The 72,089-nt window shown below is 36.4% G+C and overlaps 1 pseudogene; it reads right to left on the minus strand.

The window, feature by feature from the left end:
* Window positions 1–18,345: 18,345 nt before the first annotated feature.
* LOC113265803 (casein kinase I-like) lies at window positions 18,346–22,998 on the minus strand (annotated as a pseudogene).
* Window positions 22,999–72,089: the final 49,091 nt, after the last annotated feature.

Below are 72,089 nucleotides of genomic sequence, written 5' to 3' on the forward strand. Positions count from 1 at the left end.
TTCTTCAGGGAAATAGAACCAATAAGAGGGGTATATATAGAGAGGTTTATTTTAAGGAATTGGCTGAGACATTTATAGAGGCTGGCAGGTCCCAAATCTGTAGGTTGGAGGCAGTCACACCAGAAACCGAGGAAAGAGCCAGTTCGTGTCTGAGGGCTTGTGCTAGCCTGATGTCCTTTTGTTCATACAAAGTCAGTCTTTTTGCTCTATTCAGCCCTACAACTTACTCAATGAAGCCCACCACTTTATGGGCTATCTGCTTTACTCACATTCCATCGATGTCCTTTTTTTTTTTTTTTTTTTTTTTTAGATTTTATTTATTTATTTGACAGAGACAGCCAGAGAGAGAGGGAACACAGCAGGGGGAGTGTGAGAGGAAGAAGCAGGCTCCTAGCAGAGGAGCCTGATGTGGGGCTCGATCCCAGAATGCCAGGATCACACCCTGAGCTGAAGGCAGACGCTTAACGACTGTGCCACCCAGGCGCCCCCATCAATTTCACTGTTAATCTCATCAAAAACACCCCCATAGAAATGGCTGGAAACATGTTTGACATGTATCAGGGCATAATGACTCAGCTTAGTTGACATATAAATTAGCCATCACAATGGGTTTGTATTTTTTCTTGCCTCCCTAGATGCCTCATTTTTTGTTGTTGACATTTGGGCATCTTGTGTAGGACAATATAGACTGAAGTAAATAATTTTTATGCTTTGAAATAAACATATATTCACTTCTGCTAAGTTTTCATTGTGAGAGTTTCAGTTATGCTAGGATTTGGGCTGGCTTTGAGGCTTGTTCCTATGTTTATGCTGTATATCAAAATTCTCAAATTTCTGCAAAAATACCCTATGAAAGATGAAGGGTGGTTTACCAGAGTGTTACTTTAATTCTGACATTTAGGTCTTTCTTTTGCCCTGTGCCTAAAGGACAATCTATTTTCATACTGTTGTTCCTCTTACTGTCTTTCTCCCAAATGTAATTTCTTTTTTTAATTTTTATTTTATTTTATTTCTCCCAAATGTATTCTTTTTTATTTTATTTTATTTTATTTTATGCCAATATAGTTAACATACACTGTAATATTAGTTTTACGTGTACAATATAGTGATTCAAGAAGTTCCATACATCATCTGGTGCTCATAATGACAAGTGTGCTCCTTAATCCCCATCACCTATTTCACCCATCCCCCACCCACCTCTCTGGTAACCATCACTGTGTTTTCTGTGTTTCTTGATTTGTCTCCCTCTCTCTTTCTCTTTTTATTTTCCTTTTTTCATTTGTTTGGCTTTTTAAATTCCACATATGAGTTTATAGCAGCATTATGTACATTAGCCACATGGTGGAAGTGCCCAACTGTCTACCGATAGATGAATGGAAAAAGAAGACGTATATATGAATATTATTCAGCCATAAAAAAGAATGGAGTCTTGCCATTTGCAACAACATGGTTGGAGCTAGAGAATATTATGCTAAGTGAAATATGTCAGTCAGAGAAAGACAAATACCATTTGGTGTTACTTCTCATTCAGATTTTGTTTGCTTGGTGGTGCGACATGCACTGGGAGTGGGCATTTTAATTGTTCTTATTTTACCTCATTTTTATGCAGCCCCCCTTGCTCTTAGGCATGTGAACATCAGTACTGGTAGGCTCAGTCCTAGTTCTCCTTCACCTTCTTGAGTAGTTCCTTTCCCTGTTTCCATACCTCCTGGCTTCAGAAGTCTTCAGGACTTTCCTAAAGGCAGCAAACATTGCTGCCTCCCTCACAAATTAAGTTTTCACTCCATGGTGGAGGTTGCCAGAATGGTCATAGAAGAGATTTTTATATCTCTCACACAGTTTCTGCCCCACTTTCCATATCAAAATCCACACTATTTTAGGATTACTGCCAATCATTTGAAAGCTACTGGTGCAGTTTGTGGGGGGAGGGGGATTTGAGATCTTGCATCTTTCTCAATTTCTGTAATGTCAAGTTCTGGACACACGTTGGTTCTTTCTCAATTTCTGTCAGTGGTTTCACACTGACCAGTCCACACTCAGACTTGGGGAACTTATCAGTTATTCTGTCTGAACTCTTCATACAAATGCCTATTTGCATTTTTCCCATGTAAACACAGCCTTCTATTTTCTTGCTTCCAGCATGTACTTGACTATCCTTATATTTTGGCCCAGTTCTAACCTTCCTGGTAGATATGAAAATAAAATTTGGGGGGCACCTGGGTGACTCAGTTGTTAAGCATCTGCCTTCGGCTCAGGGCGTGATCCCAGTGTCCTGGATTGAGCCCCACGCCAGGCTCCCTGAGGAGTCTGCTTCTCCCTCTGCCCCTCCCCCTGTTTGTGTTCCCTCTCTCGCTGGCTGTCTCTCTCTCTCTCTCAAATGAATAAATAAAATCTTTACGAAAAAAAAACTAAAATTTTGAATATAAAATTAGTCTGGGCTTTTTATTTGTTCAGATTAGAAGTAATACTCATTTGGGCTCTTTAAAACTCAGAAAATAATGCCAAGCTTTTTTTTTTTTTAAATTTAGGATTTATGTGTGAAGTCTGTAGTCTGTTATTCCAGTTACGATTTGTACTTACGTAATTGCTAATAATATTGAACCTTTTTCCTGTTTTAATTGGACATTTCAATTACTTCTTTATGAAGTTCCTGTTCACGTTTTATTTTCTTTTAGGCCTTATGAATTATATTTTATATATTATGGCTTGTTTTTCCACTTACTTAATGTCGTACTTAATGGAGAGGGGGAAAAAACTAAATTTACTTATTTTTTATTTATTTATTTTATTTTTATTTTCTTATTTATATTTTTATTTTTATTATCTTTTTTTTTCCTTGTGTAAGAAATATATCATCGTCCCCAAAATCTTGATGATATTCTTCTTGGCTATGCTTTAGATATTTTATTAATTTGTTTTTCACATACACATCTGCAACACATTTTGAATTTACCGTTTACGGAGTGAATTAGGGATCATGTATTTTTCCTCCCCCCTCTTTTTTAAGTTAAAATTCACATAACATAAAAATCATGATTTTAACCATTTTAAAGTGCACTATTCATTTGTTTTTAGTATATTCACAATATTTGAGAACCATAACCACTATCTAATTCTAGATCAATTTCATCACTTCTAATAGAAACTCCAATCCATTAAGCAGTTCCCCCATTCCTTCTTCCCTGAGATCTTAGTAACCTCAAATCTTCTTTCAGTCTCTATCAATTTGTCTATTCTTGATACTGCATATAAATAAAATCAACCAATAGGTGTCTTTTTATGTCTGACTTCTTTCACTTAGCATAATGTTTTTAAGGTTCAAACATATTATGCCATCTATGAGTACTTCATTTCTTCTTATGGATCAGCAATGCTGTAGGTCATTATTGAAAACAAGAGCAGTCATCTGGTAATTAGAGTTTAACAGATGGGTATAATCAAGGAAATAGAAGAGAGACCTACAAAACTCTATCATCCCAGACTGACCATGGGCAAGCCCAACAACAGCTACATGTTTGTGAGGAACATTGAGCATTGTCGGGTGGGAATAGGAGGGATAAACGTAACTAAAATGATCCAATTAGTCACTAAAAATAAATACAAAAGAATAATTATCAACAGCAAACCCTAGAGATGGGTCATGGAAGGACCAGTACACAGAGTTTCTAAAATGTCCAGTTTCCATCAAAAAAACAAACAAAAAAATACAAAGCATGCACAGAAATATTAGGATATAGCCCATACACTGGGAAAAAGTAAGGAACAACATCTGATTATGAGAGACACTAGACCTTGGATTTCTTAGAAAAAAATGTTAAAATAACTATTATAAACATAGAGAACTACCTCCCCCTGCTCATGCTCTCTCTCTCACTCTCTCTCAAATAAATAAATTAATAAGTACTCTTTTAAAAGGGGGGGGGGTCACCTGGGTGGCTCAATCACTTAAACATCCACCTTTGGCTCAGGTCATGATCCCAGGGTCCTGGGATTGAGCCCCATGTCAGCCTCTGTGCTCAGTGGGGAGTCTGATGGAGGATTCTCTCCCTCTGCCTCTGGTACTTCCCCCTGTGCATGTTCTCTCCCTCTCTCTCTCTGTCTCTCTCTAAAATAATAAATAAATCTTAAAAAGAAAAACTGCCTGGGGGCTACCTGGAGACTGATACAAGGCATTCATCTCTGTGTTGCCAGAATTCAGGCCAGAAAAGGGTAGGCATTGTTCAAAAACCCTTCCAGGAGACTTACCCAATACCTGGGGCAGAAGTTTGAAGCTGAGAGTCAACAGACCACTGGAGAAAAAGCACAGCAGAAGATATTTATTGACAAATGAGCACACTTAAAAGCACCCAAAAGTATGGGGGATTTACAAAGTCACATGCATGCATACTTCAAGGCACATGCTCCCAAGTGACTCATAATGACTCTATGCTTTCAGCCTTGGGCTGGTCACCAGGCTCAATGCAAGCAAAACATAGCATTGAAAGACTACTGCAGTACAGACTCAATCTATAGAGACTGGAGGATGTGTTTGGTTTTGTTATTTTTGCTTGTTTTATTTTTGCTTTTGTGTGTGTATATTTGTTTGTTAGCTCTTAGCCTACAAGGAAATCTCTGTCAAAACATTTGCTGAACATGAGTTAAAAGAACAAAAAAATTCAGTGATCACACTCTATAAGAAATGCAATTTTATAAAAGTTGTCTGGAAAATTCCACTAAACAAATAGGCTGCTATAGCTCTTACCAATGAAACAAAACAAAAATATACCCACACAAACAAAACAAACCAAGACAAAACAAAAACTTAACAAATCCTAGGGAAGGGGGAGAATCTGGTTTTTAGAATAGCCACACTATCATAATATTCAAATGTCCAGTTTTTTACAAAAATCATGAGGTATGCAAAGAAAAGAAAAAATATAGCTATTCATATGAAAAAAATTAAATTGACACAAAGTACCCCTGAAGAAGCTATTACATCAAACTTACTAGACCAAGACTTTAAAACCACTGGCTTAAATATGCCCAAAGGTCTAATAGAAAATATGAGAAAAGAAATGAGGGAATCGGAAGACAACATATAAAAAATGGGAATATCAGCAAAGAGAGAGGAATTATAAAAAGGAACAAATAGAAATCATGGAGTTGAAATCTATAATAGTGGAAAATAAAAACAATTCATCAAGATGCCACCCCCACTTATTCCTTCTTTCTTTCTTTTTGATTATCTTAATTACTAAGAGATGTGCTAAGTACCCTCACTATATTAGTGGATATGACTATTTCTCTCTTCAGCTTTCTTCGGGAATTGATGACGATTCTTTTTTTTTTTTTTAAGATTTTATTTATTTATTTGACAGAGAGAGAGACAGCCAGCGAGAGAGGGAACACAAGCAGGGGGAATGGGAGAGGAAAAAGCAGGCTCCCAGCAGAGAAGCCCGATGCAGGGCTCAATCCCAAGACTCTGGGATCACACCCTAAGCCGAAAGCAGACGCTTAATGACTGAGCCACCCAGGCGCCCCGGGAATTGATAACAATTCTAAGGAAAGAAAAAACCCAAATGTATGGTGCAATGGACTGAATATTTGTGCTCCCCTAAAATTCACATGTTGAAATCTTATTACATGTGTGACACTAACAGGAGGTGGGCCTTTGAGAGGTGATTAGGTCATGAGGATGAGATCCTCTTGAATGAGATCAGTGCCTTTATAAAAGAGACTCCACAGAGCTTTCTTGCCCTCTTTCTGCTGTGGGAGTATATAAGCAGAAGTCAGTTATCTGAAAACTGGAGAAAGTTTCTTATTGAAACCTGTCCATGAGGGCACTTGATCTTAAAATTCCAACTTTCAGAACTGTAAAATAAATTTCTGTTGTCTATAAGCCACCCACTCTGTTGGTGCTCTGTTGTAGCCCAAGCTGACTGAGACACCAGACAGGCTTCATACGCTCCCTAATCTTGGTCCTATAGTTCTTCAGGGCTTTATTGCTTACTGGTGCTTTCATAAATATGTTTCAAAAAATTGTTCAGTTTTCTTTAGTGAAATGCTTATTTTCAATGATCCAGTCCACATTGCAAGTATGGGAAGTTTTGATATAAAAATTATTACACTGGGGCCAGCTGGGTAGCTCAGTGGGTTAAGCGTCTGCTTTCAGCTCAGGTCATGATCCCAGGGTCCTGAGATCAATTCCCACATTGGGCTCCTTGCTCAGCAGGGAGTCTGCTTCTCCTCTGTCTTTTGCTCTTTCTCTCTCTCTGACAAATAAAGTCTTTTAAAAAATAAAAAATACAAATAAAAGTTATTACACTGATACTTATGAAATAATTTATTCACCCACTTAACAACTGCATTAACTGCCTAGCTGTGACTAGGGACCTGCACATACAACAATAAAAATGACTTATTGTCTAACGTCATAGAGTTTATGTAACAAAATACATAAACAAATGAGTAATTAATTAACTAATAAATTAATATTACAAAGAATGGAAGTCATATACACAATAGAGCATAGTAAAAGGGTAATGGATGATTAAAGCTATTATATTTACATGAAAAATAAAGCCTTTGAGAGTAGACTTAAAAGGAGCAAAGACTGTCCCATGTGAGGAAAGAGAGCTTCTGTGGATAAAGTAACAATAGAAAAATTTATGAGTCAAGAGTTTTTGAGGAAAGGCAAAGATGTGAGGATCCCTTATGATACAGCACAGTAAAAGACAAATCAGAGGGACATCCTAGAAACAGACCATGACTGAAAAGAGCATGTAGGGTGTTATCCAATGTGGTATTATTTTGAATTAATTTTAAAAGTGATAAGAACACATTAGACAAGTCTACCGGAGAATAGCATGATCTTGTTTATATTTTGAAAGGATCTGTCTGATGCAATTTGGAAAACAGAGTAAATTGGTACAGAAAAGAATCAGAGAAACAAGTCTGGGGGCTCTAGTAGTCCAGAGAAAAAGGGCAGTGACTTGGATTGGAAAGGTGATAGTGTGGGTGGTGGGAAGTGGTCAGTACATGGATACATTTTGAAGGAAGTGCAAAGAGGTGCTATGGATAAGTTGTATGAGGGGAGGGAGAGAAATGGAGGATTCAAAGATGACTTCAAGGTCTGGAAGACGAGTCCCATCAGTGGAAGAAGGACGACTTTTATTATGAGATACTTGGAGAGTGGCAGGTTCAAAAGAAAAATCTTTTTAAAATCCTGGTTTGGAGATTTATGGCAAGTCCCCAGAACCAATGATTTAGTGGTCAGAAAGCTCACAACCCATTGTAGCCCATGACTACACAGGCTCAGATATAATCCATGAGAGCAAACTAAATTACCACAAAGTTAATTCTGGAGACAGAAATTAGTGCAACAGCATTCCTGTTTGGACAGAGGTGGGCGGCTTCCTTTTTAGCCTGAGATTCATTTTTAAAGCTCAGCCAAGATTCCACCATCTTTTCCAACAATTGTGTACACGTCTAATTACTCTTATTCAATTCCTCTATGCTTAGACTTGTCAAAACAGTTTCTCTATCTACAACTGTGTCTTTGAGTTGCAATAATTATTCCAAAAATGACTGCAACTAACAAACCCTAAAGGATGGGACTCTGGATTAGGTGACCTGATGTAGTCAGTTTTGAAGACAGAAAGGATCTGCATATGATTTAATAAGGAACAGGACACCTGGAATGAAATGCTTCTTGAAAGCACACTGCCTCTATATTTTCTGCTGAAGCCATAGTCAGAACCTGAATTTTTTCTTCGTTTTTAACAACACACCCAACCATCTCAATAGTCAGGCAAATTTAACTAAAAATCAGAGAGAAAACCTGATCTTGAAGAATGCTAAATTACAACAGTAATTCCCAAACTAGCTGTGTTTTTGAGCCCATAAAATTAGGTCTTTATTTAAGAATGAATGATATTTTGAAATTTTGAAACAGAAAGATTTGAGAAAACTCAAATAACTCCAAATACCTTACTCCTTAAATACCATTGAGTTTCTTGTGTTCAAAAGTAAACATTTTGGATACAGCAAATCTTTCCTGATTGAGGACCATATGTTGCCTTGCAAAGATACATATATTATCCTCATGCGCCAGTCTCTCCTAACCTTAAGTAGCTTTCAGATTTCTAAGGAATGCCAGTAATACCATGTGCAACTGTATATTCATTCAAAAAAGGCCAATTACAAAATCAGCCTGGAATAAGAAATATTAGAAATACAGACATTTTTCCAAGTTATATCCACAAAAACCTCTGGATATGTCAGAGAGTGGATTCTGGGCTGCTCAATGCCGCAGAGAAACATAATTTTAAATCAAGGAGTGGAGTGCTTGCTTCATAACAAAATAGGAAAGATAATGTAATATCACATCACAAAAGGAATTTTATAAATTAGTGTCAACATCAAAACCTTAAAATATGAAGGATAATGATTCCCAGCAGATTCACAATTAACTCCTGTGTTAATTTTGCAAAGAGAAGACATGGTTCTGTGAGAAAGAGAGTGAATTAACATAAGTTGGTTTAGTTGGTGCCTCCAATTACTACTCCCGATGTACTCTTTTTGCTGAACAAATTAACAAGGTTCTTGGCCTGTGGTATGCGGTTATTGATAAAGTTATTGATTTTTTTCTCTAAACTTACATTATTCAATATGGTAGATGCTAGACAAATATGGCCCTTTAAATTTAATTACAATTAAATAAAGTTAAATGTTTATGTTCTCAGTCACTGATTGGCTCATTAAACAGTATCTTCAACCATAGCTTGCATAACCACAGACCCCCTCTTCTGAAGATCACTGGAGGTCCCTCAGTTAACAGGCTCTCTCACAAATATTGACGTTTTTAACTCCTGACATGTTTTCTGCTAAGAGAATACTTATGAGCCTCTTCCTAAAATCAACACCTAAGGAAGTATTTCATAACTTGGTTCATGTTGAAAATCTATACTTTTTAACTTTTAAAATATTAGTTTCCCAGAAGTGAAAATCAAATTTATAAGATATCTTAGGACAATTCAAGACTTTCAAAACTGAAATGATGTGTTTTATAACATGTGGTAAAACACCCTCTAAGTGAATACAAGAATTGATCTTAAAGTTCTGCCTTCCCTCATCCCTTCAACTAATCAATTTTCAAATCTTTTTATTTTACTTCCAAATAGGTATTTTTCTGCCAGCTGGTCTCTTGTTTCTATATTTTCCAAATATCCAAGATATTACCTCTTCCTCCTGATCTTTCTCTCTTCAAACATATTATCCACACATCCGCCAAGTGTAAGTGTACAAAACAACTATGAATATGGTGTTCCCCTGATATAAACTCATAGTCAACAGCTTCAAGATAAAACCCAGGCTCTTAGTTGCCATATACTTCAAGCTTGCCTGCATCTTTTTCACATTCTGCCAGACTCTTCTTTTCACATCGTACTCTAGGAATGCTAAAGTCTGTGGGGCTTCTATTTTGTTTTCAGTGTATTTGTTCAGTACTCAACTTGAAATATCCCACATATTTTATTCCACTGACTGGCTCTTTTTTTTTTTTTTTTTTAAGATTTTATTTATTTGAGAGAGAGAGAGGAAACACAAGTAGGGGGGAGAGGAAGAGGGACAAGCAGACATCCCACTGAGCATGGAGCCCCATGCAGGGCTCGATCCCAGGACCCCAAGATCACAACCTGAGCCACCCAGGCACCCCTCCACTGGTTGGCTCTCAATCATCTTTAGGAATTCAGTTGTAGAAACTAAGTAAGATGTGCTCCCTTTTGTCCAGCCCTATCCTTAACATTTCCAAGTGTCCAAGGCAAGGTTACACACAGAGTCCTACATATCATATAATTAAAATCAAGCTAATATAGTGTTAACTAAAAAGTATCCCCATTACTAGAATGACACAACTATCTACATAATAACAGATTTAAGAATATATGCAGGATCTGTGCCTGTGTCACCAAAAATTGCCAAAATATCAAGGGCCATTGTATTGATCGATTGATTGGTGATTGATTACACAGGTCTGGGTATTCTGTTTACGGACAGGAAATGTTTAAGTGAATAAAATAAATACACACATAATTTAAATATTTGTGTTCATTTCACGTAATTTATTTCTCCTATCTCCACAGTAGCAAAATTACGAATTATGTTGTCTTTATCAACATGTTTACATAATGTGTGTACTATTGAAAGCAATGGTCAAAATATACAAGATGTAAAAATTTGAATATATTTTCAAAAATAGATTAATTAAAAAGTTAAGACATTTTAGAATGAAATCTTGCCATTTGCAATGACATGAATGGAGCTAGAGTGTATTATGCTAAGCAAAATAAGTCAGTCAAAGAAAGACAAATACCATATGATTTCGCTTATATGTGAAATTTAAGAAATGAAACAGGTAAACATGGGGGGAAAAGGAGACAGGAAAACCATAAAATAGACTTTTAACTGTAGAGACCAAACTGAGAGTTGCTGGAGGGGAGGTGGGCAGGGGAATAGATTAAATGGGTGATGCGTTAAATGGGAGGGCACTTGTGATGAGCACTGGGTTTTCAATGTAAATGATGAACCACAAAATTCTACTACTGAAACTAATATTACACTATACATTAACTAATTGGAATTTAAATAAAAACTTGAAAAAATAGTTAAGACATTTTGTATAGGTTTTCAAAGTTATTTTTCTTCTAATATCCAAAATTGCTTATTATAATAGGAAGGCAAGTACAAATTACAATTAACATATATTTAAAAATTAAATCCAAAATAAATAGAATTAATATGTTTATTTTTATGATTAATTAGATCTCATGAAAGGTTATATAAGAATAAAAATATAAACAAAATCGACGTGAAGACTTATGTAAATAATCAGTATGACACTTCAAGCATGCTGCACATACAATGGTATTTAAGCAAATTTAATAGTATATAAATTGTTTAATATAGTACCCCCCCTTGTCTGCAGGAGATATGGTTAAAGACCCCCAGTGGATGCCTGAAACCATGGATAGTACCCAACCTTACATATATATTTTTTTTCCCCTATACATACTTACTTACCTATGATAAAGTTTAATGTATAAATTAGGCATGGTGAGAAATTAACAACAGTAACTAATAATAGAATATTTATAACAATACAATGTAATAAAAGTTATGTGAACGTGTTCTCTCTCAAAATATCTTATTGTACTGTACTTATCCTTCTTCTTGTGATGATATAAGATGATAAAATGCCAGAGACCAGAACAGGGACCTTTCTTGTCTGTGTGTAGGAATTGTGCTGTCAATTGAAAACTGGTCACACGTTTTTTAAAGAATGTATTTCACACTGGGAACATCATTAAACACATCACTATGGCATCTCTTTTGTATGATTGTAAGAACAACTCTGTAACAGAGGCAGTCTGAAAATCACTCACTCCCTACTGAATTAATATATTTGAGGGTTGTGCTAAGGAACCTGTATTTTTAACTGGCTCCTTACTGCAGAATATGGTTTGGGAAACTTGTCGACACGCCATCAGCAACTTTAAGTCCCATGACATGTTTTACTCCCTTTGCTTGGTGGGAGCCTGGCTCATAGCAGGTGCTGAATAACAGAAGTGTAGGTCAGCAAAAGCTGTTTGACTCTCAACAAACAGGTGCTAATACTTTTCAGATAAACAGTAGCAATATATCCTTCCATTACATATAGGAAGAAGTTATTTCTGGCCAAACAAAAGCAGAGCATCTTGAGACAAAAGAGAATGGTGGCAACTGAGTTCTAGGACTAAAGAAAGACTCTATAGAGTAATGATGTTCGCCCAAATTTTACTGTAGTAAAAAGAAAAATCACAGAAATGGTACATAAAAGAAATTTCCATTTTGTTTTGTGATATTTGAATTAAATTCAAGTTAAAGAATTTTAAAAATTTACATGAACATTCAACAATAATATTTTAACTAAGCTAGTATGTATTTTGTTTTAAAAATCCTATAGTTTTATTTTAATAACTAAATATGTTGATTATAAGAATAAAATACAAAAAAATGAGAAAAAGTGAATGTATGTCTATACATGTATGCATACACGATTATCTATTTACTTCTTTATCAATTCTATATGAATTCTTATAAAAATATTTTAATGCATTTTGCAGTACTTAGCAAGAATTGGTATAAATATATATATCCTCATGAATTATTTGTACATTTCAACGTCAATTTTAGTTTTAAAACTGAGTTTAATTTCAGTATTTTACTACTGTATGTCTTATAACTAATTTTTTAAAAAATGAACTTAATTATGCTGTTGAGAAAGATTCTTAGAAGTAAGATGCTATGTCAAAGGGCATGTATTTTTTCCTTACATTTTTCCAAATTGCCATCACAAAAGATAATACTATTTCTAATCCCAACACCAGTGTCTGAGAATATCCGGGGCTCTCATTCTTGATTTATCCATCTTCAATGTAAGCCTTAAAATTTTTTTGGCACAGCTTGGAGCAGGAGGTGATATGCAGGGAAGAAATATCACAATAGAAGCCTTTTGATTGCTTGAGGAATTGTAGCTGCAAGCTCTGCTCTTGGACCACATGACATAGAAATAAAATTCTCTAATATTCTGTAAGAACTGCTGACCTCATTTTGTCTGGATTTTGGGCCAGGATCAGGACTAAATTAGTCAGGAGTACATGCAGAGCACACATGTATACTGTCAATGCTGCTTGGGGATAAATAAAACAGGTATTGTGACAAGGCAGTCATAGTTTTGGGATGTGCTATTACAGCTTACTACCTAAGCACCTTGGAGAAATTCCTCTATATGCACAGAGACGTTGGACACCTCTCTGCTGAAACACAGCAGAGTCCTGCTGCTGGGCCTTTGCACCTGCTCTTTCCTGTGCCTGAGGTTCTCTACCTCCAGATGCTTCTTTACTTACTTTATCGTTTCAGTCTATTCTCATCAGCCATTTTTCTAAAGAGATTTTTCTTACCACCTGATTTAAAGGAATAAAGTTGGGATATTAAGTTTGGTTCTTCTTCACTCAGACATAATTGGAAACCACAGCCAAGATATAGATTGTGACTTCTGCTGATGTTCAGATTCTGTCTAATCTGATTTTTCACCATATTCTCTGAGTCTAGGCTGGTTTGTTGCTTTTTTATATTGTAGCTCTTACAGTTATTATTTTTTTTAATTAGGCAGTTTTAAAAAATTCCTTTGAATTTAATGTTACTGAAGGGGATATATTCTCTTTTAAGGTTATTTCTACCTTTGGAATCAATCCAGAATCACATTAGCTGTCTTATCTCCGTTATTACCACACTACGCTAAGTCACCACCATCTCCTGCAAAGACCATTGTGAAACGCACCTCCTGTTCTCCGGTATTACTTCCCTACTCAAATCCTTCTGGTGTCTTCCCTTCTCGTCCAGGAAAAAAAGCCAAAGATCCTACATAGACTTGAAGACTTTCTATTCGGGTCCCAGTGGCCTCCTTGACTTTAGCCCCTATCCACACTCACTTCGTTTGCTTCAGCTTCGTTAGCCTCCTGAGTGTTCCAAAATAGCCCCCCCAAATTAAAATTAAAAAATTAATTTTTAAATTAATTTTAAATTAATTAATATTGATTTATTATTTATATATTATATATTAATATAATTAATATTATATAAAAATTAATAAAATTAAATTAATTTTAAATTAATTACAGGTAAATACAGGTATATAATCACAGCTGCCTCAGGACTTTTGCACTTGTTTTTCTTTCTGTCATATTATTCCTTTCAGAAATTCAGGTTTTACTCCTTCACTTTCTGCAGGTCCCTCCTCCATTGTTACCTAATGAGAGAGGCATTTCCCTAAACATGCACACATGTGCACACACGTGCACACACATATACACACATACACACACTACCATTTTCTAATCTCCTACCCACTTTTTCTTGGAACATACAATTTGCGGACAAGATATTTGCTTGTTTATTGTCCCCCTCCCACCTTTGAATACAGTTTCTTGAGAATAGGACTGTCTGTTATGTTTCCTGCAGTACCTTTCAGCCAATGATTGATGTTCAATAAATATTTGTTGAATAAGTGAATTAATAAATTCTAATGGGCTCTAAAACATTTTGACATGAATTAAGTCAGAAATACATTATTTTCTCGCATTTGTGGAGTCCTGAGGGTCTCTAGACATGGTCTAATTAAAGAGCTCCATTTAATGCCTCCATCATTCTGCAAGATTAACATAGTCACAAAGCAGATGACAGAAATAAGTTTTTAAATTCTTGCATTATAACTTCAAGATTGAGAACCAAGCTTAAAGAATAATTTATTTACTGTCAGAAATATAGCTGTCATTACACTTTTATAATATAATTAATTCCTCTTTCCTTGCTTTATATATCTAGTTGTTTCTTTTACTCATTTAAGTCTAAATCTCTATACTTATTTAAGTAAATGATTATAGAATCAGTAAATGATTTTCTTGAATTATTTCGAGATGGACACCAACACTGATTACTACCTCATTTTAATGTGCTTTAGTAAAATTATCCCATTTCGTTGTCATAACAGTCCTATGGAGTAGGCCCCATGTATAGTTAAAGCTGGTATGATATCATAGAAATTAAATGTGATTTCATTGTGATTGAAATCATTATTTTTCTCTTTTAATTTTACATCTTTGTCCTACTGTTATATCATAATTTTATAGGAATAAGATTTTCTTTTTTCTAGCTCATAGCCCCCTGGTAAATTAAGAGCATTACCGCAGTCTAAAATAAAAAAAAAAAAAAAAAAAAAAGTAAAAAAAATAAATAAATAAACTGTGTCCTGCTGCTGTTGGATAAAATCTGGAAAATATTATAACACTAGGAAAACTCATTTACATACATACAACATACTGCTTTCATCTCACTGTTTTCAAGAAGCTCTCAGCCTTTCAAGGAATACATGTAATTTAGGTTTTTGTTTCTTGGTTTGACAAACAATGTCAAGCATGAAATTTAAATTTCAATCAGTCAATCTTCTAGTTGTTTCCTGAGCACAATATATGGACTTTTTGTTTTTTTGTTTATGGAGGTTTTGTCTCAAATGGTCTCTTGACTTTTCACACACACCCTTCTGAATCCTATTAATCTTCAGGGATTTTTTTAAATCTCCTTCACAAAATCATGAAGTTTTGAGTCTACGTTGAGCTATCCAATCTCAAAAAGCATGTATTAATCTGCCTTAATTTAAAAATATGTTAATATCATTTATATGTATACATATATAGGCCTCTGTGTGTGTGTGTATGCAATTATGTGTATATATTTATATATATATTTATACACAAATTTTTATAACAAACACCAAGACAGCTAATAAACAGATTTAATAAATGTTAACTTTGTCATTTTTTATTCAGATAAATTGAGTTTAAGAAAACAAGAAATTACAGGTATATACATAGATGTTTTGTATCCATTCTCCATTTCATTCTTAATCTCAGTTGCCCTGGAAAACTTTATGTTAATCAATGATCTCAAAATAAAGTTTTTTTTTACATTTTCTACAAATTATGATATATAACCATATACTTACAGCACTGTGCCATGTGATTATCGAATTATCATAAGTTATGTCATAATAGACATGTCACCAGGCAATATATTTTTTTGACTTGGGTTCTAAAATCTTTTTGTTTGATATTTTTATTACAATGGAATTAAGTTTATAATCATTACAGTATTCCCTGCTTGAAATATTTTAATAGTGTTGCAAAGACTAGTAGAAATAGGAAAATCTCTTACTGTTTGTTGATGGAAAATAATAGTAAACACAAACCTCCAAATGTCATTTGTAGGCCATAGGAGCAGGAGCAGAACCATATGGGAGGAGATAACAAGTCTCTCCCTTCATATATATTCTTTTTTATATCCTTGTTATACCTTCTCAAAACAGAGACTTCAACAGTAGATAGAATGGCCATCAACCAACATTTAAAAAAAAACTGCACCCCCAATGGGTGAAGAAAGTAGGGTAGTAACCTAGAGTTCATCTGGGTAAGCCACCGCGGAGCCTTAAGTGGCAAGGTCTTCCGATTTCAGAGTGATGTGTCTTCAACTTGTATCATCATTTTAGTGGAAAAACATAATTCAATTTTGGTGAAATGAGATTCATCTCCCGACAGGATTAGTATCAGCATTCACTGAATTTCACCTTCTTCTTTTGTGAACTGTGAAGAAAATGAATGGCAGCTAGAAGGTCAATGGGATTTCAGCTCCAGCTCAGATAGAATGAACATATACCAGGACAAAAACACCTATATTTGGATTTACAAAGCTAATAGCAGTTTTAAATCTGCAACTTAATTACAGACCAACTACACCACAACCTCTTCAAATGGCAAAACTACAAAAAAGGTAAGTGTTACAGAAATATTTCAGAAAAAGTGCATAGTCTAAGTGCACAGTAAATAAAAGAACTGAAAAATATCTTGCTAGAGGGACTTCAGCTTGGAAAAGTTATTACCAAAGCTAAACATTTTTATTTTACACAAACTATACTCAAAAATAGCTTTATAAGACTGATTTCTGGCTAAAAGTATCAAAGCGTTTATTAGTCAAGAAACAAATACCTGAACTGCCATGGGTGGATAGAAAGGAAGGAGATGAGCTGCCTACCCCAGACATTCACACTCGAAGATTTCTGCAGTGGGATGGTGCTAACAGATCCTTTAATAGCATGAGGTGGTAATCATGGGAGTACTTATTGCTAAAGTCATTTTTAAAAAGAAAACAGAAATACAACAAATTAAACCCGACACAATCTGACCAAACATGTGTCAACGTACAGTTTCAAGGTTATTCTTACGAAATACCTACATTTACACAACAGGCTCCTGGCAGCATTTTCAGACAAAGGTTCTTTTAATTTATCCTGACACGCTCTAAATGAATAAACTACTCTATTTAAAGAATTACTGTCAATAAGTTTTTCTTTCTCTTGGGTCGGAAAGAGGCAAGAGTGCATTTCAGATTGAGAGGAAGCACAGAGAACTGAGGGAAAAGAACAGGGGTTCAGGGGGGTCAGCAATCACATGACCCTCACCTGGTGGGATGCTCTCCAAGGTTAAGAATCAATCTGCTCAACTCCAATCAACAAGGAATTTAAAGAAAAACTACAAAATGGTAGTTAAACCCTTTAATGCTTTATTCTTATTCAAAATCAGTCCAGCTGTGCAGTCTGATGCTGCGGGAGTTACACCACCAAGTCCTGGCACCTGCGGCACTAGGTAAGGTGATTGCCAGTCATTAAAAAAGGAAAAATGAAAGAATTCCTTTTCCCTTAAGACAAATAAATAAATAAGTAAGTAAATTAAATTAAAAAATCTGAGGAAAACGTGTAACACTAAATCTAAAATGATTTGCAAAGGAATAGTATGTAACAAATGGTTTGAAGTAACCTATTCAAAAATTGGGGCGATTTTGATTTCATAATGAGAGTCAGCAAGGCATTTTTGTTGTTAAAATCTCATTTCCGTACAGAAACAGCTTATAGTTTTTTAATGAACTTGTAAACAAAAAAAGGTCCCATTTCAAAATAAAAAGAAAATCCCAGATCATATAGATGTTTATAGTGATTACATTTATCTAAGCAACATACGTAGATGTTAGTTGTAATATGTTAACTAAATTTCTGTGACAATTATGTGTTTTTTTTTTTAACAGCAAGAACATTACCGAGTTAATACAGAGTCTTCACTTTAGATGTTGTTATTTCTAGCACAGGTGAGCAGGCAGAGTCTTTCCCACGCTCAGACACTGGCATCTTTGGTTGCTACCATACCAGCTGGCTTGCAAACAAGAAGTCAACTGTGTTAAGAATGTTTTAAGTGAACAACTTGCAAACCCCAGGGATGGAGAAACCCTAAGAATGCACAATTGTGAGCATTTACAACCATCACCACTGTGGCTGAAGACTGGTCATGCCCTTCCTCTGAAATGAGATCTCAAAGCAGTATAGTTCAAAATAAAAGATTTTAACAACAAAAACAAGGTATATGCACAATTTCTCCACCAATTTGTACGTGTCAACCATTTAGTTGACTTTCCCCTTGAAAAAATGCAATGGAAAACCGACATCATGTTTCACTCTCTCAGTTAATATTCACGAGTACAGCGGCTACAACTCGGGACCCGGCCGTCACCGATGCTGTCCAGAGCCAGTTCACAGCGAAACTAAGTTCTTTACGCCAAGTAAACGGTGGTTCCCAGCCACTGCCTAGCGTGCATATGAAGTACAACTCCGAAATCTGGGGAGAACAAATGCCGCTGCGATCACCTGCTCTGCTTCTTCCGTTCCTCCATTCATGCTTGGCGACCCGGCCTATTCCTCTGGGTTTTGCCCCTTTGCTTGACTGCGGGGGTTTGTACCTGCTGCCCCTGCGCACTTGAGGCGGCCTGCTGTGCTGCTTTCTGCTGGACACTGTGCAGCCTCACGGGCAGTCACGTCGCTGCTTCAGGGTCCTGGGAAGAATGCGGAATGACTGCCTCGGGGACAGGTGACCCGCGGCTTCTCAGAGCGCAGCCACCAGAGCTTCAGTCATGGCCAATTCGGCAGGAAACCCCTTCGATAAAACTTCGCAGGCGTGGACAGCTCCTTTACACTAGTCTTTCATATTTTTGCTTTTTTGGTTGCAGCCTTTGGTCCTTGCCATGGCAGACGGATTCTATTAAAATGCATCACAACACAGCCTCATGACTCCGCGTCACCCCGCGACCGTGTTCAGCACCCACGTGCGCATCGACGCTAGCATATGGGGCAGTGCCGGCGAGGTTTGCATCTTCTCTGTACGGTGTGTCTCTAATTTTCCGCCAAACCCAAGTCGGTGAGGAATAACAGTGCAGTGACGCCCAATACCCATTAGGAAGTTGGCTGGTTTCATGTCTCTGTGTATAAAATTCTCTGTTTGCACTTATTCAGTGCTACTAACCAGCTAACGTCCGTGCAGTTTTCACTGTGAACCTTCTGGAACAGAAATTGAGGAGTCTTGGAGGCTGGGTCCAAGACCGTGCGTGACCAGCACATCCTGACCCAACCACCGCACCTGCAGGACGCCCAGCCCGCCTTGAACCATCCGATGGAGTCTGCTCCCGTCCAGCAGCTGGGGACGCCTGGCCTTCTGCGAGTCCAGCTTCACGGCCACTGTCTCCCCGTTGGTAGCGCGGACCTGCAGGCCAGTGTCCCCGACGGAGCCAGAGCCGGTGTCGGAACCAGTGCACACCTCCCCCCAACCGCGCACTCGCTCTTGCAGCAGCCACTCACCGTCCTGACGCTCGGAGTTGGAGGCCAGGGCTCTGCCAGTCACCTGCGAGGGGACGGCGCAGGCCTCCGGGGCTTCCCTCCGGAAGGGCCGCGCCAAACGGGAAACGCTGGCTCCTGCAAGGGTTACAGGGCACCTGCCACACACACCTGCCACCGTGTTACCCGCCCCCCCCCCCCCGCACTCCCCAACCCCCCCTCCCCACCTCCTCGCCCCGCTGCAGCAGATGCAAAAAGCCCGCAGGGGAGTGTTTTTTAAAATGATCGCTGTTACCGAGATTTAAAGTTGAGACATGGAGGTCTAGTGTGTTATCTGATGAGGTTGTGGGCTTTAGGTGAGGTTCAGTGGGGTGGAGTCTGGAGCCAAAGACCAAGAAGAATTCTTGAGGTGTCTTTGCTGCCAAACTGGTGGTTTATTAAAGCACGGGGACAGGACCCATGGGCAGAAAGAGCTGCTGACCTGGGTTGTGAGGGGTGGCTGATTATATATCCTGGGGTTGGAGGAGGTAAGGAAAAAGCGAGGTTGAGAAAATACTTTCATATGTTAAAGAAGATTCGCAAGATACCTGAGGCCTTGTTGACCCCTCTAGTAAGGCATTAACATGAAGATAGTTGGGAACTTCCCAGATTCCTGCAAGTATCTGTCTATGGCCTGAAGGTTATAAAGACATTTAATTGTATTTACATTCCTTTCTGGAAGCTAGGTTAGTGATAGAAATGGTTTGTTCTTGTAGACTGCTAAGACATTTGCAAACTGAGGGAGACTCAAATCTTGCAGGATTGTGGTCTTTATAGGTTTACTCTTTCTTTCTCCTTTAGGGCAGCCAGGAGTGCTTGAGGAAGGAATGTCAAGTACATCCCATGGGGTGGGGGGTGTTGTGGGGTGTCAGTTTTTGCTTGGGCTTAAGCTTGCCTTCTGTTCCCTCATCATTATCTTACGCTGTTGTGATACAAGATTGTAACACTCACATTTAGAGTTTCGCTAAATATTGATGGCTAGAATTGGACATTCAGGGTCATACGTACTTCATCTTAAAGTTAATAAAGTCTTGGGGCGCCTGGGTGACTCAGTTTGATGAGGTTGTGGAATATAGGTGAGGTCCAGTGGAATGGAGTCCAGAGCCAATGACCAAGAAAGAATTCTTGAGACATCTTTGGTGCAAAATGGTGGTTTATTAAAGCAGGGGGACAGGACCCGTGGGCAGAAAGAGCTGCCGCCCCGGGTTGTGAGGGGTGGCTGATTATATATCATGGGGTTGGGGGAGGTAAGGAAAGAAAGGGAGGTTGAGAAAGTACTTTCACATGTTAAAGAGGATTCACAAGGATACCTGAGGCCTTGCCATTGTCAGGTTAAGGTTGTTTTTCCCTCTTGCAAGGCATTAACATTAAGATGGTTGGGAACTTCCTGGAGGCTGCAGATTATAAGGACATTTAATTGTATCTACATTCCCTTCCAGAAGCTAGGTTATTGGTAGAAATGCTTCGTTCTTGTAAACTGCTAAGACATTTGTAAACCGAGGAGACTTAAGTCTTGCAGGATTGTGGTCTCTATAGGTTAACTACTTCTTTGCCCTTTAGGGCAGCCAGGAGTGCCTGAGGAACTTCACGTACATCCCATGTTGGGGGGGGGGTGGTTGTGTGGTGTCAGTTTCTGCTTTGTCCTCAGCTTGCCTTCTGTTCCCTCATCAAGCTGGTTAAGCGACTGCCTTTGGCTCAGGTCATGATCCCAGGGCCTGGGATCTACACCCGTGTGGGGTTCCCTGCTCAGTGGGGAGCCTGCTTCTCCCTCTCTTTGCCTGATGATCCCTCTGATTGTTCTCTCTCTCTCTGTCAAATAAATAAAATCTTAAAGAAAATTTAAAAAACTATTTTAAAAAGTTAATTAATTCTTGTCACATGTGTCTTCCAAACATGGACTTCCAATTTACAGTCCTCTCCATAGAACATGTGAATTTCTATAATTCTGCATTTTCCAGACTTATGAATGTGAACTGGCATTACATTTTGCCTAGGTTTGCATTTTTGGTTATTAGTTTGAACATCTTTTCATATGTTTATTGGTCATGTGGTTTTCCCTTCCTATAATGATGACCTGCTTCATAATCTGTTTTGGTTTTATTTTTTTTCTTATTTATGCAAAATTTGTCTTTAGGTAATCTCTGATTGTTTTCATCAGGGATCAAAATGGTATTTTCTTATGTTTTCTTCTTAAATTAAATTTTTGGTCAGATATTTATGCCATTAATTAGCCTATAATTCATTCTTTTAATGTGTGAAGTAGGGATTAAATTTCTTTTTCCCAGAGGATATTTTCCCAGAAAAAATAAATTTTATTGTCCATCTTTACCAGTGGTGTATATTGCAACATCTGGTTAAAAAATTTTGGTGCCAGGGCAGCTTAGTCAGCTATGTTTGCTTTTAGCTCAGGTCATGATCCCGGGGTCCTGGGATCCAGCCAGCCCTGTCTGGGGCTCCTTGCTTAGTGGAGAGCCTACTTCTCCCTCTCCCTCTCCCTCTGCTACCCCTGCTTATGCTTTCTATCTCAAATAAATAAAAATCTTAGAAAAAAAATTCCATCGCTTTTCCTGTCTATCTCCATGATAATTCTATACCATTATAATGATTACTGCTACATAATAAGTCTTCATCTCATAGGGCAAATTTATAATTATGATACTTTTAGACTAAACATAATATGTATGTGGGTGGATAGATTTCAAATCTTTAATATGCTTACTAATTTTAAGTGCTTGATTTATAAATTACTAAGAAAGCTGATTTTGAATTTTCATTGCTAAATTTATACATTTTTGTTATTATTTACAACGTTATCGATTGTTTCTATAACGCTTGTAATTTGAAGAGGGTCTGACTGAGATATTAGTCTAACCTATTGTTGTCTTATACTTATTCAAACCAGGTATGTTGTCTCTAAATATTATTATTAATGTTTTCTACTTGAACATAACATGTCTCCCTTACTAAACAATTTCCGCACAAGTGGAATCATAGCTCATATTATTATACTTATATTGCCCCAAAGATTTATATATACCAAATATAAGTATTTATTTATTATAAAATTAGACAACTTGAAATGCAGAACACAAATAAAATATTGGTCCACATCTTATTCTTTAAATATTATGGTATTTTGTTACTTCATTATTTTGTTTAATGTTCTATATACTTAAGTTCCATTCAGATATGATATAGCTATATGTATATCTGATTGTAAGCCTCATTATTATTTGCAAAGTGAAGTGAATTGGTCTTGGATTAATCACACACACAAGCTGAATAGAAGCCATGATAAAGTAAAAGTAAAATATCTTAACATAATGTTAACACTTAACACAACAGTAAAGAACCAAAATTTCAAAATAAAAAAAAGTTTCTAACGAATTGTTAAAAGGATCTCTTATAATAATCTATTTTATTAACTTGTGAATTGGTCGGAAGAGTGAAAAATGATGTTTTGCTTCTTTACAAAAGAACCTCTTATCTGAAAAATTATTTTCTACAGAACATTTCAGTTTTCTTTGTCATCATTTTTCCTATGTTGACATAGTTATTGTGATTAAAATAAGAAAACAAACAAAAAGCTATTTCGAGGCCCTGCTTCAAACCTGTTTAAGACAGCCAGATAAATAAAGTACAAATCCTTTGGTCTGGTATTTTCGATCTGCAAACTTCATCTTCTAACAGCATTCCCACATATTTCTTTCTTTCTTTTTTCTTTAACTATAGTTGAAATACACTGCTTTATTGGTTTCAGGTATACAATGTAGTGATTTGACAAGTATAGCTACTATCTGTCTCCACACAAAGTTGCTACAATGTGTTGACTGTATTTCCTTTGCTGTACTCTTTATCCCTGTGACTTACTTATTTTATAACTAGAAGTTTGTACCTCTTAGTGCCCTTCACATATTTTGCCCATCCTCCCACCCTCCCTTCTGGCAATCACCAGTTTGTTCTCTGTATTTATGAGTCTGTTCTGTTTCCTTGTTTTTTTAGATTCCATATATAAGTTATCACTCTTATATTTATTGCAGCATTATTTACAATAGCCAAGATAGGAAACAACCTAAGTGTCCATCATTAGATGAATGGGTAAAGAAGTTTTATAGAAATATAAATATATATATATACATAATTCACATATATATACATAATTCACATATATATATACATAATTCATATATATACATATATATGAATATTATGCAACCATATGACAGGATGAGATCTTGCCATTTGTGACAACATGGATGGGCCTAGAAGGTATTATGCTAAGTGAAATAAGTAAGACTAAGAAAGACAAATACCTTGTGATTTCACTCATAAGTGGAATCTAAAAACAAAACAAACAAATAAACAAACAAAAAGCAGAATTCGACCTATAAATACAGAGAACAAACTGATGGTGCCAGAGGGAAGGGGAGTGGGAGATACAGACTGCCAGTTATGGAATGCATAAGTCATGGAGATAAAAAATACAGCATAGAGAATAGGGTCTATGATATTATAGGAGTGACCCATAGTAGCTACACTTGTAGTGAGCATAGTGTAAAATATAGAAATGTCGAATCACTATGTTGGAAACCTGAAACTAATGTAACATTGTGTGTCAACTATACTCAGGTAAAACTATAAATTAAAAAAATGAAATCTTGCCATTTGTGACAACATGGATGGATCTAGAGGGTATTATGCTAAGTGCACTAAGTCAGACAAAGAAAGAAAAATCCCACATAAAATTTAGATTTCAAATCCACATTGTCCTGGAGTATCACTGGACACCCTCCTAGGCCAGTATGGTCTAGTAGTGGTGAGTTTTCAAGGATAAAATTTGGTTCACTCTGTCACTATCATGCAATCTAATAAACAATATGGTATTGAAATCAGCACCCCCAAATTCCCATGAAAGGGGACACACTGCTCAGTCTGGAATGACGGGTGACATGTCTACTGGACAGGCTTTAGGCATGTCTGTCCGAGGAGGAATTCATCCTTTGCCAGCTTTGAGCTTAGTGCTTCCTACTCTGCAGTCCTGTGACTGGATGGTGTCAAGGTGTAGACATCTCACTGTCTCTGAGTAAACAGGACTTGTAAGTAATTACAGTCTTATGATTTAACCATCCTAGTCCCTTTCCTCTCGTACAGAACTGGGTCTAGTCTGTGTATTCAGAAGGTGGGGGCCATAAGGCTTCTGAGCATCTAAGTGTGCTATTGGCTGTGGCGGCAAGTTCCTTTTTTCCTAGGCCTGACCAACAGTTTCAAGTCATTGTGGACATACATGGGTGTGAGGATAGTGAACACGGAGAACTAATGCTTAAAACACAGTCCTATGAAAATGTTCTTTTCAAAACAATTACAAGCCCTTCCAGAATGCACAGTACGCACTTCTCATTTAAACAAACCAGACATTTTCTCTCATGTTCTTTTTGCATGCTTTAAAAACATTTTCCCACTTCATATTATTCAAATTTCAATGTAATGAATCTTCCCTATGTTACTGGGTTATCTGTTCTCTACCTGATGGTCCCATAGCAAAGATATTTGCTTACATTGTGCTTATCGACCAACTCCTTTCCATTATTTGAGGTATTTAATGGAAAAAAATGACAAATTATGTTGTCAAAGGATAATATTTTTAAAGTGATAAAATTATGACTCTCATATGAATAAAAATAATAAAATACCTAGGAATAAATATAACTGAGGAGGTGAAAGACCTGTACTCTGAAAACTATAAACCAGTGATGAAAGAAATGAAAGATGACACAAATGGAAAGACATTGCATGTTCATGGATTTGAAGAACAAATAATTGTTAAAATGTTTGTACTACCCAAAGCAATCTACAGATTTAATGCTATGCCTATCAAAATACTAACATCATTTTTCAAAGAGCTAGGATGTATAATATTAGAATTTGTATGGAACCACAAAAGACCTCAGCCAAAGCAATTTTGAAAAAGAACAAAACTAGACGTATCACAATCTCAGATTTTAAGATTTGATTACCATAAAGTTGTAGTAATCAAAAGAGTGTAGTACTGGCACAAAAAGAAATGCAAGATCAATGGAACAGAGAGAAAACCCGGAAATAAACATACAATCATATGGTCAGTTGAGCTTCAACAAAAAGGCAAGAATATGCCGTGGGAAAAAGACAGTCTCTTCAACAAATGGTGTTGGGAAAACTGGACAGCTACACAGAAAATAATGAAATTGAACCATCTTTACACACCATACACAAAAATGTATTCAAAATGGATTAAGGACTTAACTGTGAAACCTGAAATCATAAAAATCCTAGAAGAGAGCACAGGGAGTAATTTCTCTGACATCAGCCAGAACAGCATTTTTCTAGATGTGTCTCATTAGGCAAGAGAACCAAAAGCAAAATAAACTATTTGGACATCATCAAAATAAAAAGCTTGTGCGGAGTGAAGGAAACAATCAATGAAACTAAAAGGCAAACTACAGAATGGGAGAAGATATTTACAGAGGATATATCCAATAAAGGGTTAGTATCCAAAATATATCAAGAACTTACACAAGTCAACACACCTAAATTAATTAATTAATTAATTAATTAATTAAAAAATCTAATTAAAAATGGGCAGATGATATGAACAGACATTTCCCCAAAGAGGATATGCAGATGACCAGTTGACACATGAAAAGATCCTTGACATCACTCATCATCAGGGAAACGCAAATCACAACTACAAGGAGATACCACCTCACATCTGTGAGAATGGCAAAATAAAAAACACAAACGTCAGCTGTTGGCAAGGATGTGAAGAAAAAAGAACCCTTGTGCCACGTATGTGGCGATACAAGTTGTGCACCCACTGTGGAAACCAGTATGGCTATTTCTTAAAGAATTAAAAATATAATTACCATATGATCCAGTAATTCAAAAGAATTTACCAAAAGAATATGGAAACACTAATTCAAAGGGAGAGATGCACCCTTGTTCATTGCAGCATTACTTACAGTAGCCAAATTACGGAAGCAGCCTAATGGAAAAAGAAGAGGTGGTGTGTGTGTGTGTGTGTTTGTGTGTGTGTGTGTGTGTGTGTGTGTGTGTGTGTAAAGCCTGAATTATATATACAAACTATATGAAAAAGAATGAAATCTTGCCATTTGTAGTGTCATGGGTAAGATCTAGAGGGTATAAAGCTAAGTGAAATAAGTCAGTAGGAGAAAGACAAATACCATATGATTTCACTTATATGTGGAATTTAAGAAAACACATGAATAAAGAAAAAAAAAAGAGAGACAAACCAAGAAACAGGCTCTTAACTATGGAGATCAAACTGATGGTTACCAGAGGGGAGGTAGCTGGGGAGGACGGATGAAATAGGTAAAAGGGAACAAAACAAACTTACCATGATGAGCACTGAGTAATGTATGTAATTGTTGAATCACTGTATTGTACATCTGCAATTTTTTTAAAAATATTTATTTGAGAGAGAGAGAGTACATGTAATGAGGGGAGGAACAGAGGGAAAGAATCTTTGATCCCGGCTGAGCATGGAGCCCAATATGGTGCTCAATCCCAAGACCCATGAGATCATGACCTGAGCTGAAACCAAGAGTTGGAAGATCCACTGGCTGAGCCACCCAGGTGACTCTGTCTGAAATTTATATAACACTGTATGTTAACTATATACTGGAATAATTTCTTTTTTAAAAGTAAATGAATGAATACATGTGAAAAATATAATTTTACTTATGTTAATGAGGCAACCAGTAAGTTCTTATAATTAGTGGCAAAGAGAATGAAAAAATACACACACATAGACATTCAAAGGTGCTGAAATGAATTTACACATAGGTAACTGTAAAGTAGTCCAAGACAATTAAAAGCACCTACTAGTACAGAATCAGATAGGATGGAAGGCTTTCTTAGACCAGAAGTTTACACGTATTTTTTAAAGGGCCAGATAGTAAATGTTTTCTACTTTAACACCTCTATTGAAACTACTCAGCTCTGCTGTGGGAGCACAAAGCACCAATAGCAATATGTAAACAAATGGGTGTAGCTGTGTTTCAATAACATTTTATTTACAAAATGGAAGGCTGGCCTGCAGGTGGTAGTCTGCGGACCCTCCCAGTAAATCACACCTCTGGCATTCCATAGGACACTGCTTATGTTTATGTCCCCCTAAAATTCGTGTGTTGAAACTTAGTCCTCAATATAATAGTATTTGGAAATGGGGCTTTTGGGTAGTGATTGGGTCATGAGAGGGGAGCCTTCAGGAATGGGATTAATACCCTTATAAGAGAGACCCCAAAGGACTCTTTCATTCCTTTTCCCATGTTAGGACAATGAGAAGATGGGCATCTATGAACCAGGAAACAGGTCCTCAACAGAACCCAACCACATTGGCACCCTGATCTTGGACTTCCAGACTCTAGGATTGTAAGGGATAAATTTCTATTGATTATAGCCACCTGGTCTATGGTATTTTCAGTATAGCAGCCTGAATGGACTGTGACAGAAAACTGGCAACAGGGGTGGGTTGTTGCTGTAACAAATACCTAAAAATATATGCATCTTTGAAATTAGGTGATAGAGGCTGGAAGACCTTTGATGTACATGCTAGAAAAAGCCTATATTGCTGTGAATGGACCTTCCAATGCGATTCTGGTGAGAGCTCGGAAAGAAAGGAGGAGAGCTGTCAAGAAAAGTCCTTTCTTCTTAGAGAATATCTTAGTGATCAGGAACAGAATTTCAGTAGGAATATGGCTGACAAAGGCCATTCAGATGCGGTCTCAGACAGAAATGAGGAATACGGTGTTGGAACGAGGAGAAAAGACCATCCTTCTCATAAAGTGGCAAAGGACTTGGCTGAATTGTTTTCATGTTCCAGTGTTTTGTGGAAGGTATAACTTGCAAGTGATAAAATTGAATGATTTAGCTGAAGAGATTTCTAAGCAAAGTGTTGAAGGTGCACCTGAGCTCTGCCTGATTTCTCATAGTGAAATGTAAGGGAGAAATGACTTAAAGATGGAAATGGTGGGGCGCCTGGGTGGCTCAGTCAGTTGAACATCTGACTCTTGATTTTGGCTCAGGTCATGATCTCAGGATCATGGGATCGAGACTCACAATGGACTCTGCATTCAGCAGCAGAGAGTCTGCTTGAGATTCTCCTATCTCCCTCTGCTCCTCTCCCCTGCACACTTTCTCTTTCTAAAATAAAGAAATAAACCTTAAAAAAGAAAAAGATGGAAATGTTTACTTAAAATGGAAGCCGAACATAAAGATTTGGAAAGATCCCATACCAAATACAGTAGAAAATAACACTAAGGGTGTAGCCAAGTGACCTTTAATAAAGAGATTACTATGAATCAGCCATTTCAACGGAAGTGAGGCACGATTCTTCAAGACAATGGAAGAATGGCCCAAAGTCAATGCATAAAGGATTATACTCAGGCCTTAGGATTTAATGCTGTTGGGACCAATTACCCTTTTCTTTTTTCTTATTTCTCAATTTGGCTTAGCTATGTCTTTCCTATTCCTATCCCACAAGTGTATTCTGGAAGCACATATATCATTTGGTCCCACAGGCTCACAGACAGGGGTGAATTTGCCTCCAGATGAACCACACCCTGAATGTTACCTGAGGTGGAAATGTTGGGGTTTGGAGCCCACGGCCAAGAAAGAATTCTTGAGACATCTTTGGCACAAAAAAGTGGTAGTATTGAAGCAGGGGATCAGGACATGTAGGCAGAAAGAGCTGCACTGGGATTGCGAGGGGTGGCCCTCACATTGGGAGGGGTTAGGGATAGACGGGATAGAGATTCCCTAAGGAATTTTGGAAGTAAGGTTTCCAAGACCTTGAGGTGGTTAGCTATTGTTGGAAAGGTCATCTATTACTGTCTAACACAATCTTAGTCATGAGACCCATCAGATATATTATCAGTGGGTCATATGCCTGGGGGATAACTGCTAATATGTATCTTGGTGGGGGGTGGGGTGGGGTAGAGATAAAGGAAATTTCCAAAGGAATTTTTATATGTTAAAGTAGACCTACAGGATCCTGGGGGTTGGACTAAGATTGCCTTCTGCCCTTAGCAAAGTATTAACATCCAAGCAGTTGAGATCCTAGAGGAAGATCACTGCCTGTCTCAAGAACTTGTCAATGGGTTGTAAGTAGTAAGGAAATTTATTATTTTTTTCTTTTGCCTTTGCTTCCCATATCATCACCCACACCTGAATTAGACAACATTAAATGAGACATTAGACCCAGGCTTAAGAGTCTATGCTGATACAAGACTGTGGAAGAGGGGGGGATGTTGGGATAGAATGGATAGAATTTGCCTGTGAGAAGCACATGAAGTTGGGGGGGGGGGCAGAGTGGAATATTGTGGACTGAATGTGTTCCCCCAAATTTATATGTTGAAGTCCTAACCCCCAGTGTGAACTGTTAGGGGGTGGGACCTTTGGACTGTGATTAAGTCATGAGTTAGGAGTCCTCATGAATAGGATTAATGCCCTTATCAAAGAGATTCCTGAGACCTCTCTTGCCCTCCTTCTGCTTCAGGAGGATATAGGGTAAGGCCTTGAATAATTGATTTATCCATATACCCTGTAAAAGGAAGGACATACTCTCATCAGACTCATGCAAATAACTTCGTTGCATTAAAGGGTAAGGAGACTCAGTAAAAGTCTGAATTCTGGGGCATGAGTAAAAATCAGTTCTTATTTGAAAATCTGTCATTTTAATTTACAAAGTAGACCCTACTAAATGATCTCCTAAGTGGGTTACCACTTGCTTAAGAAGAAAGAATGGTCTTCCTCCTACACTCAGAAAATAGAATATTAAAACATTAGCAAGATTCAAAACAAAAACAACAAAACACTAAAATTGTTTTCCTTATCAATTTATCCAGACTTATATAACAGATTCTTGTTCCACTGCATCTTGGATTAGCAGTCTGCTAAAAAAGTCATGGAAATCCTAACTCAGTCCACTGATACTGTGGGAACGCTGTCTAAGCATGCCAACTTCCAGTCTACTCTTGAAAGGAGCAGTAGTTTGAAGTAACTGGCACAATGATCTTCCATGGGGTCCTGAGAGAGTCCTTCTTTGCTGAAGACACAAAATCTGGCCTATCCTTTATAGCAGAGTGTATGGGTAATGAAGGATAGTTGGAAGAAAGGCAGGCAGGGACAAGGGGCCTCCCCGCCCTAAGAAGAAACAGCCTTAAAAGGATTTTACACCACCCTGGAAGGAGCCCTCCATCCTTTCCCAAGTGCTAGATGACAAAAATCTGATTGAATGACAGGCTCATGGAGAATTAATTAGATTAAAACACCTCGACAACAAGCTCATAAAACCCCTGGGCTTAGAAACTCCAATGGAAACCCTCTTGGGTCCCCTCCCTCTTTAGGACTTGCATTCTATCACTCAATAAACTTTACTAATGCTCAATAAACTTTGCTTTGCTGCCCACACTCTTCATCTGGTCTATCTCTTCATTCTTCGACGTGCCATGTCCCAGAACCACATGCACAGAAGAAGAAATCCTGTTAACACAGGAAGCATCAGAGAAAATTAAAAAACAAACAAATAATAATACAAACAATGACTCATTCTGCTAGCCTATAATGAAAGTGGTTAATTTATTACCATAACATCTAATAGTAAAATGAAGGAGAGTACAGTATGCTATTGGGACATACGCTATTAGAACATAACTGTTCATGAGTTTTGATCATGTTTCCCTTTAGGGCTATAACATGTTACACAGATGGTGAGGATCCTGAGAAATCTCCAGGGACTTTCTATAAAGCACAAAATTTCTGAAATGTTTATGTTAGGACAATTTCGCTTATAGAAAATTAGGAGGGGCTAAATATCTCTTCAAATTGAAACTTCTTACACATATCTTACAGTAATAACAAAAAATCTAATAATTTCTAGTATCTCTTTTTATGAGGTAAAAGAACTAATATTTGTTATTTGGGGGGACTTTCTGGCAAATCTCAAAGATCTTATTATAGAAAATAATCTCAGAAAGTTATTGTTATTATTAATATTATTTTGCAATTAACTAAATGATCATTAGGGTATGAATTGTCAGAGGATATGTGGGCAGTTGACAAAGGAAGCATCACAGGTATTAGGGAAAAAATACTCTAATGAGTACTTCAACAGTGGCAATACATGATTAAACTCAAGGTAGAATCACATAAGGCAGAAGACCATGTCTTGTGTTTCCATGTCAAAACGTTTCAAAATAAAAACAGAACTGGGTAATTTGGAGTAAAGGTGAAAAAAGGGTTGGGAAATAAAATAGATTCAGGGCCAATCTTGTTAAATATCCATGTAAAAGTTAGTTCTTAAATACACATTTCTTTACTCATTCACCCAGAACTGTCCAATGGGCATAAAGGTAAGCCATATATATGCAGTTTTAAATTTCTATTAAAAATATAAGTGGAAGAAAACAGGGAAAATAATTTTTATGGCATCTTTTAAAAATGTATTCCAGTATATGGAAAAATATGGTGATTTCAATATTAGTTATATAAATATAATAAGATATTTTATATTTTTTGAACTTCTCAATATTTGGTGTGTATACAGATTACATAAAATAAGAGTTGAAAAAGTAGAGTCACATATCCAATTTGTTTCAAAAAGTCTTCCAGTAACTGAATCAAGTATTAGTCTTTTATTTAAATTATTTTTAAAAAATCAGTTATTCACTCTCCCCAGCTGCATTTCAAATGCTCGGGAGCCACACGTGCTGGCGGATTTTTTTCCAGACAGCACTCAGGTGCCCTGACTTCTCTGTTTCTCTTCCTTTTCCCTCCCCAGCTGAAGGCAAGCACCAGGTTTCATCAACGTAAGAAAGCAGGTGTGATTGCAGGAGGAGCAAGGGAGAAGACAAGCATGGGGAGAGGGAAGCAAGTTTGTCTAATGCTAATAAAGGAAGCAAAGCCCAGCTTTTTGTGAAGTGGTGAAATTCAAATGATGGTGAGTCATTTTCAAATGTGGGTGCAAATGAGCACTGCACACGTGTGTTCATGTTACACTCTTGGAACTGCTTACCCATACCCAGCAGCTGTATGCAACAGTTGATGCAGCAGTCTAGGGGGGCCAGTAGGTTTGAATTGGAATTGCGGCTTGTCCCACTGTAGATCTCTGACCTTGGGGGAATTAATTGTATTTATCTGAGCTCAAGATTCTCATCTGTAAACCAAGAGTAATAGTATCTACCACCTAGTTTGTCTTGACCATCAAATGTGATGATAGAGGTGACCTAGTTTTGTAAATTGTAAATTCCTCTACAGTTATGTTACTATCCTGATAATATCTTCCTTCTACTTTGGGGCTCTTCTTCATGAGTATACTAAGTCACTGGAACGAGGGGCACTTATGGCCCCCAAAACCTTTCCATTGATTTCTCACCTCTTTCAGTGGGACCTATGATCCCATGAAAATTCACATGCCCGTGGGGCATCTGGGTGGCTCAGTCAGTTAAGCATCTACCTTTGGCTCAGGTCATGATCTCAGAGTCCTGGGATTGAGCCCCATGTCCAGCTCCCTGCTTAGCGGGCAGTCTGCTTCTCCCTCTCCCTCTGCTCTTCCCCCTGCTCATGCTATCTCTCTCTCTCTCTCTCACTTGCTCTCAGGAAGTAAATAAATATAATATTTTTCAAAAATTCACATATCCCTTTAGGAGAGATGTATAATTTCAGGATGCTTCAAAGGCAAGAAAGTCACTGGGAAAATTACGCTATCTGTGGATTTAGCTGTTCTTTCAGTCGCCAGCTAATGGAGTTTCCTAAATAACTCTCAACACTTCAAGAAACACTTAGAAAACCAACTTCTGACTCTTTGCATTGAAGTCCGTTTATGTAGTGAAAAGAACACAGCCCATATAAGTCAATGGGAGAGTCCGATCCTTATCATCTTTGTTGATGATTTACTTTGTGACTTAGTTCAAATCACTGTGACACTGAATAAAGGAAACCTCCTTCAGAATGGAGTCAGGAGGCAAAAGGAAGAGCTCTCCTGTCTACCATCCATGGTCAATTGCAGACCCAATAGGAAGACACTTACCTTACATTCCCAACAGGGAGTGGCCTACTTTACTACCCCCGCAAGAGGAAGGAAGATTTCTCCTTACCCAGCAGCAGGCTTAGCCAACAAGAAAATACTGCAGTCAGGCCAATGAGAAACCGTCACTACCTTGAACTCTGGCTTTCTTCCAAAGGATCTTTGTTCAAAGCAATTCCTCCCAACTTCTGCCTTTTCTGTATAAAAGAATGTTCTTCTCCTTTGATCTCTGGACTTTCCCATGGATTGCCAAAGCTTGCCTGTCCCAAATTGTAGTCCCTCGGCTATTCCCAAACAAACCCATTTTGCTAATAAAAGAACTGTCTTTTTGACCTTTTAGGTCAACACCACTTATCATCCCTGAGCTGCAGTGTTTGCTGTTGATGGTTTGGTAGTGGCTGTTGCATTTACATATTAAGAACAATAAGAGCTGTCTTCTATAACTTTTAGTAATAATGTGAAAATCCGGTAACACGGTGAGAGCATGAGATATGGAAACATGTTGTTTGTAAAGCCTGCTACAGAGGAATCTTTTTCCCTCCCTCCCTCCCTTCCTTCCCTCTTTCCTTTCTTTTTCTCTCTTTCTTTCTTTCTTTCTTTCTTTCTTTCTTTCTTTCTTTCTTTCTTTCTTTCTTTCTTCCTTCCTTCCTTCCTTCCTTCCTTCCTTCCTTCCTTCCTTTCTTCCTTCCTTCCTTCCTTCCTTTCTTCCTATTTTTGTTTTTAGCTAATATACTGACACAGTGACCAGGACATCCATACATCTCTAAACCACTGTCTTCTAGGACACAGTACAGATAAACAGAAGGTGGATTTTGGTTCTACAAAATAAATCAGCACACAGCTTTCCTCCAAAGAATTCTCACAGCTTGCTCTAAGCTCCGTAGATCCTTATTTTGCTTTTTTGGAAAATGCAGTAAAATAAAAACTGCTGTCAAAAGCATTTCAATGGCAAATGGACTTCTACTGAAATTGTAATGCTTTATTTTAATTTTTTTCAGAGTAAAATTTATCTATTAAAATGTGTCTTTTGTAAAAGTTCATCAGTGAAGATCATTATAGTTTCCTTAATTGAACTTTTAATTAGACTACAGAGATGATTTTAAATGTTTCTTTTGATTATGTGTTGAGTACTGTGACTTGTTGCCTTATAGAAATAGCAGAATTGACATTTACTTCCTTATCTCCTTGAAGGCATTCAGATAAGGATAATTTCATTAGTTCCTGTCTAAATGATGTTTCACATCTGGGCCCTAGAGCTAAGTCTTTCAACAGACTGCACAATTTAGTCTAGTCATGTAGACAAATTAACTTAATCACAATACTTAGGAAAAACCTCTCAAAATCCATAATTACGAACAACAAAAAATTCTTCAACAATTTCTTTGAAAAAAGATCATCACACTACGAAAAAATATATATAACATACTCAGAAGAAAAGTTTCAGTTCTTGTCAATCTTTAGTGAGTCTGCCAACAGGAAATGTCAATTACATGCTGGTTTTTATCTTTAGATATTTGCTTCATTATCCACATAATCAATTATTTATTCTCTAGCTCAAACTAATTAGCCTTTTTGTAAGTAAAAGGTATCTTGAAGTTGTAATATTCTTCTAATATTAATGTGATTATATCGAACAAATCAAACCTGCATGTGATGTTGAGGCATGAGAGGGTTTGCATTAACTGATGGACAATTAAAAGTCTATGAAATCCAGCTATCAAATTGCTGGGACACATTAAAGCAAAGCATACCATTGAATTTTAAAGAGTTTTAAAGAGGAAAGTACAAAAACTGTTAAATCTATTTTGCTGGATTTTGATTTAGGGGTAAATTGTTAGGCATGAAATCAGAAGATGTTCTGCGTTCAACTTCCTATTCAAAATGTTGGGTCAAAAATATTTGGCCACAAAAAAAAAAAAAAAATTTGACCACAATACCTGTATTTCAAATTAAGTGCCATGACAGATTGATAGATAGATAGATGATAGATCATATATACACACATACATACTTGTAAGATGTGAGGAATGATCATTTTGAAATACTTTTAAAAAGTATGTATTGCATGGAAACCTTTTTACATCAGAAATCATGGATGTGCATTAAATGAAGAAACTTAAAACTTATGTAATACATTTAGAATAATCTTTATTACATTTTCTATTTTTCATTTATTATAACAATTTAGTAGAAATGAAACCATCAGATAAGCACACAATGTTGTACATTTTTTTCTTATTAAAACAGTAGGTGAGAACACGCTTCCTTATGGATTCTCAGAAAACCACAATTAAAGCATGTTTGCTTAAGCTCTGTTCTGACGTCTAACAGTGAGCCCACTCAGAATTCAGCCTGCATAGGAATCGGTTCTCTTTATGTATTTATTTGTGTCATTACTTCCCCCCCCCCCCCCCGCCGTGGTTAGGAAGGCTTATGCTGTAGGGTAGGAATTGGGTTGTCAAGAATAAGCCTGGTAGGACAACTCGTATGGATTTTATTGCTACATGCAGAAACCCTCCTCCCAGGAGGATGTTTAGGGTTAGGTTTGTTTTGTTTGTTTGCTTGCTTTTTGTTTTTTCCCTCTTTTGTGCCATTTTCACTAACACAAAAGCAACTGTGGCAGCCACACCCTCATGGTCTCCACAACTTATAACTCTGGAAAATAGGATTTATTTTGAATTTCCACAATGTGATCTATGTGTGAGGTAGGGAAGATTTGAAGAAGGCTAACTGGCAGTCCCAAGACTCTGTAGTTGCCAATATCAAAATTATGAAAGCTGCATCAAATAAACTGCTTACAATTGTCAATAAGACAGAATTCCTGAGCCCATTTGTTGACTTCCTGCCAGAGAACTGGGTATTAAAATGTCACCCTGAAATCGATGTGATAGCACTTCCACTTCCTCTGTCAGGTAGCCTAAAGGGTTAACAGGAAGCTGATTTGTCCCACCCTTCTCCCTCTGTGTCAGGAGGTCATTGGAAATACTAGACAGTGTTCCAAGATAGGGACTCGCCTTCCTACTTTGCTTGGCATTCATCTTTCAGTTTTCTGAAGTACTTAACGAGGCACCAACTATCTGTACTATATGTAGTCTCTTCTAGTCCCTCGGTTGATAATATCAGCTATACATGTTTCTCAACTAGGTGTCTCATATTTTATTTTCATTTAGAGAGTTGAGAAGGAAAAAAAGGAAGGAGGGAGGGAGGGTGGGAGGGGAAGGAAAGCGAGGTAAGTAGGGGAAGGCCAAGGGAAAAGAGAAGAGACAGAGAGACAGAGAGGCAGACAAACAGAGAGAGAGAGAGAGAGAGAGAGAGAGGTGTGGTTGCCAGAGCTGTGATGTAGAAAGAAAGTGTTGGTATTTCTTGCTGCAGCCAAGACTGACAGCTGGCCTGAGTCTCTTCAGGGATGTAGATGCAAGTTATTTCTGTGGCACATAATCTCTACAACCCTCCACTCTGTCATTCCTGAGGACTCAGTCAGTCCCTGTCTTGGCAGAGTCCTTAATGCCAAATTTAAGCATGTGCTTAATTTGTCTCTGAAAGCTCTTTGCTCCAGCACAGATGCATGCCAAAAACAAATTGGTGGATCTTTCACAAAAGCAAATTCTTTTATTCATGCCATAAATATTTATAGAGCCCCTACTACGTGCCTGTTAGTGCTTCAAGCGCTGGGGTTATAGCATGAGCTAGAATTCCTCTTCTCGGAGAGCTGGCATTCTTGTTGACCCATATATCTGTCTATAGTTTTTGTCAATATTGTTTTTGTGTAATGGAAAGTTTATCGATGTGAAGGACTCTGTGTGATCACTTTTACTTCAGACACAAAGAGTAATCTGGAATTAAAAAGCAAAGAAATATGTTTGTATCCCCTCCGCCAACCTTGCTAAACTTTTTACCAAACAAATTACTAACAACTCAAAACTAGTATTTCTGATTTCCTCATTTGTAGGTGAGGAAAGTGATTCAGAGACGGGTTAAGATACTTGCTCAAGAGTAAAGAGTAAGTGACTATGAGAAATTCAAACTCAGCTGACTAAATCTGTGATCGTTTTATGCACTGTCCGTAGCAAGCCCCACAGCTCAGTGCTCAACTTCCCAATTTCTTGGTCTTGCTGTCTCTAGTCTCTCTTGTATTCTCTGTGATCACTTTGAAGACATCTACCTACTATCCTATGTTCGTTCTGAGAATTTATCTCATTGCTCTCATGCAACCAAACACAGACTGGATTAGTAAGAAATCTTCCTAAACTGGATGAATGCCCGGACCATCCAGATGAATTCAGTGGGGTTCCTCCAGGTGTCCACGCTTCCATATGCCTCTGCTCCCCTCCTGGTAAAAATAGATCTGTTTCATAAAACTTTGGATGTGTCCGTGGGAAGAGATGCTGGGATCAGGAGACATCTTATGAATACAAACTATTGCTACTTCTATGTGGATTAAATGGACACTGATCTTACTCTCTGGAAAGCATCTAAGAGATTTCTGCAAGATCAAGTGAACAGGGTATGTGCTCCTCCCACCCGACATATACAGCGTGTGTTGATCCTATCTCTTGACACAAAGCATGTCTATTCTTCATATAAGCAGACATGGCAAGTCCAAAAGTATGTTCTTGGGTCACCATTTAAAACCTTTCACTTTTAAAATTTTTGTTAGTATAATACTGGAAGAGAACAAGAAGCAGTGCCAAGTGATTATGGTCTGCGATAAAACAAATACAAGGTAGTTGGGATGGCAAAGAAGCGTAAGGCAAGATTCTGGGTCCACTATGGAGGCAGAAAAACTAAATCAAGCCATAACAATTCTTGACTTCATGGAGACAGCACTTAAATGCATAACTTCTTGATGGTTAAATAACATAGAGAATGTGTGACATTGTTAAAAATACTATGAAGAGTAAGATAAACATTTTCACAGTGGGCTAAATGTTTAGAGAGGCATTTTATATGTAGAAATAAACCACACTGATATTTGAGAATGAAAAAAAAAATGGGCAAAGTTGAAATGTGTTTATTCCTATAGGAACTCAACAGAACTACACAAAATAGAAAAAATGAAATCTACATTGCATTTATATAAATCTTAAAGACATTGATTGCTTTTAAGTATTACTAAATTAAAATGCTATTTTCAATTATTTGGTATTCTAAAACATAGAGCATTTTAACTATTACTTAGAGGGACCAAGATAATATAACCTAAATTTTGAACCCAAAATGATGGTACAAGGCTTATAAAAATAGCCAATATTCTCAGTTGGATTTTTTCTTCTAGGAAATTCTCACATTTAATTTCAGTATCAGGTAAAAATACATAAATAACAAGTGTCATGCTCAGATCAAATTATTTTCTACCTGGAGCTTTAACTTTTCCCTGACTCAGAACTTCAGCCAGGTTGGTTAAACTTTATTTTATTTATTTTTTTAAAAGATTTTTATTTATTATTTATTTGAGGGAGAGAGGGAGGGAGAGAGCACAAGGAGGGAGAGCTGCAGAGGGAGAAGGAGAAGCATACTCTCTGCTGAGCAGGGAGCCTGACATGGGACTTGATCTCTGGACCCTGGGATCATGATCTGAACCAAAGTCAGATTCTCAACTGACTGAGCCCCCCAGGAGCCCCACGTTGGTTAAACTTTAACTGAAATGAATTTTTCTATGTCTTTTCTTTTCAGCTTCTCCTTCATCATGTTTACACTGATGCTGTCTGCCCTCTTTCTGCAGTCCACACAAGCCACATGGCTGATCAACATGTTCCTGAAGGAAGGACAATGCTTCGTTAAGATATTCAAAACATCTTGTCCTAAGAATTATTGAATAAGGTGCAGAGTTCTTGTCTGGTTTTTTTTTTTTTTTTTTTTTTTTTTTTGTGAAATATGACTGTTGAGATATGGTTCTTGGCTAAGGGTCTTACTTGGCCGGAGAAGAATGTGTTTGTTCAAAGATTCCAAATGGATGAAAGACCTCAATATTGGTGAGACAGGAATCCATCAAAATCCTAGAGGAGAACATAGGCTGCAACCTCTTTGACATCAGCCACAGCAACCTTTTTCATGACACATCTCCAAAGGCAAGAGAAACAAAAGAAAAAATGAACTTGTGGGACTTCATCAAGATAAAAAGTTTCTGCACAGCCAAGGAAACCGTCAAAAAAAACTAAGAGGCAGCTCACGGAATGGGAGAAGATATTTGCAAATGACACTACAGATAAAAGATTAGTATCCAAGATCTACAAAGAACTAATCAAAAAAATGGGCAAAAGATATGAACAGACACTTTTCCAATGAAGACATACAAATGGCTAACAGACACATGAAAAAATGTTCAAACTCATTAGCCATCAGGGAAATTCAAATCAAAACCATTGAGATACCACCTTACACCAGTTAGAATGGCAAAAATTGACAAGGCAGGAAACAACAAATGTTGGAGAGGATGTGGAGAAAGGGGATCCCTCTTACATTGTTGGTGGGAATCCAAGTTGGTACAGCCACTTTGGAAAACTGTGTGGAGGTCCCTTAAAAAGTTAAAAATGGAGCTACCCTATGATCCAGCCATTGCACTACTGGGTATTTACCCCAAAGATACAGATGTAGTGAAAAGAAGGGTCATATGCACCCCAATGTTCATAGCAGCATTGTCCACAATAGCTAAATTGTGGAAGGAGCCGAGATGCCCTCCAACAGATGACTGGATAAAGAAGATTTGGTCCATATAAACAATGGAATATTACACAGCCATCAAAAAGGACGATTTTACAACATTTGCAGCAACACTGATGGGATTGGAGGAGATAATGCTAAGCGAAATAAGCCAAGCAGAGAAAGACAACTATCATATGGTTTCACTCATTTATGGAACATAAGAAGTAGGAAGATCAGTAGGAGAAGAAAGGGAAGAAGGAAGGGCGGGTAAACAGAGGGGGGAATGAACCATGAGAGACTATGGACTCTGGGAAACAAACTGAGGGCTTCAGAGGGGAGGGGGGTAGGGGAATGGGATAGGCCGGTGATGGGTAGTAAGGAGGGCATGTATTGCATGGTGCACTGGGTGTTATATGCAAGTAATGAATCATGGAACTTTACATCAAAAACTAGGGATGTACTGTATGGTGACTAACATAACATAATAAAAAATTATTATTAAAAAAAAAAAGGAAAAGAAATATTTAACAGAGAGGAGGAAGAAAAAGCCAGGATGGCAGAGGGGAGACAGGAGAGGGGCTCACATATGTGACTGCCTGCTAGCAAGAAGCTGCAATGTGGTTAGAAGAATAGAACACAGCACACTGACAACCTCGTAAAGATAATTTGAATATTTTTTAGTCTTATTATTTTAAATGTAAAAGCTAAACAAGTGTTGCCTGGGTGGCTCAGTGGGTTAAGTGTCTGCCTTTGTCTGAGGTCATGATCCCAGGGTTCTGGAAAGGAGCATGGGCTCCCTTCTCATCAGGAGCGTGCTTCTCCTTCTCCCTCTGCACCCTCTGCCCCCCCCCACCATGCTCTCTCTCTGTCTCTCAAATAAATAAATAAAATCTTTTTTTAAAAAGTGCTAAACATGAGTGTTGGGCAATTAATTCAGATAGAATTATACTGGTTGGTGGGTTGCACTTACTTGAAAATGAGGAAGAGGGCATGTACAAGAGTTGATGTAGATAAATTCTGATTATTGGTTAAAAAAATCAATTATCTAACCATCCCTGACTTTATTTAACAATGTAATTCTTGCCTTGAAAACCTTTATACTTTTCTTGTATTAAAATTTAAGTATATTTTCCATAAATCCATATGGAAAAAAGCAAAATCATAAGGATAAGTTCCTTCTTCCCTTTTAGAGGCTAACCACTTTTTTTACACGAAGAGAGCAGAAGTAATTAGAGGAGAAGTTCCAGGTTCCCCATCACTGGTCCCCACAGGGCCCTTCTGTTCCTTTGGATGCATTCGTTAGGCTCCTAAGACCCACCTCTCCAGGCCACTCAAGTGCAGGGTAACACGCCAGCTCCCCACTCAAGGACATACTCCAGAATAGATGGCCATCGCTCTTGCAGACATTTGTTTTCCTATCACTGATTCGTTTTTATGCAGCAGGTAATCCCTTTAGAAAAGAGCAATCTGTCTTCACCACACGTCCTTCAGCAGCCTGCCCCCTTTTTTTATTTTCAATTTTTGCCATTAGAACAACGTTCCAAAAAGTGACCGTGTATAAAATGTCATTTTTCTTGTGTTAATGAATTTATGCAGTCAGTTCCTAGGTGTGGGATTATTAGGCTAAAGATTAAATTAACCTATAGTTGTGATCCCCTCCCTCTCTATAGGTATTATACCAAATTTTATTTCTACAAGCAAAGTATGAGAACATTTGTTGCCTATAATTTGCCAACCGAGAGTATTATCAAATATTTAAATTTTACCCTTTGATTTACATAAGTGAAAATTATGTCTTTGTAAGTTTAATAGGTATTTCTCTTACTATGTAAAAGAGTCAATATCATTTCGTGTTTAAATATTGTGAAATTTCCCTTTTGTGAACTTTTCTTAAAAAATGTCTTTTGCTTGATTTTCTTTTGGCACATCTGTCTTCCTAATGGTTCCCTGGAACTCGTGAAATGTTAAGAGTAGCCCTTTGTGATACCCCTGAACCTAACCTCCCCCCACATTTGTCATCTGTATCTTAACGTTGCCAATGGTGTCTTACACACACACAGAAAAAGTCCTTTTTTTTTTTTTTTGGTTGTGGTTATTGTTATTTTCTTAATGTTGTTTATTTCAGTGTGGTCAACATTTTCTTTCATGAATTCTGGAATTTTGTGTCACAGTGAGAAACTTACTTTTGGCATGTCAATGTCATAAAAGACATAGAATATTGGTTGAATTGTATCATAAGTTTATATATATTCTGCTTCTGGAACTTCAGATTTTCTCTTTTTTTTTAGCAAATTATTTTTTCATAGAAGATGACTGCTGTACCTGGGTTTTAAAATATGTTTGCATTACAATAAGCCAAGTGTACCAATTTAACACTCTGTTTATGTATTATATGACTGTTATTTGTTATTTGACAGTTTACATTTTATTCTCAGTTTTAGATTTGCTTTATATATTGCATTATTTTAAAACTTTAAAATAAATATTTATTACTTATATTTTTAAACTTTTTTTTCTGGTGTTTCCTTTATTGAATCTTTCTGATTTATTTTATTCACTTTATGGCTCATTTTCCAACTTTTTTATTGGTATGCTTAAGTCATTTTATTATTTGGTAAATAAGTTTTCTTCCAAGCACTGTTTTAGCTATAGAGTACTGTATTATATATGCAATGATGTTATTTATAATGTTTCTAGATTTTTTCTGGAAAATAGTTATTAATTCTTTTTGAGTTATGATTATTTTACGTAAAGAAGTTTTTTCTTTTGCTGATTCTGTTTTTATACTTGCATTTTTATTTCTATTCTATTTAAAATACTTTAATTTTTATTTTTTGTCCTGCTGCATCAGAATTTGACATTTATTTATTTATTTTTAGTTTTCATTTAAATTCCAGTTAGTTAACATACAGAGTCATATTAGTTTCAGGTGTACAACGTAGTGATTCAACACTTCCAACACTCAGTGCTCATCGTGACAAGTGCTCCTTAATCCCAATGCCTGTTCACCCATCCCCCACCCACCTCCCCTCTGGTGACCATCAGTGTGTTCTCTATAGTGAAGAGTCTGTTTCTTAGTTTGTTTGTCTCCTTTTTCCCTTCTGATCATTTATTTTGTTTCTTAAACTCCACATGATTGAAATCGTATGGCCTGTGTCTTTCTCTGACTGACTTATTTCACTTGGCGTGATAATCTAGCTCCATCCACATCATTGCAAATGGCAAGATTTCATTCTTTTTTATGGCTGAGTAATATTCCATTATATATATAAATATATGCAATCTTCTTTATCTATTGATCAGTCCATGGACATTTGGGCTGTTTCCATAATTTCACTATTGTCGATAATGCTGCTATAATATTTTTGTATTCTTTTGGTAAATACCTATAGGTGCAATTGCTGAGTCATAAGGTAGTTCTATTTTTAACTATTTGAGGACCCTTCATACTGTTTTCCAGAATGGTTGCATCAGTTTGCTTTCCCACCAAGAGTATAAAGGAGTTCTCCTTTCTCCACATCCTCACCAACACTAATGAGATTTAATTTTTGTGCTGCTATGGTTTAATGTTCATGCCCTGCAAAAAGCCATGTTGAGATCCCAACGCCAAAGCTGGGAATATTAGGAGGTGGGACCTTTCAGAGGTGTGTAGCCGTCATGAATGGGATTAGATCCTTATAGAAGAGCCTCCAGGGAGGTCCTTCCACTGTGTCGGGCGCAGTGAGAAGGGGTCAGCTACAAACCAGGAAGAGGGCCCTCATTTAAGCATGCTGGAACCGTGATCTTGGACTTCTTAGCCTACAAAGCTGTGAGAAATAAATATGTGATTTTTATAAGCTACCCAGTCTGGTATTTTGTTAGAGCAGACTAACTAATGGACTAACTAATGGACTAAGATGGGCCATTATACGTGTATGACTTTTGAAGTATCCTGTGGACTTTTAAAAAAGAATAGTCCCTGTTTGCATAATATAACATGTATATTTTATGTTTAAGTATTAAGATAGCAGCTAAAAATGTCTTTGGTGTTTATTTTTGTCTGTGAACAATATGTTACATTAATATCTTCTATTGAATATGTTTCCTTCAATTTCTTTTTAATTTTTATAATTCTACTTTATAAAAACTGCAGTTTTATTTGTTGCTTACATAATTATGTTACCATTGTGATTTGAAACCTTTTGCATATATATGTTTTAAATGTATTTAAAGTGGGTCTCCCAAATCCTACCTTTCTGTTTTTAAGATGACAGCTTTTGCTTTGCTTTAATTTATATATTCAGGTAAGACTATGTACTTTTTTTTTTTTTTTTTTTGCTTTCTGGATTGTTTTAGTACTTTATAATATTTTTTCTGAAATTGTTTTATTTCAATATGTCATATAGAATATAGAGTTGAACTTTACATGTTTAGTCAAACAAAAGTCATTTTTAATAGTGCATTTGTATTTAGTGATCTGATAACAATGTTCTATCATTTGATATTTCTGTTTACATTTTAATTTTTACTTTTTCACATGGAGATATATTTGTCAATGTTTTGTGCATGACATTCTGTGTTTAAGAGGATTTGTATTTTTATTTTAGTAGTTGCCTTCATGATTATACTTTCAAATTATACATTCGGTTATTTATTTTTAGGTAACATCTTTTCTTCTTCTTGTCCTTTCTTTTCTTCTCCAAAAGAATTTAGGAATTCTGTATTTGCGATTCTGTATTTGTTTGTATTACACGTGTTCCTCGTGTAACCTCCTCTCTCTATATCTCTACCTGATTTTCCCAAGTCATGTATATTTGGTATTGTGAGGTAACCCCTCAGTTGCAGGAAGGCTGTTCTTTTTAGAGTTTTTGGAGATCTGCTGCCTAAACATGATTTGTTCTTATTTCTTCTCATACTTCGCTGCGGCTTGCTGCTGCAGGGAAAGCACAATTTTGTCTCTACCCTCTTAGGCTCTTTGACTGGGTCTGAGAATTAATTTGACATAGATTAACAGGAGAAAAGCATACAGATCTATTTCGTATTAGTTTTATGAGACAAAAGAACCATTGTAGGGAAATAAAGACCCCAAAATGTGACACAACTAAAATGCTTTTTTATACTAGGTTGAACAAGGAGAAGCAATTGAGGAAAAGTCAGCGCATAGTGAGGAGGCTAAAGGAAGATGAGTTACTTTAACAAGGTCTCTGTCCAGAATTCTTTAGACTCCACTCCATGTCTCCAGTGATAAGAATGTTCCCTTCCTACTGGAACAGGGAGAACATCTTTCACATGGGAGTTTGATCTCTGCTTTCGGGAAGAAAATGGGAGGTCAGACTGTTCTCCTTGTGCCTGCTGGTTTTTAAGTATCTTTAGCTCAAATAATCTTGATGCCAAAATGGCATATTTGGGGGTGGCAGATTCTTTCACTCTTCACTGATTTGTACATTTCTGGCTTTTTATCATCCTTAGTGGTTTTGGCAAGTCTTACATAGACTTTAATTTCAAATTTTAAAGCTGCGTAGTTTAGCTGAAAATGGAGTTAACGGATTATTATTACACTGCAACTTTTGCTTCTGTGTGACGTCCGGGAGAGAACAAAGGGAAATCTTTCCTCAGGCCACTGTTTCATATGAGAAGCATCCTAGAGGTTTCATATGAACATCAATTTTTGTTTATGTTGTTCACTACTGAATGTTCAACCTTCACAACTGTGCATGGCATGTAGCAAGTACTTGGTAACCATTTGTTCAATGGCTAAATTAATAAACATGAACAATCCTGCCTTGGAGTATGACTTATTTATCTATGGATCTCAATGTTAAGGGAATTAATCAAAGACAAGATTCAATTGGACTCAATTAACATTATAAGAAGCAGACCTGTCTTGTTATTTTTTTCTCTCTATAATTTCCTTTCCAATTGAATTTCCAATCTATCAGGTAATTTGGTGCAGCTGGTTGATTTCTGTTTTTAGATATTTTTAAAGAATTCAAATGAAGGTTCTATAGATATTCATGTGCAAGTCTTTGTATAATCATATGTTTCCATTTACTTGGAGTAAATATCAAGTAGTGAAATGGTTGGATCACATGGTAGGAATATATACTTCTTAGGTTTTTATTTTGAGATAATTGCAGATTTTAACTATGTTGGAGAATGATCTGGTGCTTAAACAAAAGTCTCATTACACAAGTACCAGTTTTTTGGTATTTTTTATAGCAACTTGAACAGATGAAGACAGGTCTGTCCACTTTCCTTCTTTCCTTTTTCTTACTGATGCTCACATTTGTTAATTTCAATTTCCCATCCTCAGGTGTCCTGAATCTTTCTTCAGTCTGCTCAAATCTGCTGCTGTAACCCTCTTATAGAGTTGCCATTTCAGTTATTGTTATTTTGCAACTCTAAAATTTTTGTTCAGTTTCATATTATAATTTCTGTCTCTTTGTTGATATTCTAATTTTTTTCATCTATTTTCCCAACTTCCTTTAGTTCTATGTCCTTATTTCCCCTTAGCTCTTTGAGCAAGCTTAAGACGATTGTTTTAAGGTCTTTGTCTAGTAAGTTTAATGCCTGGGCTTCCTCTGGGATGTATCTGTTAATTTACCTTATCATTTGGAAGAGCCACATTTTTCTTCTCTGTGTCCCCTGGTTCAAGGGGGGAGAGGTCCTGGAGACTGTCCTGTCACCTGCTCAAACCATGACCTACACTCTGCTGGGAAAGCATGAGGCAAAGGTGAATAAAAATGTCATGAAACTTTCCTGCCCTTTCGAAGATGATTTTTTCTGAATAGACCATTTCTTTTGTGTCTGTCACCCTTTAGCTATTTTCTGAAGAGTTTACAAAGTAAACTTTACATAGACAACATCTGGCTGTTTTTTGATATTTCTGTTAGGGAATGGAATTTGGAGCTGCCAACTCTGCTGTTCTGCTGACTTCATTCCAGTAAACTAGTATTTTTAGAAAGCTCTATACTCACAAAAATGGGCACAGCTTTAGAGGAAATAGTTATAATACATTTTTGAAGTTTGGATTGTAGATGATTAAGTACTAACTGATCGATCATGATCACTAAACCAAAATCCCCAAACAAGGAGTGGGTAGATATAGGAAATGGTATTGTTTGCATAATACAACTTCAGGAATCAACAACACCATAAAGGGGTTAATAAAAACAAAAATAAAAGCCATTGCAAATTTGTTAGACTTTTTTTTTTTTCCCCTTTTCTTTTCTTGCCTGCTGCTATCTGTTATCACAAAAAGGTTTCTGGAAAGAAGGAGATGGCTTAATCACTTGGGAAATTGACAAGCATTTAAATCAATGGTCATTTATAAAGATATGGGTAAACACCCTCGGGATAACAAAACCAGAAAGCCTTTTCCATTTCTAAACATACATGTCAAGTAGAATGGTTATCAGAACCACTTTTTCCTGTATAAGGAGGCCGTTAGATGGGGACTCTGGTCTTCCGTAGAGAAACACTATTGTCAGGCTATGATTCACAGGGAAGAAACCAGAGAAATAGACCTCTCCCTCCAAGTGGCCTTCCATCTATGGCTATGAAGTCCCATTGGCTGAAGTGAACCAGGAAACAGAGGCTAAACATCTAGTTGGTACAGTCCATAAAGATCAGCCTCCCAGGACTGAGGTGAACGAGAAAATGATGGAGAATACATGGGAAGCAGCTAGCATGTCAGAGGTCTAAAAATGGCTTAAAAAGCAATTACTGCCCAAAATAGCTGCTTTTGCGCTTTATAAAATCTAACTTCTAAAGTTTTGATTGAGCTATCATTTTATTCATTTATTTCTGAAATAAAACACTCAGTAACTTATTCCAGTTAGAATAACTTAGGAAATTATTAGTTACAAGCGTTAATGCAGGGATTGATGTTCTGTGGGACTTTCTATGTATCAATACTACAGATGGAAGTTAATTTTAATGTTCTTACACAGTGTACATTTGATGTCTACATTCAAAAAGTTACGATTCAGCTTCCTTTACCTTCTGGATGCATGTTTCTTCCATCACTAATCACCTCTTCTATGTCATATCAAAAGTTCTGCATATGTCAAAATGGCAAAAACCTTATTTTTTCAGAAAATAGAAAAACAAGTTGATGAAACAGATATTTTTAATCTAAACACAATTGCAGTTCTTTTTTTTTTCTTCCATAGGATTACACTTTTGATGCCCAAAGCAAATTATCTGAACAAAGCAGAAAAAGGAAACCAGTTGTATACTGTTGGGAGGTAAATCCCTGGGTTTCTCAGAGCCCTGGCTGTCCTTTATTGTGCTCTGTCTTTGCAAGAATGTTTGTCTAGTGGAGAACTTTGAGAAGCAGAGACAGCACCTCCCCCAGAACAAAGAGTAGGCCTGCTTACTGTCTGATATAATACATTTGATATCTTTCTCCAAAGAGAAAGGTAGTCATGCTTATTTCCCATTATAAACAGTTTCTGGAATACCATTCACTCCCGGTGAAGGTGTCGCCTGGCCTTCTTCATGTTACTCTGTGACGGCGGGACTGGGGAAACCAGTCGGGGGAAAAATGTTGGCATTCCGACTATCACTATTGCCATAATAAAATCCTTTGTCTGTGACACAGAAGTCTTGTTTCTTCTGCCAGCACCAATTAAACTGGGGCAGTTGATTTGCCAGTTAAAAGGAATGTAAAATAACAGAGCCTTCATGGTTCTTGACACTTTTGTTAAGAGAGAGGGAAAACTGAGAGAAATGTGCTTTCTGGAAGAAGAAGGTTGGGCATCCAGTGTACTTTTCAGTGGGATTTGAAGGAAGTCCATGGTAATCAATAGAAAATATATTAACCAAACTCTATACCTCACTGGGGAGTAAACGAGGAGGACTTTATTACCAAGCGGGCAGCCAGACTCAGATTAATCTCACTGTAAACAGGCAGTGCTAACAATTGCCCCGGGTGGGCAGAAAGTTCAGACTTCTTCCAGGCCACAGTTTAGGAGAGGCACACCACCAGAACATGAAAGAGAAGGGTGGTGGGGGGAAGGAGGGAGGTTGAGGAAGAGGAAATCTGTGAACAATATGAGCAGAAGTCAAACAAATTGTTAGAACCTTGGCTTTTGGGTGATTCACTTGCGAGATGAAGGGCCAGTGGACGTAATGCTCATTTAGGAAAAGTGGTGATGCATGGACCATCTTTAGGCTTCCTTCAGTTTATCTTACAGACCTTAGATCCATTCAGATAAGATAGTAACAACTTTTGTCGTGGTTGTTGCTACTGGAGAGGGTCCTGCTGCTATAAGAAAGTATGGCCCTCTCAGTAAAATTTCCCTGATACAGACACTGCCATGGGAAACCACAGATAAAGAGTTGACTTGTTCACTTTTTATTTTGTTGCTTGTGCTTTGGGTGTCAATCAAAAAAAAAAAAAAAGAATAATAATTGCCATGACCCATCCATCTGACCCATCCAGATTTTTTTCCCTGTTTCTTTCAGGCATTTTATGGTTTCAGGTCTTACACTGAAGTCCTTAATTCGTTTTTTAGTCAATTTTTGTGAGTGGTGGAAGATAGGGGTCTAGTTTCATTCTTTTACATTTGAATATCCAATTTTCCTAGCACCATTTACTGAGGAGACCATCTTTTCCCCACTGAGTATTCTTGAATACCTCATCAAATATTAGCTGAAGGAATATGCATGGGTTTATTTCTGGGCTCTCAATTCTGTTCCATTGGCTTACTGTTTTTATTGTCTGTTTTTATGTCAGTGCCATACGGTTTATATTACTATAGCTTAAAATCAGGAAGTGCAATGCCATCGACTTTGTTCTTTCTCAGGAATGCTTTGGCTGTTTGGGGTCTTTTGTGGTTTCACATACATTTTAGGATTTTTTTTTTCTACTCCTGTAAAGAAATGCTATTGGAATCTTGATAGGGATTACAGTAAGTCCATAGATGACCTTGGGTAGTATGGAAATTTAAAAATATTATTTTAACCCATGAAAATGGGATATCTTTCCATTTATTTGTGTTTTCTTCAATTTCTTTCATCGATGTTTTATGGTTTTTAGTGTAGAGCTCTTTCATCTCCTGGATGAAATTCATTCCTAAATATTTTATTGGTTTTGATGCTATTGAAAATGGGATCATTTTCTTCATTTCTTTTTCACATAATTCATTGTTAGGGTATATAAATTACACCAATTTTAAAAGCTTCTGCACAGAAAAAGAAATGACAACAAAATGAAAAGACAACTTATGAAATGAGAAAAATAATTGAAAATCATTATCTGATAAGGGATTATATCCCAAATATATAAGAAATATATAACTCAATAGCTAAAAGAGAAAAAATTCCACTTAAAAATGGGCAAAGAATGTGAATAGACAGTCTTCCAAAGAAGATACAGGAATGGCCAACAGGTATGTGAAAAGGTGCTCAACATCACTAATCATTAAGAAAATGCAAATCAAAACTGCAATGAGATAGTACATCACGCCTATTAGAATGGCTATTACAAAAAGACAACAGATAACAAAATACTGGTAAGGATGTGAGAAAAGGAAACCTTTGTGCACTGTTGGTGGGAATGTAAATTGGTGCAGCCACTCTGGAAAACAGTATGGAGGCTCCTCAAAGTTAAAAATAGAACTACTATATGAACCAGCAATTTCACTTCTGGATATTTATCCGAAGGAAACAAAATTTCAATCTTGAAGAGTTATCTGCACCTTACATCCATTGCAGCATTATTTATAGTAGGGAAGACATGGAAACAACCGAAGTGTCCACTGATAGATGAATGGGTAGAGAAAGTGTGGTATATGTGTGTATATATATATTCCATATATATATATACACACACAAATGTATATGTAGAGTGGCACATATATATTTATTTATATGGAATATTACATATATAATGGAATATATATATATATAATGGAACATTTTATATATATAATGGAATATTATTCATCCATAAAATTTTTTTTAAATGACATTTTTAGAGACAAGGATGGAACTTATGGGCATTTTGCTGAGTGAAATAAGTCCCACAGAAAAAGACAGATATTGTATATCTCTCTCACATGTGGAATCTAAGAAAAACTCATAGAGACAGAGAACAGATTAGTCGTTGCCAGAGGCAGGGGTGGAGGATGGAGAATTGGATGAAGATGTTCAAAATGTGTGAGACAAATAATTACTAGGGATGTAATGTACAACATAATGACTATAGTTAACACTGCTCTATGGTATATTCAGAAATCGTTAAGAGAGTAGATCCTAAAAGTAATCATCACCAGATTAAACAAAACAAAACAAACAAAAACCCCACAGAAAACCCTACGTTTTGGGGCGTTATCTATATGAGCTAATGGATGGTGATAAACTTACTGTGGTAACCATTTCACAATATATGAAAGTCAAGTCATTATACTATAAGCCTTGCACTTATACAGAGCTGTATGTCAATTATATCTCCATAAAACTAAAAAATAAAGAAAACAAAATTGGTGCTCAGGCTCAAACTGCCTTTGGCAAAACCAAGGTGGAGCATTACATTAGAAAGAACACCAGACTGTCCGAGTAGTAGATGTGATGTTGGGAAGAAGGTTGGATTTTTTTCTAGGCAAAATTAATTTTGGAGTGGAATTTATTTGGAATTTATTTTGGAATGAGGGAAAAAGTGAATGAATGAAGAGATCTCTCTTTAGGTCTTTATTTCCGGCTTCCATTGCCAATTTTCCAATAGAAGGAGATTCAGTTCCCATTTTTAATCTAATTGCAGTGATATTTCTGCCACTTACAGATTCCTTTTGAGAATTGTTTCATTCCTGGTTTTCAGGTATTTTTTGTTTGTTATAAATCTTTAAATGGGGTACCTGTGTAACTCAAAATGCTGTGTGAAACTTTCAAGGTGTGTGTGATTCAAAGTTTGAAATTATGTCTTTAGTTATAAAATTTTTAAAAATGTAAAAAAGAAGCTTATTAAAAACTGACAAGGCACTAAATCACAATGGATTTTATTCAAATTGCAGAACTGTATCATATCTACATTATTTTTATTATATGCTAACCTTGTTAGGCTATGAGGACTTTTACCGATAGAACATATGTAACAGAAGAGTGAAAAATGTAAGGACAGCAATGGTGTCCATGATATTGCAGGATTTTAATTCAGGTTTAGCTCTGAGCTCCCGAATGTTAAAATGGGAAGGGAAATTTAGAAAATGGTTTTCAAATTCTTCACTCCATCTGTCCTTCAGCTTCAAGTCGATTTTGGAGTTTACAGATTTGGGGCATCTCCCCCCAGTCCCCACCCAGGGCTTCTGATCTAGCAGAGACGGTAAGAATCAATGGAAGCCACATGAAATTTGGTTTCATCCTGACAGGTTTGGATCCTGACTATGACCTCATTAGCTATGGACATGTTTATATGGCTCAGTTGTTTTACTAGAAATAAATAACAACAGAATAAGTTTAAGGAAGTATAATTCTAATACTAGAAGGTTTATTAATATTTGTTGCTTGTTCATTATATATGAGGTGATGTGTCAAGCTTTTATCACAACTTACCAGTAGAGTATTCCCTCAATTTTTCATTTTCCCAGGAAAGGCGATGTTTCTCAGGTAAGAGAATAATTTGGGGACCATGTGGACTTCAGCTCCGGGCCTGGCAACACTAAGCACCACACAACAGTGCCTCCCACAGGACATTTGACACAAGGTTTGAGAAGGGATACCTTCCTCTCCTTCCTCTCCTTCAAGATACCATAAGATTTAACTCCAAAATATGTCAAATCAGAAGAAAGTCACATTATGCCACTTTTTCACAGAATTAATGGAACAGAAAATGAGATATTACGCTCAAGTTAGTAAAGGTGTCTGATTTTTTTTTTTTAATTTCTCTTAAGGAAAATCTAATTTTTGTTGTCTAATGGCCATATAGATGGAGCCAATAATATTGTCCTTTCAGAGGGTATTTATATCCATGATAAACTAATATTCTCCCATATGATGGAGGCCACTGGATAATACTGAAGGTTTTCCCTGATTACCTATTAATCCTATTAAGGTTAATTTATACATTGACAAAAGACTTTGACTTCACATCAAACATATCTTGAACAGAGAAATAGTCTTTGAAAGCATGGTTCTGGGTGTGTGTGTGTGTGTTTGCGTGTGTGTGAATTTAATGAACTGAAAAACGCTCACATCCTAGACATGCTCCACTGACCATGTTATAGGTTCTATGATGGTGTCTTTTATTATTCATTTGGATATGTGTTATCGTCTCTGTGAGCACAGACTTTAAAGTATTGTCACTAAAACTGATGTGTTGATATTGATATATGACTCATGCATCAAAATGTCCGATAACAGAAATGTGCACAGAAGTCTCCAGGAGGTCACATAAAGATTAGGGATTTTTAGTTTGCTAATTTTGGAAGAGAGGGAAATATAAACATAAATTTTACAAACACTAACGAGTCAAGGAGTTTTTAACATGCGGCAATGGAGGAGTTTAGCAATTGGATCTGATGTTTTATGCCAGAACATAAAGCCCAGCACCCAGTCGGGCAGGTGGACTTAGTTGTGATGAGTCCCTGCAGACAATTTAGAGGCTGTCCCTGCCCCACCAATGACCCAGTTCACTCGCTGACATTCCTGGAACATAGCCATGAGTTCCTAGCACAGCTTGGCAGCCGAGAGCAGTATAAAGAGGGTTCATTTCACGTCAACTTCAACTTTTCCAGCATCAGTATTTCTTGCAATCCTACTGCTGATTCCTACCACAATTACGAGACTATGCAGAGTGGATTTCCTCCAAGGGAGGAAGTTACTGAGTAATTTGAGATACACCTCACATCTCCCTAATTTCTTATATATACATATGCTGATCTTCTAGTAAATCCATTGGAAGTGTTAATAGTAAAGGAAATACAAAAGCAAAGTAAATGGGATAGACTTTTAAGGTATGCTGTTTTGTATAAGGGAATTGCATGTGGGCAAGAAACTGCTATTTTATACCCCCTTTATGTCACTGACCTACTCATCCACTGCTGTCTTTCTTCTGATGTCAGACTGCAACAACTTCACTGGCCAGCAATAATTCTCTCCTATCAATTGGGTGTGTTTACGTGCAGCTAAAATATCTGTCTCTTATCCAAATAGTCTCAATTTGGGGAAATTTTACAAGAAACTTTTTTGAGAAAATAAGGAAAGACTTTGATACTCTGCATTTCTCGTCTAAGAGATTATCTTAAGTAACTAACCAGGTAAGGGCACAAACATGTGTTAGGAATGTCTAAATAAGGAATGGTGAGTGGATCAGATTAAATACTGCAGGGGCACCTGGGTGGCACAGTCAGTCAACCATTGGACTCTTGGTTTCAGCTCAGATCATGATCTCCAGGGTCGTGAGATTGAGCCCCAAATGGGGCTTTGTACTCAGTATGAAGTCTGCTTAAGACTTTCTCTCTCTCTTTCCCTCTATCCTTCCCCCACTCTCTCTGTCTCTAAAATAAATAAATCAATCCTTAAAAAAAGAGATTAAATGCTACATAACATAAAATATGATTATATATAGCAATGTTTACAGGAAATATGTCAACAACATACTGAAAGGTAAGAAAGGTAGTCTATAAATTATTATGTATTAAGTCTTTATAATTGTTAAAATTGTATATTTTTATACAAGCATAGTGATAGAAATTGGAAAGATATTCACCAAAATGTTAAGCTTGGTAATAGAATTATGAGTGGCTTTTAAGAGTCCTTTTTTATATACTTAATGTACTATTAGAATTACAATGAAAATATATTAGTTTCATGATCAAAAACATTAGAGCAATTTTCATTCTTCAAAGACAAAAAAAGACATTAAGAAAAAAGAAGTTACATAAGGGAAATAGGTATAAAAAGATACCATGGACCATATAAAGTATGATCTTTATAGTCTAAGTCTCATTTTATATAACATTTTTAAAAATTAAGAAAATATGCATTATCTAATTTACAAAAGGATGCTTTATTTTTAGACCCAATGCTTAATATAAGGATATTTTGGCTTTCCCCAGCATTTTAATATGCTTATCTCAATAGCTTAATAAAATGTCTTGGAAACCCCTTACCTGTGGTACATTTATACTTCAATATTATCTTCACATTTCACATGTGCAAATTAGAACAGGTGCAAGAATTGTAGATTAGAATGTCAAATGGGCTAGTGATAATATCCTATATGGTGCATTGTCTCTGCTAATATCTTAATTACTTATGCAAAAGAAAGCTCTGAAATATGTTCAGTAGCATAAGTGGTTCTTCAGCGTTAGTGTGTATGAGAATCAGCAAGGGAGCCCATTAAGATACTGTTTTCTGGGTTCCACTCTGAGACAGTGAATTAATAAATCGAGAAGACCCTGTAATCTACAATTAGGGCAGCATCCTCAGGTAATTATAAGGCAGAAATTCAGAAACTAAACTTTGTGAAATATTGTTCTATAGATTAATATGTGGTTCCTTTCTTGAATGCATCTACAAAGAAATATTTATTTATTTATTTATTATTTTTTAAAGATTTTATTTATTTGTCAGAGAGAAAGAGAACACACACAAGCAGGGGGAGCAGCAGCCAGAGGGAGAAGCAGGCTCTCCGCTGAGCAGGGAGTCTGATGTGGGATTCGATCCCAGAACCCTGGGATCGTGACCTGAGCCAAAGGCGGCCGCTTAACCCACTAAGCCACCCAGGCCTCCCAAGAAATTTTTTTTTTTAATTACAGGTAAAGTAACATTTTCTTTCCTCATATATATTATGAGCAAGACATTGTGTGGGACACTGCAAGGAATACAAGGGAAAAGTGCCAACTCTCTAAATGACTAGTACATTACTCTGTATAATTTATAGATTTATATTTATTTATAGACACTCTAAGTCTTTAGAGATAAAATAGATTATAAAATCAATGTCATGAAAATTAAGAGATTGGTTAGTTCCATCTGATTAGGAAATAGTGGCCCCAAGGAAGAAGGGACACTTAATGATATCAGGGAGGTTGGATTAAGTTTTGTTGAAGAGATAAAGAAAGTGAAGAAAAATGTAGAGATTAGAATTTCAGGATGGGTGTGGGAATTGGATGCAGTCTGTTACGTCTATATTTGGAGAACGGGGTTAACTGTGAAATTTGGAATCTAAAGAACTTTGCAATATTCAAGAATGTCAACTTTATAGTTTAGAAAATGTGGACATAGCTATTTCTTAACAGGCAGGTGAAAGATTCAGTGTTGTGTTTTAGAAGGAAATTTCCCTTAGCCATGTGCACACTGGGTTGGGAAATGGGAAAAGAGGATAGCACAAGAGTAATGGTGGTGGTGAGTTCGGGAACACACAAGGAAAATAAATACTGGAACTCAGTTCTGAAGTAAAGTTGAAGCATGTTGTGATTTATTAAATGTGAAAAGCATAAAGATTTGGGGATAGGATTATATTCTCTGAAGTTTCTATCTTAAGTTTTAGAAAATATGCACATGTCCTTAATGTGGGCAAGGGAGCCTTAAGGGGAGTTGGAGGCATGATGGTAAGAGCACTGACGTGCCGCGTGGTGACCTAACGCCTTTGTCACCTACTGCTGCTCTATCGTGTGTAATCGAGGAATATTTCATTATTCAAGACCCAAGCTGAAGGATCCTCCCTCTACAGAACTGTTTTCAGTCTTGTGTTTCTAGATTGAGAAGCTGTTTGTCAGTGTAGTCAGCAGAGCAGAAACACACTCTGTAATACACCATTTTGAAGAAGATACCATGTAGTGGATACGGAAGATTTGCATACTCTCAAAATCACCCTACAGAATATTTGTCTCTTTGCAGAAACTAGAGAAGTGAAAAAAAAGAGGCGGGGTTATTTTGTAGTTTCTCTATCCTAAATAGAAAAACGCAAATTATATATGCATACACTTATAAAAGCATACTGTTGAATTCCCATTTTCTGAAAAGTAGAAGATGGCTGTGAAGATTTTTTTTTCCATTTTTAAACTTTTTTTATATTGCTGTGACTTTAATGTCAATATTCAATAAAGCACCTTCTGGTGCTTTTGATATGAAAATGTGATTGCTATTGAACATTAAACAAGGGATGCTGGTAATTTTATGACAATTATGTGTTAGCTTTCCATACCAAAACAATGGTAATCAAATCTCATGCTTGAGAACTTTAGCTGATTGTCATAGGGAGAAGCATCCTGCCACCAGTGGCGTAATTATAGAGGAACATTAATGGGATATTTCACCTTCCTTTGAAGGGTAGGGCTAAGTCATTGTAACGGATATAATGCAGCTATGGGCTGATGGGCTGATGTAGCTTATCAAATCGTGTGCTCAGATGTATTTGCATTATATTCCATTTAAATGCCATGTATTATAATTCAGTTACATTTCCATGTTTAAGGAAATGAGCTTGATACTCCCATCTGCTACAGGGTATATGGGTCTTCTGAGAATAGAAAAGAAAGAACTACTCTTTTTTTTTTTTTTTTTTTTTTAAAGATTTTATTTATTTATTTGACAGAGAGAGAGACAGCCAGCGAGAGAGGGAACACAAGCAGGGGGAGTGGGAAAGGAAGAAGCAGGCTCCTAGCGGAAGAGCCTGATGTGGGACTCGATCCCATAACGCCGGGATCACGCCCTGAGCCGAAGGCAGACGCTTAACCGCTGTGCCACCCAGGCGCCCCAGAAAGAACTACTCTTGTATGCCATTTCACATTTCCTTGGAGTGAGACTGATTCTCATTTGTATAGGATTCTAAGCAAAATTTCTGCTTTTACTACTTTTTTCTCACCTTTCATACCAAGAGAATTCTTGAACCTATCGCACTGGAGAGAAGGACCTTTTCTATGGTCCAGAAAATTGGTCAAATGATGCAAAGACACAGTGTATATGTGAAAAGTGTGTAGGAATCAATACTATACAATTCAGAGGTTACCATGGAATTTATTTTCATAATGTAACAAAAATAAAACATGCAAGAAAAAGTTTGCCAATGTTTGGTCTGCATTTTAAATGTTCCTGTGAGTTTTGTGTGCATACTTATGATGATAATAGGTCACGAAAACTGGCACCGTACCCAAACAAAGCAACAGGGATTTTTACATTTCGTTTTGGAAGTAATTTTGCCAGGGGAGATTTCAACTTGTGAGTAAAAGGATGATTGTATAATGCACATATGCTTCAGCCCAAAAAAAAAAAAAAAGAAAAAGAAAAAGTAAAAAAATAAAAATATATCTGTATAGGTACAAAAGTATATCTCTGTAAATTAGGTCTTTTTATGAACCCGGGTGATTCCAAGGTTAAGCAGACCAGAGGGGACCAGTACATTGGTATTAGCAGTCATTATAATTGGCAGCTCTTGAAGACCATATTCAGTCCGTAGAGGGTAATTATCAGGATACATCTGAGCTCTAATTTTAGCAAAGGAATTTAGAAACTTTAATATGAATAATGACGATTATAGCTAACATTTAAGAATTTGCAATGTATCAGACGCTTTATATACCTTATCTCACTTAATAAAATCATCCTATGGGATAACTGTTATTTTTACCAATTCTACAGCTGTGAAAGCTAAGACTCACAGAGAAATAAGAAATTCGATGAAGTTCATTGAGTTTGTATGTGACCAGGACTCAACTACAAGTTTGTCTAACTCACTGGCATGATGCAAAATGATTAAAAAGTAGCTCTCAAAAGAAAGGTCATTTTTTGTAGGCCTTTGCCAATGTCCATGGTGTAAATACCCTTACCATGACCAATGCAGAGTAAAGAACTAAGTAAAATCTACTCTCATAAAGTTTGAGTGCATCCTTACACACCATTGAACTTTGACTCCAAAACCCATTATTTTTACTATTAAGTTATACTGTAAGTCATAAATAAAAGGAGAGAAAAGACAGAAACAGCAAAAGAAACAAAAAAGTAACCTTTTTCAGTGGGATTCTGACAAGGTTTCTCTTCTTAGTAATCACGTTGAGGAGTTCTTGTTCAGATCTTACATCCAGCCGAAGGCTCATCATCCTAGAGGAGCTTTCCAATAAAATTGACTATTTCCAATTTAGGACGAGCCTCAATGCTTTGGAATTAATATATAGGACAAACACACCCATTTATTACAGTTGGAATTAGTGTATAGGACAAAACAGCTGTTTATTACTGATCAACACAATATGGGAGATAGAAGAGTAGGTGAGTCAAAAAGAAAGGAACAAAAGCTCGAGGAACTCTTCCTAGAAAAGCTACCAATGACTGAGTTAGAAACGTCTAAGAGGGATAAAAAGGTGATATTTAACTGACGTCTCCTACTTCTTGGTGACCCTTTATGTTGGTTAGACCATTAAAATTTCAAAATAGTATTTAAGGTACATATTATTATGGTGCTGAATTTATAGATCAGCAAAATAAGGATTACAGTTTATGCTAGGAAATTAGCAGAGGCCAACTCCACCTCAGATTTGCCTTAATCTTCTGTATTTTGGACTGTTCCCCTCGGTCCAAAAACAAACAGAATCTGTCCAGTTTATATCCACGCTCTACATACTCCCACATCTACTTCTTTATGGACGCTGTTTGTTTTTCACATCTCGATGCGACTTGGTCCAAGGTTTATTTAAGGTAATTTCCATTCTTTTTCAAAGGAAACCTGTGTTATAGGATTCTCCCATTTTCCAATTAATTAGATGAGTAAAAAGTACATGGAGAATATACAATTATATTTATTAAATTATTGGTTTTTCTCCACTCTGGTCGTCATTCCCTCATAGTCTTAAAAGAAATTAACCTTTTCAATTACAAATTTCTGTTTTCACAATAATGTATTCCTACTGTAACATCTGTAACAACATGCTCCCATTTGTCAAGCGAAATCTCAGTCTCCCATGCTGACTGCTAGCACATAAATACAGCCTGACTTCACCACTTTTTTTTTTAAGATTTATTTATTTATTTATTTGAGGCGGTAGGGGGGGAAGGAGCAGAAGGAGAGGACAGAATCTCAAGCAGAGTGCAGAGCCTGAAGATGGGCTTGATCTTAGGAACCCATGGTCATGACCTGAGCTGAAACCAAGAGTTGGATGCTTAACCGACTGAGCTACCCAGCTGCCCCACTGGCTTCATCACTTTTAACTTTCTTTTTCTTTCTCTCCATCTCCACCCCCAACCTTACAGCCTGTAAATATGTAGAGAACACGTGCTAAATAAATGGTTGTCACCTGGTCGATATAAGACTTTGGTGATTAAATATTGAAGAGAGGGATGGAAAAACTATTAAAAATGCAGTGTATTTTAATGGAATCACAGAATATGCTTTGGCAGGAAAATGGAGAATGTCTATTTTAAACTTTTCATTGAATATGGAGGAAATTGAGAACATAGAACATTTATTCTTGCTGGAAATTAATTTTAGGACTATATTGCAAAGAATTAGAAACCTTAAGCAGTAACTTTTAAAAGGAATCACAAATACACATAAATATGAAAAATACATTTTTCTGAGGTTACATATATTTTGCGACAAAATGAGATCACAATCTAATATCTGAAATGTATTAAGACTTTATTGTGTGCCAGACAAAGGGCAAGTACTTTCCATGAAGTGTTATTTTAGAGGAAGTTGGTTGGCAATAAATTCTCTTAGTTTTCCTTTCTCTGAGAATGTCTTGATTTCCTTTTCACTCCTGTAACACATGAAGTATCACTTTAACCCTTACAACAGCCCAACGTGCTGAGTACTGTTATTATCCCTTCCTTCAAAATGCAGAAACTGAAGCTTAGGGAGATTGGCTAAGTCCTCAGGGTTCCCAGATCCTAACTGACGGAGCAGGTGTATAAATCCTCCTCTGACCCTCAATTCCAGGATTGGGAGCAGTATATTAAATATGTTAATTCTATTTGTTTTAACCTTATTTGTCTCAATTCCAGCCTCAGTTAAGTTCATTCTAGATGATTCCCAGGAAAGTCTATATATGCCTATTGGAGATATTGATCTCGATCCTGTGGCCTGACTCCAGATCTCTCAGATAATACTTCTTACCAAAGCAAGTGTTACTGTCAGGAGTTTTAAGCTCATCATCAGTGCCCACCGTGGTGTAATCACCAACACAGAAACAACACTGACGGGGTATTCACCCACACAGACATCTGCTAGAGCTCTGGTAATGCTGCCAACTCTTGTCCAGAGGCTGTATCTTTCCTGAGGGGGCTGATGCCCAGGGCCTCTTCACGTCAGGATCATAAGGTTGCCTCTAGGCTTTGCCCGGCAGGCTTCACGGAAAGAAGGTACTGTCCCCACTGCAGCCTCAGTGTAAAAACTCAGAATGTCACAGTTGTCTGAGGGCATTGGCCTTAAGAACTCAGTCCTCCCTGGACCTGCCCTGTTCATCTGCATATCTGGGGGTAGTCTTACCTTTTTATAGATTTTATTTATTCTTTATTTATTTCTTATTTATTTATTTATTTAGCACGGGTGGGGGGAGGGGCTGGAGAGAGAGAATCTCCAGCAGACTCTGTGCTGAGAGGAGCTGATGTGGGGTTTGATCCCACGACCCTAAGATCATGACCTGAGCCAAAATCAACAGTCAGATGCTTAAGTGACTGAGGTGCCTCTGGGGGTCATCTTATTGGAGATCTTAATTTGGGGACCTCCTTATTGGGAGACTCCACTGGGGCCCCACTGATGCTGTACTTTTCCACCCTCAGGTCTTCCTCACTCCTTCCTCCTGTGTCCCCCCACCCATCAGCAGTGTCCCTGACAGTGAGATGATCCTCGTCTATGCTACCTGCCAACTGCTCCCAGCAGGTGCTGTTCCACAGAGAGCAATGGGACACTGAGGAGCAGCAGTCCTCTCGGGAGTCTGGCCTGCATCCTCTGCAGTATGTGAAGGGGGCTCGACTGCTGCTTTCTCTGTAACGTGTGCTCATGGACCCCTGATTGCTCCTGCAGGTGAGCCCACGGATGCCCATCCCTGTTGTCCACACCTTAGGGTTTACCACTTATTGTCCTCGATGCTTTTGTTGGGAAGGTTATGAAAGCTTTTTCTTCTTAGTATCTTACAGTAGTTCAGAGAAAAGCACCTTCTGTTTTACTGACTGTTTATTGGTTACCTTTCTACCCTTAGGATTCAAAGTTGGAACAGAGGTCAATCTATTTGGCAGATGAAGTTGTGTGATTTGAACCACTCTTTTGCCCTTGGCCCTTTTTCTTTTTTTCTTGAATTCATATCTGCTTTCACATTTTCTTCCATTTGGAAAAGTTTTGTGTTCTCATGTAACGTTACCATAAAACTCTTTCATATCATTATCTCAATTCAGCTTTAAAACAACTCTGAAAGGGCAGTAGGAAAATATTATTTCCCATGTTGTAGATAACAGGATCAAACTCACTGCTGTTCAGCCCTGGCTTCTGTGCCATGGATTTGAATTCAGTGCTGTCCAATAAAGTTCAATTTTATTTCAACTAAACCGTTACCATAGACTCTCTTCAAAATATGTAGTTCCTAAAACTGAAATGAGCAGCAGAGTTGATTTTTTTTTTTTTTTAAATAATAGGTTTGAAATGTGTGAGTTAGCAGGGAAAATAATGTAAAGTAGCAGATCTGGTTTATTGGTCGAGACCTTGTGCAGAAAACTAGGGAGAGTTATACAGCAAGTATTAGATATGATTTCATTTTCAAACGGAAAAATAAATCCTGAAGGAAAAGATTAAGTGAATGCAAACTGTAGGAATATACCAGTTGCACCCATGTTACCAATCATTGACTGACCAGCAACTTGAGGCACTGGGTGGTAAGTGACAAGGGCAGCTAATCAAGCATTAGGATCAAAAGGAATAATTTTCATTTTTGTCTCTTTTTCAAGTCATGTGGCACAAAGAAGTGTAAATTAATAGATGTTACGGGCACCCTAGGACATCTCTTCCAAGCTAGATTTTAACAACTCCCTCTGATATTTCTTGATTAACCTAGAATCCCAATATAGTATTCTCAGGAAAACACATCAGATTAAGTCAGCATTTCATTACTTATGAATATAGTAAAAATACAAAGGGGATATTGTGAAATGAAATTACACAAAATTAATCTTACCATTAAAATGTTTGAATTTTATCTCGCAAACATCTTTTTAAAATACATCCAGTGCAACATACTATCAAAAATGGTGAGCTACGTGGGGGTCCTAATTTTATACCTTTAAGGGTAGATGTTTTATAAAGTTTCCTTAATAAAGCACATATTTTAAACATTAATTGTTCTTCCTTCTGGCAGATGAAATGATGTTTTAGACCACTGAAGGCTATAAAAAATTGCTAGCGATATCAATTCATAAAATTAATTAGAAAAGGTATTTTTTGCATCTGCTTGTTTTTTCCCCCTATTCCTCTGATAAAAAGCTACACATATAAGATCCATCTAAACTCTATTACATAACAAAAACACAAGTTTTGAAGAGGAAGAAACATCTGTTGTTCTGCTATTCTGGTGACTGTGTTAAATAGATTTAATTAAGTAGACTATCTGTAGTCTTCAGACAATTTATTAAATAACTCTAAGTAACAACAGGTTGAATAATTTAAACTTCATATATGCCACTATCCCCATCATATTAATTTAATAGAGATTATTATTAGAGTCACTAATTTATTCTTTTATTTATTAGTTCAGATTTTAATATCTTCTGCAGTTAAAACTGAGTTCTAGGTGCCAACGATTAAATGATAAGAAGTTAGCCTTGTCCTCACAATGCTCAAAACCAGCAGGAGAAGAAAAGGAAATTTGGTTTTTCTTGTGTGCTAGCAGTTGAGATAAATGTGCTCAAAGTGTTCTTTGGCATCTAATGCAGTCTGGAGAATGGATCAGAAAAGGATTACAAAGGTAGTGATACCTAGGACACACCTTTTTAATTGGTTTTGTTTTTGGAATATGTTACTTTAGTCTCAGGTATATAACTTAGTGATTAAACAAATTTATACATTATGCTATGTTTACCACAAGTATAGTTACCATTTGTCCCATCACATCACTATTACGATATCGTTGACTGTTTCCTTATGCTTTGCTCTTTATTCTGAGACTTGCTCATTCCATAACTGGAGGACTGTATCTCCCTTTCCCTGTCACCCATTTTACCCCAAATCCCACACCCCTCTCCTCTGGCAACCATTAATCTGATCTCTGAATTTATACTTCTGATTCTGCTGTTTGTTTATTTTATTTTATTTTTTTTAGATTTCATTTTATGAGTGGAATCATATGGTATTTTTTCGTTCTCAGTCTGACTCATTTTACTTAGCAGAATGCCCTCTAGGTCCATCCATGTTGTCTCTGATGTCATGATCTCATCCTTTTTATGGCTTATTGTGTATTTATACCACATTTTCCTTCTGCAATCATCTATTAATGGACACTTAGGTTGCTTCATGCCTTGACTATTGCATATAATGCTGCAATAAACATAGGAATGGGTATATCTTTTCCAGTTACTGTTTTCATTGTCCCTGGGTAAATACCCAATAGTGGTATTATTGGATTTTATGGTATTTCCATCCTTAGTTTTTTGAGGAAACAGTAGTATACTGTTTTCCACAGTGACTGCATCAGTTTGCATTCCCACCAACAGTGCACAGGTTTCCTTTTTCTCCACATCCTCACCAGAGCTTGCTGTTTCTTGTGTTTTTGATTTTAGCCATTCTGACATGGGTGAGGTGATATCTCATGGTGGTTTTGGTTCGTATTTCCTGATGATGAGTGATGTGGAGCACATTTTCATGTGTCTGTTGGCCCTCTGGATGTCTTCTTTGGGAAAATGTCTATCCAGGTCCCTGCTCATTTTTTAATCAGATTGTTTTTTTTGGGTATCGAGTTTACGAGTTTTATCTGCTGTATCATTTGCAAATATCTTCTTCCATTCAGTAGGCTTTTTGTTTTTTTGATGGTATTCTTTGCTTTGCAAACATTTTTCATTTTGATATAGTCCCAATAGTTTATTTTGCTTTCATTTCCCTTGCCTTGGGAGAAGTATTTAGAGGGCTGACATCAGAGAAATTACTGCTTGAATTCTCTTTTAGGATTTTTATGCTTTCAAGTTTCACATTTAGGTCTTTAACCAATTTTGAGTTTATTTTTGTGTATGATGTTAGCAGTATGGTTTCATTCTTTTACATGTTGTTGGCCAGTTTTCCCAGCACCATTTATTGAAAAGACCATCTTTTTCCCCATTGTTTATTCCTGCCTCCTTTGTCATAGATTAACTGACCATATAAATATCATAGATTAACTGACCGTATTTCTGGGTTCTCCATCCTGTTCCATTGACCTAGGCATCTATTTTTGTGTGAGTACCATATTGTTTTGATTACTGCAGCATTGTAGTATATCTTGAAATCTGGAATTGTGCCACCTCCAGGCTTGTTCTTTCTCAGGATTGTTTTGGCTATTCAGGGTCTTCTGTGGTTCCATACAAATTTTAGTATTATTTGTTCTAGTTTTGCAAAAAATGCTCTTGGTATTTTAATAGGGATTACATTGAATCTGTAGATTGCTTTGGGTAATATGGATATTTTGACAGTATTAATTCTTCCAATGCAAGAGCATGGAATATCTTTCCATTTGTTTGTGGCATCTTCCATTTCTTTCATCTGTGTTTTATAGATTTCAGAGTTCAAATCTTTCACCTCTTTGGTAAATTTATTCCTGAGTATCATATTCCTTTTGGTGCAATTGTAAATGGTATTGCTTTTTAAAAATTTCTTTTTCTGTAAATTTGTTGTTGGTATATAGAAACACTACTGATGTCTCGGTATTAATTTTGTATCATGCCCCTTTAGTAAGATTATTACTTCTATTTATTACTTCCACTAGTTTTTTGGTGGAATCTTTAAGATTTTCTATGTATAGTGTCATGTCACCTATGAATAGTGATAGTTTAAATTCTTCATGAATTTGGATATCTCTTATTTCTTTTTCTTGTCTGATTGCTGTGACTAGGACTTCAAGTACTAAAAGTGGCAAGAGTGGACATCCTTGTCTTGTTCCTAACCTTAGAGGGAAAACTCTGTTTTTCACTATTGAGGATGGTGTTAGCTGTGATTTTTTCATATATGGCCTTTATTACATTGACGTATTTTCCCTCTAACCCCATTTTGTTGAGTTTTTATCATGAATATATGTTGAATCTTGTCAAATGCTTTTTCTGCATCTATTGAGATGATCATATGATTTTTATCCATCATTTTGTTCGTGCGGTGTATGATGTTGATTGATTTTCAAGTATTGAACCATCCTTGTGTCCCAGGAGTAAATTTTACCTGATCATGGTGAATTATCATTTTAATGTATTGTTGTATGTGGGTTGTTAATATTCTGCTGAGGATTTTTGCATCTTTGTTCATCAGGGATATTGGCCTGTTGCTTTCTTTGTGATACCTTTGTCTGATTTTGGTGTTACAGTAATGCTGGTTTCATAGAATGTACTTGAAAGCATTATTTACTCTTCTATTTTGTGGAATAGTTTGAGGAGAGTAAGTATTAACTATTCTTTAAATGTCTGGTAGAATTCACTTGTGACCATCTGGTCCTGGACTTTTATTTTTTGGCAGTTTTTTTGATTACTGATTCAATGTCATTTCTTGTAATCAGTCTATTCAGATTTTTATTTTTTCCTGGTTCATTTTTGGAAGACTGTGTTTCTTGGAATTTATTCATTTCTTCTAGGTTGTCCAGTTGGTTGGAATATAATTTTTCATGGTATTTTCTTATAATCCTTTCCATTTCTGTGGTATCAGTTTTTACTTCTCCTCTCTCATTTCTGATTTTATTTATTTGTGTCTTTTTTTTTCTTGATTAGTCTACGGATTTGTCAATTTTGTTTATCTTTTCAAACAACCAGCTTGTAGTTTCATTCCTTCTTTCCATCCTTCCTTCCTTTCCTTTTTTATTTTTCTTTTTTGTCTGTATGTTATTTATGTCTACTCTGATCTTTAATATTTCCTTTCTTCTACTCACCTTGAGCTTTGCCCTTCTTTTTTCTAGTTCTTTTAAGTGTTCCTTTAAGGGTGGATTGTTTATTTGAGTTTTTTTTTTTTCTTCTTTCTTGAGGGAGGCCTGTATTGCTATATATTTCCCTCTTGGAACTACTTTTGTTGTGTCTCAGAGATTTTGGACCATTATGTTTTAATTTTTGTCTCCATGTATTTTTTGATTTCTTCTTTGATTGCTTCTTTTTGATTGCCCATTAGTTGTTTAGTATCATGTTGTTTAGTCTCTCTCTCTCTTTTTTTTTTTTACTTATCATTATTTTCTAAAAGCCATTTGAATGTAGTAATATTTCATTATGGTTTTAATGTGGCTTCCTCTAATAGCAACATGCTCTTTTACCATCTGTATATCTTTCCAAATAAGTGTCCATTCATATATGTTTTTCATTTTCTTTTTTTTTTAAAGATTTTTATTTATTTATTTGACAGAGATAGAGACAGCCAGCTAGAGAGGGAACACAAGCAGGGGGAGTGGGAGAGGAAGAAGCAGGCTCATAGCGGAGGAGCCTGACGTGGGGCTCGGTCCCATAACGCCGGGATCACGCCCTGAGCTGAAGGCAGACGCTTAACCACTGTCCCACCCAGGCACCCCTGTTTTTCATTTTCAATTGTGTAATTTTAATTGTTTTAACTGTTGAGTATTGAGAGTTCTTTATGAAGTCTAAGATTTGTTTTTTGTCAAGGAATTGGTTTGAGCATTTTCTTCCAGTCTTTTTATCCAATTAACAATATCCTTTTCTCAGGAGATAGATAGATAAATAAATAAATAAATAAATAAATAAATAAATAAATAAATAAATAAATAATTTTGATAAGTGTACTTAAAATTCTGAGAAAATTTAATCAATTTTTCTTTTCATGATTGTGCTCTTTGTCTCATGTATAAGAATTTTTCACCTTCCCTTAGGTGCTAAAATGTTTTTTTCTATGTTACTTCTAAAAGTTTTATAGAGTTTTTCATTTAAATTCATGATCCATATTGAGTTACTTTTCCTATAAGATATGATTTTATTTTATTTTACTTATTTTATTTTTTATTTTATTTATTTAATTGTTTTGTCAATGAATGTCCAATTGCTCCAGCACCATTTATTGAAAAGACCATCCTTTCTCTATTGAATGGTTCTTGTAGCTATGACAAAAATCAGCGGGGTGTATTTGTGTAGGTCTATTTGGGGGGTCTTTTTCATTGATCTATGTGTCTATCCATTCATTAATAACATATAGTGCTATTTATTGTAGCTATGGTAAGTCTTAATACCAAGTGGAATGATTCCTTCCAATCTATTCCTCTTTTCCAAAATTGTTTAGTTATTTAATTCCTCTGCTTGTCCATATCATTTAGAGAAAGCATGTCTATCTGAGGAGGAAAAAAAAAAAGCTTGCAAGGATTTTGAAAAACATTACATTGATCTATAGATCAATTTTGGGAGAATTATCCATACTACCAAATTCATCTTTCAATCCATGACCTGTAATTCATTTATAAGTCTTATATAATTTCTTCCTTCTGTGTTTCATAGTATACAAGTCTTGTACATGTTCAGTTAGGTTTATACATAAGTATTTCATTTTTGGAGCTATTGTAAATGGCATTGTATTTTTTAATTTCACTTTTCTAACAGTCATTGTTAATTTAGATAAATAAGAATGATTTTGTGTTGATTTATATGTTGATCTGAAACCTTGTTGAATTCATATATTATTTCTAACTTTTTTTCATTTTCTAGAAGTCTTTTGGGGATCTTATACATATACAAATGTCATCCATAAACAAGGACAGTTTGTTTCTTCCTTTCCAATCTATATAAAATTTATTTCCTTTTCTTGTCCTATTACATTGGCTTTACTTCTGGTACTATATTGAGTAAGAAGAGTAGAAGCATTCTTGTGTTTTGTTTTGTTCCTGACACGAGGCAGGGAAGCGTTTATTCTTTCTCCATCAAGCATGATGTTTGTTATATGTTTGTGATGTTCTTTATCAAAGTGAAGAAATTATTCTGTATTTCTAGTTTGTTCAGTTTTTATAATGAATCAGTGTTGAAATGATACTTTTTTTTGCAACTATTGGTATACTCATGTGTGTTTTTTCTTTATTATTGGTATAAAGGATTGTACTGAGTGATTTTCAAATACTGGACAAGGCCTGAATACATGATTTACAACCCAGAAGGCTATGTTGTATAATTATTTTTTGAACTGATTTTTTTCTGTTTCTATGCATTTTTCCTATTTTAAAATTATATTGTTTGGCTCATTGTTAAGTTTAAGATTCTTTATATATTCTCATTACAAATCCAGATGTAAAGATTAAAGTTGTAAATCCCTAAATCTAAATCACTCACAGTGGCTGTTACCTGATGAAACTGTTTTTGATATACCATGTATTCTTCAGACACCATTGAAGTTTCGCTAGTTTTCCAAATAATATTCCTTATAAGAAAATATCTACTCCAGAATCAGACGTTTTGTTTTTTTTTTAAACTATCTTGAAAATTTATTCTCCTCTAGGTTGAAATAGTTCTATGCTTCCACAGTTTTTATAACTCTATTAGTGCTATTTTGCCATATGACAAATTGCCACTAATACGGCAGCTTAAATCCTCACTCATTCATTATCTCATAGTTTGGTTGGTCCAATGTCTGGCATGGAGAGGCTAGGTTCTCTGCTTAAGATCAAATGAGCTGAATCTACAATGTTGTGTGGGCCATGCTCTCTCATGGAGCTTGGGGTCTTCTCCCATGCCTTTTCTTGTCAGAATTTAGTTTCTTGCACTTATCGGATGGAGGTCCCTGTTTTCAGGCTGCCTGTTGACACAAGTTTGTTCTCAGCTCCTAGAATTCACCTCGGGTCCTAGCCACATGACCCTCTATTTACATGGAAGCTTACTTCTTTAAATCTGGCAGAATATATTTTTTAAAGTCTTTCACCTAATTAAGTCTGGCCCACCCAGGATACTCTCTCCTTTGATTAACTTAAAGACTACTGGTTAGGGGCTCTTACAACATCTGTAAAATCCCTTTACCTGTGCCATATTCTCTTTGCTAGAAACAAATCACAGGTTCTGTCTGCATTCAAGAGGAGGGGATTACACTGGACTGTGGCTCACTAGGAGTCCCCTTAGGGTATGTCTGTCATAATAACCTTGAGACTTCATAAGATTATAAGCCTGCTATCCTTCTATTTATGTATCTTTTGCATTTTACTATAAGCAGTAAGGAGAAACCAAGTCAATCTTTCATAATTTGCTCAGAAATCTCCCAAGTTAAATATCCAGTTTCATCACTAAAAATTCTGCTTTCCACAAAACACTAGAACACAGTTCAGCCCAGCTCTTTGCTACTTTAAAAAAGGGTCTCCCTTTCTCCATTGTCCAATAACATGTTATAAATTTCTGTCTCAGACCTCACCAGAAAGTGCCTTTAATGTTCATATGTTTACCAATATTCTATTTAAGATTACTTATTTAATCCAAAAAAAGATGAAGGCTTTCTTTCTAGTTCTCCTTTTTGCTTTGTGAGCTCTCACCAGCATCGCCTTAATGTCCATATTTTCACCAGCAATACTTCAAGGCAGTCTAGACTTCTCCTAGCCACACCTCAAAACTCCTCCAGCCTCCACCCATTACCCACTTCCAAAGTGTCTTCCACATTTTCAAGTACATATTAAAGTCATATCAGGAGAAACTGGTGGCTAGGGATTCACCATATGAATTTGTGGTAACACAATTCAGCCTGAAGCAGTCATATTTAATACCGTTGAAATTTTTAAAAATTGAAAATTGAGAAGATCATTATCTTAACCCTGATGTTTGTAAGTAAATGGCAGGTTTTTTTTAAGATTTAATTTATTTATTGGAGAAAGAACAAGATAGATCACAGAGGGAGAGGAGGAAGGAGAAGCAGACTTGCCTCTGAGCAGGGAGCCCGATGTGGGGTTTGATCCCAGGACCCCAAGGCAGACACATAACCAACAGAGCCACCCAGGCACCCCAGTGGCAGTGATTTTAAACCTTCACCAATCCATCTTGATAACAGGTGTGTTAATATTCCTATAAGCAAGCATACTATTTTAGATGATTTGAAATAAATATCAAATAATACACACATAAGCATACTAGATACAGAGCATGTTTATAGAAGGTTGATCACCAGGAAATTAATTTTATGAAAAAGATTTCGAGGACTATGTAAATGATTGAAGAGAAGTATGATATCTGCTTTCAAATATCTGAATAACACTCATACAGAGAAGGGTCTGAATTTATTTTGTCTTGTTTCAGAAGACATATTCAGACAAGGTCTTAGAAGATAAGTACAGGACGTATCATTTACCAAGGTTTAATACATGCCCGTCTCGATGAGTACTTTGGAGATCTCATTCCAGTTATTCCCCACAGGATACCTGTGAAGTGCTTAATTATTACTAATAAATTAATTTCTAATCCCAGCTTTACTGAAAATTGCTCCTCTCCATTTTCTTACTTGTAGGATTTATTCTCTTCCTTCTAGTACACAGTTAGAGTTGTTCATACCAAGGAGCAACCAAAGTGATAAAAATTAAAATAAGTTACACTTTACCTTGCCAAATTAGTAAACATTTAAAACTTGTCTGAGTGCATTTTTTCTATGTCACGTGTGTATGTGTGTGTGTGTGCAGATGCACATTAATAGCAAGGGACAAGTGAAATAAGAACATAAAATTGAAATGGAAGTATACATGGTACAAATTTTCTGTCAATTATTTTGACATTATCAAATAAAAATATATCTTAAAAGTTATCTAAAATAAGGAAAATATTTCATGCACTAATGTATTATTTGAGCTATTTATAATAAAAATGTTGAAAGCATAGAAATATCTGAAAATATAGGCATGGGCAAGTAAATTTTCATGTCCACATAAAACATGTATTATAAAACCAATGAAAATAATAATTATATGAGAGTTTCTAACAAAATGAAAAAAGATTATACTAAAAATTAAATTAAAATAGCAGCTTACAAAATTAAATGTA

The sequence above is a fragment of the Ursus arctos genome, unplaced genomic scaffold (assembly GCF_023065955.2).
Source record: "Ursus arctos isolate Adak ecotype North America unplaced genomic scaffold, UrsArc2.0 scaffold_3, whole genome shotgun sequence".
Taxonomy (NCBI): Eukaryota; Metazoa; Chordata; class Mammalia; order Carnivora; family Ursidae; genus Ursus; species Ursus arctos.